We start from the raw sequence: 72,089 nt of genomic DNA, 5'->3' as shown, positions 1-72,089 counted from the left end.
TGAGGAACTGTCGTAGTTCAGCCCCGATTGGACCAGACTACGCAGTCTCTCTCTCACTCCCCCCACCCTCCGAGAGAACAGGGAGAGAAAAACGGCTCGAGGTTTGAGATAAGGACAGGGAGAAATCCTTAAAGTTACCGTCACGGGCAAAACAGACTCGACTTGGGAAAAACTATTCATTTATTACTACAAACAGCAGGATAATGAGACAGAGAACAAGATAACCTCCCCCCACCCCTCCCTCTTCCCAAGCTTAACATTATCTCTACCACCTTCCCCTCCCGAGCGGCACAGTGGGGAAGAGGGAATGGGGGTCGCGGTCAGTTCATCATACGTTGTTTCACGCCGCTGCTTCATGGTCAGGGGAAGAACTCCTCACATTCCTCCCCTGCTCTGTTGTGGGGTCCCTCCCACGGGCCACAGTCCTTTGTGGAACTGCTCCGGCGTGTGTCATCTCTTCCACGGAGTTCAGTCCCTTCAGAACAGCTGTCCCAGCGGGCCCTCCACGGGCCACAGCCGCTTTCAGGCATCCACCTCCCCCACTGTGGGGTCCTTCACGGGCTCCAAGTGGATCTCTGCTCCTCCGTGGACCTCCATGGGCTGCAGGGGGACAACCTGCTCCACCATGGTCGTCACCACAGGCTGCAGGGGAATCTTGGCCAGGAGCCGCATTACTCCTCCCCCTCCTTCTGAACTGACCTTGGCATCTGCAGCCGTTCCTCACAACAGGCTGGTAGATGTCTCTCAGGATCTTTTTTTACATCTTATTCACTTCTCATCTCCTCTCCACTTCTTGCAGCTGGGCTGGACCGAGTCGGGCCCAGTCGGCTGCCTGGCGAGAGGCCAGAGGGTGAGGCCTGCAAGGCCCATGAGGCCTGCGCCTCCCCCTCTGCGCCTCTGCCCCCGCTCAGCTTCTTCACATCTTCTCTTCTCTCTTTTTTTGTTTTCCCATTCTTAAATACGTTATCCCAGAGGCGTTATCACGGAACATTCTGCTACCAATCGGCTCGGCCTTGGCCAGCAGCAGGTCCGCCCTAGGCCCGGCCGAGTCCACTGAACAAAGGGGAGCAACTTCTAGCAGTTTCCTACAGAAGCTACCACCTTAGGCCCCCCCTCACTAACAAAACCACGACAGGAACTAACATGCAGAAAAGTTAGGCAAGTGATTAGACTGCTTGTTGTCAGATAACTGAAATAATTTTTCTATAAAGTGATGGTAAAATGACTTGGATGGAAGCTGAAGCTGGGGAGAAGGATAATAAAGAAAGAACATCTGTGTAAGGCAATGCTTGGATTAAGGTCTTTAAAACAAGTTTAGGAAGAAGTGAAAGACTTCTTGTTTTGTTTGAACTCAGTATTCTGTAGTGGCAGGTAACTTTAACAACTATGGTTTAAAGACAAATGGTTTTGGCAGGTCAAGAGACCTACCCAATCTGAAAAGAAAACTGATGTGTAATAGATATGGGCAGAGCCAGGCAAACTAGATACTGTCAGTGGCAAGGACTTCTTAACCTGATACCCTCAATGGAAGTGCTTGGATATATTGTGAACTGTGGGATGAACACTTGCAGAAGGCTAAGTACCCTTACAGATTTAGAATGTAACCTATGTATGCAGTATTAATGGACACTTTTGTGCACTCATTAAGGCTTATCTCGCCTCTAAAACAGTTAAAATCCAGATATTTTAAATGTTGTGGACTTTCAGAAGAGCAGAGCTCTAAACAACTTGGAGATAATTAGTTCAAAGCAGTATGTGACTACAGTGAGCTAAATGTAATGTGTGCAAGACTGCCTTTGATATTTGTTTAACTCTTATTAAATAGTAATGTATTTTGCATGCAAAGCACCAAGAATCCTACTGAAAGAAAAATTTCAGTACACAAGGCTCACACCTCCCCCTCTCTGCCTACACTTCAACTTGTTCACATCTTCTTTTTTTTCTTTCTCTTTTTCCCTTCATAAATACGTTATCACAGAGGCGTTATCAGGGAACATTCTGCTACCAATTGGCTTGGCCCTGGCCAGCAGCGGGTCCGCCCTAGGCCCAGCTGAGTCCACTGGACACAGGGGAACAACTTCTATCAGCTTCTTAGAGAAGCTGCCACCATAGCCCCCCCTCACTAAATAAAACCAGAACAACTATTTATCAAGCAATGTTTGTATGCAAAGAGGTTGAATTTTATATTTCTGGGGACTGGGTTTTGAATTATACTTTTCTATAAATACATTTTTAATAAGGTTCAAATATTTTTTATTTTATATTTAAAAGAAGCGAGATCAGTGAATTAATAAATAGGATTTTTCACAGGTTGAGAATCCTATCTAACTTTATACTTAGGAACATTAAAAGGATGTTTCCATGTTTCTGATCTATTAGATTTCAGTTTCTGCATTTTCTTACTAAGAATCTTTAGACATCTTGTTCTTAAAGCTTTTTCCTGCCCCACTGAAGATTAAATTGAAAATCTAAACTGGTACAACCATTGGGTGTCATAACACTGAAGATAAATACTAGTTCTCTTATAGTGTGTTCAGACATTCTTAAAAGGTTAAATTGTGTTCAAATAGGATGAAAATACTGTGTTTATACACACAGAAGATTCTGCAAAGGAATAAAGGCCTATATTCTTTCTAAGGGTATACATGAACAGCAGATGAAGACAATGGTATTATGCAAAAGTGCCTGTGTACACATTTAGGTAGATAAAAGATGATATCAAGATTGGTGGCAAGGAACTGATAGAGAAAGAAGGAAATAAATAATAATGAAGTCCACAAAGGCTGTACTACAGTACATGCTGTCTAGTTTTGACTGCTATAAAAAGGCTATCTATCTGTACTACCTCTAATCTAGATTAAAAAAAAAAGATAAACCAAAATGTATCTGAGGAACATCTGTGCTATCACTGTACAGATGTTCAGATAGCTACTGGGCTCTACCAGACTAACAGCTGACCTGCCAGTTGAGTTATCTCAGGTCAATTTATCTTGGACAGTTCTGGTGGGTTGGCCTTGACTGGCTGCCAGGTGCCCACTAAGCCACTTTATCACTCCCCCTTCTCAACAGGGCAGGGGGAGAAAAATATGACTAAAAGCTTGTGGGTTGAGATAAGGACAGGGAGATCACTCAGCAATTACTGTCTGTATTGGGTTTATGTGGCAAAGTTTTGGTAGCGGGGAGGCTACAGAGGTGGCTTCTGTGAGAAGATGCCAGAAGCTGCCCCCATGTCTGACAGAGCCAGTTCCAGCCAGCTCAAGGACAGACCCATCACTGGCCAAAGCTGAGCTAATCAGTGACATCGGTAGCACCTCTGTGACAACATATTTAAGGGGTAAAAACTGCTGCACAACAGCAGCTGGAAGAGAGGAGTGAGAATATGTGAGAGAAACAACCCTGCAGACACCAAGGTCAGTGAAGAAGGAGAGGGAGGAGGTGCTCCAGGTTCTGGAGCAGAGATTCCCCTGCAGCCTGTGGTGAAGACCATTGTGTGGCAGGCTGTCCCCCTGCAGCCCATGGAAGACCATGGTGGAGCAGATATCCACCTGCAGCCTGTGGAGGACCCCACAATGGATCAGGTGGATGTGCCCAAAGGAGACTGTGACCCTGTGGAGAGCCCGTACTGGATCAGTCTCCTGGCAAGACCTGCGGCCTGTGGAGAGGAGCCCATGCAGGAGCAGGTATTCTGGCTAGATCTGTACTTCATGGGAGACTTGCACTGAATGGTCCAGCAGAAGAGAGATGGTAATTGCTGAGTGATCTCCCTGTCCTTATCTCAACTCGCAAGCTTTCCGTCGTATTTTTCTCTCCCTGTGTTGTTGATGGAGGGGGAGTGATAGAGCAGCTTAGTGGGCACCTGGTGCCTAGTCAAGATTAACCCACCACAACGTCATGGGCAAAACAGACTCGAATCAGGGAAATTAATTTAATTTATTACCAATCAAATCAGAGTAGGATAATGAGAAGAACAAATCTAAAAAACAACTTCCCCTCACCCCTCCGTTCTTCCCAGGCTCAACTTCACTCCCAACTTCTCTTCCTCCTCCTCTCGAGCATTGCAGAGGGACAGGGAATGGGGGTTGTGGTCATTTCATCACACATTGTTTCTGTCACTCCTTCCTCCTCATACTCTTCCCCTGCTCCAACGTGGGTCCTTCCCACGGACTGCAGTTCTTCACAAACTCCTCTAGCATAGATATTTTTCCATGTGGCGAAGCTCTGTAGGAATAGACTGCTCTAGTGTGGGTCTCCCATCCCCCATGGGGCCACAGGTCCTGCCAGAAAACCTGCTCCAGCATGGGCTCCTCTCTACAGGCCACAGTTCCTGCCAGGAGCCTGCTCCTGCATGGGCTCTCCATGGGGTCACAGCTTCCTTCAGGGCACATCATAGAATCCTAGAATGGTTTGGGTTGGAAGGGACCTTCAAAGGTCATCTAGTCCAATCCCCCTGCAAGGAGCAGGGACATCTCCAACTAGATCAGGTTGCTCAGAGCCTCATCCAACCTGACCTTGAATGTTTCCAGGGATGTGGGGTATCTACCACCTCTCTGGGAAACCTGTTCCAGTGTTTCACCACCCTCATTGTAAAAAATTTCTTCCTTCTATCTAGTCTAACTCTACTCTCTTTTAGTTTAAAATCATTACCCCTCGTCCTATCGCAACAGACCCTACTGAAGGCCTACAGGCCCATCTTCTAGCATAGATGTCCCTGCTCCTTGCAGGGGGGTTGGACTAGATCATAGAATCATAGAATCATAGATTCTAGATGACCTTTGAAGGTCCCTTCCAACCCTAACCATTCTATGATTCTAAGAGTTTCTCCCTGTCTTTCCTGTAAGCCCCCTTGAGGTACTGGAAGGCTGCTATAAGGTCTCCCCAGAGCCTCCTCTTCTCCAGGCTGAACAGCCCCAACTCTCTCAGCCTTTCCTCATAGGAGAGGTGTTCCATCCCTCTGATCATCTTCGTGACCCTCCTCTGGACCTGCTCTAACAGGTCCATGTCTCTCCTGTGCTGAGGACTGCAGAGCTGGAGTAGAGGGGCAGAATCACCTCCCTCGACCTTTCGGGGCTGTGAGTGCACATTACCGGCTCATGTCCAGCTTTTCATCCACCAGTACCCCCAAGTCCTTCTCCACAGGGCTGCTCTCAATCCCTTCACCTCCTAGCCTGTATTGATACTGAGGGTTGCCCTGACCCATGTGCAAGACCTTGCACTTGGCCTTGTTGAACCTCATGAGGTTTGCATGGGCCCACTTCTCGAGCTTGTCCAGGTCCCTCTGTATGGCATCCCTTCCCTCAGGTGTGTCAACTGCACCACTCAGCTTGGTGTCATCTGCAAATTTGCTGAGTGTACATTCGATCCCACTGTCTATGTCACTGATGAAGATATTAAACAGTACTGGTCCCAATACAGACCCCTGAGGGACACCACTCATCACTGATCTCCATCCAGATATTGAGCCATTGACCACTACCCTCTGGATGTGACTATCCAACCAATTCCTCTTCCATCAAACAGTCTATCCATCAAATCCATATCTCTCCAATTCAGAGAGAAGGATGTTGTTGGGAATCATGTCAAAGGCCTTACAGAAGTCCAGATAGATGACATCGTCCGTAGCTCTTCCCTTGTCCACTGATGTAGTCACTCATCATAGAAGGCCACTAGGTTGGTCAGGCAAGACCTGCCCTTGGTGAAGCCATGCTGGTTGTCTCGAATCACCTCCCTACCCTCCATGTGCCTTAACATAGCTTCTAGGAGGATCTGTTCCATGATCTTCCTGGGCACAGAGGTGAGATTGACGGATCGGTAGTTCCCAGGGTCCTCCTTTCTACCCTTTTTTAAAATGAATGCAATGTTTTCCTTTTTCCAGTCACTGGGGACTTCACCTGACTGCCATGACTTTTCAAATAACATGGAGAGTGGCTTGGCAGCTACATCAGCCAATTCCCTCAGGACTCTGGGATGCATCTCGTCAGGTCCCATAGACTTATGTATGTTCAGGTTCCTCAGGTGGTCTCAAATCTGATCTTCTCTTACAGTGGGAAGGATTTAGCTCCCCCAGTCCCTGCCTTGAGATCCATTCACTTGAGAGGTGTGGGAGGAGTGGCTGTCAGTGTAGACTGAGGCAAAAAAGTTGTTGAGTACCTCAGCTTTCTCCTCATCCATTGTTACCAGTTTACCAGTGTTGTTCATCAGGAGGGGGCACACTTTCTTTGACCTTCCTTTTCTGGTTGGCATACCTATAGAAGCCCTTATTATTATTCATTGCATCCCCTGCCAAGTTCAGCTCCAGCTGCACCTTGACGTTACTGACTCCATTCCTGCACAACTGGACAATGTCCCTATACTCTTCCCAGGATACTCATCCCTGCTTCTGCTGCCTGTGCATTTCCTTCTTGCCCTTTAGTTTGACCAACAGGTCTCGACTCACCCATGCTGGTCTCTTGCCTTCCTTTCCTGGTTTCTTACATCTGGGGATCGAGAGCTCTTGTGCTCTCTAAAATTCAGGGTCCTGACTTTACTCTTCGCTTGACCCATATCCCTCAGGACTGCAAACTCCACCAGTGCATTATCACTGCAGCCCAGGCTGCCTCCAGTCTTGACGTCACCAATTAGCTCACTTGTGTTGGTCACCATCAGGTCCAGTATCGCATCCACTCTGGTAGAGGTGTCTATTACCTGGCTTAAGAAGTTATCCTCGATGCACTCCAGGAGTCTCCTGGCTTGCCTACAGCTCACCATACTACTTTTCCAGCAGATGTCAGGGTGGTTGAAGTCCCCCAGTAGGATGAGAGCCTGCGAGTGTGATGTCTCCTGTAGCTGGAGTAGGAAGACTTTGTCAATAGGCTCCTCTTGATCAGGCAGCTTGTAGTAGACACCAACCACAAGGTTCCTTTCGTTGCCTTGTTCTCTAATTCTTACCTATAAGCTTTCAACCTGGTCATGGCTATTCTTCAGAGACAACTCTTCACGCTCTAGCCATTTCTTGATGTAGAGGACAACACCTCCACCCCTCCTTCCTCGCCTGTCCCTTCTGAACAGCCTGTAGCCATCAATAGCCACACTCCAGTCACAGGATTCGTCCCACCAAGTTTCAGTAACGGCAACTAGGTCATAGCTTTCTAGCAGCACGGTGGCTTCCAACTCCTCCTGTTTGTTGCCCATGCTGCTTGCATTGGTGTAGAGGCACTTCAGCTGGGCTGTTGGCCGTGTCACCTTCCTAGAGGAACACACCTTAATTCCTTTGAGGTATTTCACTGGTGTTTACCTGTTGGCCCCTATTACCTCAGGATCCCCTGGCTCATCTCCGTAAGACTTCAAGTGTGCTCCAGTGTACCCAGCACGGTCTCAGAGCAACAGGCTGAGGGATCTCGCTAGCATCCTGTCCCTCTAACCTTGGCATGCCATCCCACAGCTTGTCATGGACAGGCCTGATATTATCCCCCTCCCCCTTCAAGTCTAGTTTAAAGCTCTGTCAATGAGCCCCGCTAGCTCATGTGCAAAGAATCTCTTCCCCCTTTGAGAAAGGTGAATCCCATCTGACACGAGCAGGCCTGGTGCTGTGTAGGCCATCTCGTTATCAAAAACCCCCAAATTCTGACAGTGACACCAGCCACGGAGCCATATATCAGCATCAAGTGCTTTGCACAAGTCCAGATAGATGGCGTGAGTTGCTCTTCCCTTATTCACCAACGCTGTAACCTCATCGTAGAAGGCCACCAAATTTAAAGGCACCTTTTTAAAAATGGGGGTTATATTACCTCTTTTCCAGTCATCAGGAACCTCACCAGACTGCCATGACTTCTCAAATATGCTGGACAGCGGCTTGGCAACTTTATCTGCCAGTTCCCTCAGGACTCGTGGATGCATCTCATTGGGTCCCATGGACTTGTGCACTTTCAGGCTCCTCAGATGTTCCTGAACCTGCTCTTCCAGTACAGTGGGTGGTTCTTCATTCTCACAGTCCCTGCTTTTGCCTTCTGTGACTTGTGTGGTGTGGCTAGAGCCCTTATCAGTGAAGACTGAGGCAAAAAAGGTGTTGAGTACCACAGTCTTTTCCATGTCTCAGGTAACCAGGTCTCCCATTTCCTTCCAGAGAGGGCCTACATTCTCCCTGGTCTTCCTTTTATTCCCAACGTACCTATAGAAGCTTTTCTTGTTGTTTTTGACATCCCTGGCCAGATTTAATTCTGTCAGGACTTTAGCTTTCCTTACTTGATCCCTGGCTGCTCGGACAGCCTCTCTGTATTCCTCCCAGGTTACCTGTCCTTGCTTCCACCCTCTGTAGGCTTCCTTCTTGATTTTCAGTTGGTCCAGGAGCTCCTTGTTCATCCATGCAGTCCTCCTGGCCTTTTTGCCCGACTTGTTCTTCATCGGGATGCACTGCTGCTGAGCTTGGAGGAGGTGCTCCTTGAATGTGGACCAACTTTCCTGGGCCCCTCTTCCCTCCAGGGCCACATCCCATGGCACTTTACCCATCAGATCCCTGAAGAGGCCAAAGTCTGCCCTCCTGAAGTCCAGGGCAGAGAGGTTGCTGTGCACTCTCTTCGCTGCCCTGAGGATCTCCAACTCCACCATCTCATTGTCACTGCATCCAAGACTGCCCTTGAGTTTCTGGCATCTTCTCACAGAAGCCACCCCTGCAACTCCCCCTGCTACCAAAACCTTGCCCCTTAAATCCGATGGAACAGTTCAGTGTCTATTCTCTGTTTCCACTGGTGGCCCACTGAGTTAAATCTTTGATACTTGTCAATGCAGTGCTGTTGTTAGGAATCCCTTGGAATTGCGTATAATGTATGCCATTTATGGAGGCTGCCACTTTTTAAGGACAAAATCCCACATTCATGTTGAGTATGGAATTTCCTCTGTATTTTTAAGGGTAAGAAAATATCAAGCCAATCAGATGTAGATTAGATGACATTACCTTAATTTGTAGATTACTGGAATGTCTGAAACAACCCTTTCATTACAGTAGAATTTAAAAGTGCATGAAAAAGTTCTTTCTTGGTATACTTCTAAGAAGTAGAGATTCAATTCTAGGTACTTAAGCTTTCAAAAAAGTAGTTCTTGATATACGGGAAAAATTTATCTCCTTCAGTGCTTAATTTCTAGACAGCTAAACTTTGGTAGTCAATTTCAGCAATGTGACACTAATGTTCTTGAGCTGGAAATCTCACATTTTCTGATTTTTTTTCATATGTGGATTTTATTTATTTTAAGAATGCAATGTATACTTCTGTGAATGTTTGAGACAAACACTCTACCCTTCATTGTAGGGTGATTAGAATTAACTTCAAAATTGATACCTCCCAGTAATACAAAGCTTTTGAATGTGCAGATGCTAGTGAAATATCTCCAAACTTTTGGTCCTTGAATTGGATATAGTGTGGTGTTTCTGTAATTTAGAGCAGTTGTCCAGGATTGCATTGTCAAATGTAATAATTCTGTGATTGGATTTTTTGTTTGTAGATTTTTTTTCCATAGAAGGTAGAAAAAAAAAATCCTGCTTGGTTTTTTTGTTCAAATCTATTGACAGATGGGTGCTGTAACGCAGACAAGAACACACTTAACTTCCGTGCCTTGTATCTCCCACAGTGACCATCTATGTAAGCATAAGGGTGCTACAGACTAGGCTAAAAAATATTTTATAATCTTTCTGAGGAAATAATATGAGTTTTGTACTTTAACTACAATAATATTTTTTAAACAGAAATAGGTGCTTTGTGATTTGGAGAGGATGAGAATCCTATTCTTTCATGCTCTCTCCACTGGTGTTTTCATTACAATTTCAAATGTAGTATGTGAGTTCTGAAAATTAGTCTTGTGAGATTATACTCTTCAGAAGTTAGGAGTGTGGTTACTGAGCCCCTGAAACTTAAAATACTAAGCACATTCATTAAAATACTATTTTATAAAACTAAGTCTAATGAAGTTCTTACTGCTGCCTTTACTGCTACCTGAGTTAAGTATAGACTTGTCGTAGTTCGGCCCTGATCGGGATGAGACTACGCAGTCTCTCTCTCACTCCCCCCACTATCCAAGGGAATAGGGAGACATAATATAAGAAAAAAGGCTCGAGGTTTAAGATAAGGACAGGGAGAAATCCTTAAAGTTACCGTCACGGGCAAAACAGACTCGACTTGGGGAAAACTATTAATTTATTACTAAAAACAGCAGGATAATGAGACAGAGAACAAGATAACCTCCCCCCACCCCTCCCTCTTCCCGGGCTTAACATTATCTCTAGCACCTTTCCCCCCGAGCGGCACAGTGGGGAAGAGGGAATGGGGGTCGCGGTCAGTTCATCATACGTTGTTTTACGCCGCTCCTTCCTCCTCCGGGGAAGAACTCCTCACATTCCTCCCCTGCTCCAGCGTGGGGTCCCTCCCACGGACCACAGTCCTTCGTTAAACTTCTCTGGCATGGGTCATCTCTTCCACAGGGTGTAGTCCCTCCAGAACGGCTGCCCCAGCAGGCCCTCCATGGGCCACAGCCTCCTTCAGGCATCCACCCGCCCCGACGTTGGGTCCTCCATGGGCTGCAGGGGGACAACCTGCTTCACCATGGTCTTCACCACAGGCTGCAGAGGAATCTTAGCCAGAAGCAGCATTACTCCTCCCCCTCCTCCTTCACTGACCTTGGTGTATGCAGCCATTCTTCTCACAAGAAATTCTTCACAACAGGCAGGCAGATGCCTCTCAGGTTCTCTTCACATCTCATCTCCTCTCCACTTCTTGCAGCCGGGCCAGACCGAGTTGGGCCCAGATGGCCACCTGGCAGGAGGCCAGAGGGTGAGGCCTGCAAGGCCCACAAGGCTTGCACCTCCCCCTCTTTGCCCCTACTCAGCTTCTTCACATCTTATCTTCTTTTTTTCCTGTTTTCCCCTTCTTAAATACGTTATCGCAGATGTGTTATCAGGGAACATTCTGCTACCAAATGGCTCAGCCTTGGCCAGCAGCAGGTCTGCCCTAGGCCCGGCCGAGTCCACTGAACAAAGGGGAGCAACTTCTAGCAGTTTCTTACAGAAGCTGCCACCATAGCCCCCCCTCACTAAATAAAACCAGAACAACACTCCATCTGTGATTATTTCAAAATATATCTGTTGCAAAAATAAGACCTCTTAAATGCTGAATTGAATGAAGTTAGAGAGACTGGCTGTGTGGTTTAACAGTGTATGTCATGGGGAAAATCCAGTGGAAATAGAGAACAAACAGTGCTGCTTGTCTCGGTAACAACTATATCTTGCTAATTCAAGGGGAAGAACTATGACAGGAAACATTGGAAATGGTACTTTCAGGATTTCTGTCTCTGTCCTTTTTTTAATGAACTTTAAATGCAGTCTTTGAGAGTTACCGTTTACATGTGTTCTCGTAAAACTACGCTAATGCTTCAAGATAATGAACCTCATGTTTCACCTGAAATACTATGTCTAGCTACAGTGGAGCTAAGCTAAGGACCTGTGCCGAAACATGGTTTAGACAAAAGTTGTTCAAACTATTGACTCAGATGGTAGAAGATTTCTGAAAGGTTAATATCCTTTGTAAAGCTACCTACCTAGTTCTGAAACATTTGGAGTATTACCTAAGGGGGGTAAATGTTGGGATAATTGTTCAGTCGGATATTACTGTTAATAATTGTCCTTTCATTATGTTTTTTTTTTAATTTTTAGAACTCCTAAATTATATCGACTTCCATAGTTTTATGCTATAACAGGCAGTTGTCTCCAGACCTTCTCAGAAGGTCTGGTTTTGCTCTACAGTATGGCAAAATCTGCATCTAATTTATCCATTTGCTTATGCTAAAATTATTATTAAAAATAAATTAAACTCCAGTGTACTTTCTCTTGCATTCAATGTTGTTGCAGCAAAGTTGAAATATAAAAGTTTACAAAAAGATTTTAAACTTTTTCATTCAGTTCCAGGATCATTATAAAATATTATAATCTGATCTCTAGAATTCATTGAGTGTATGCATATGCTGAAATAAAAACCTGTATTTATCTGAATATAATCTGGTCTGGTTTTCTTCTGGCTTCATTTTTTAATATGTTTTAACTGTGATAGTGGTAGAATGTATTTTATTATGCTGGCTTTTGCTGAAAACATCTGTATACAATGTATTGTTTTTCTAGATGTTTTCATATTAAAAAGAAAAAGAAAACCAGATGAACTTTAGGTAGCACTTTTTTTTTCCTTTTAGCAGTAGTTTATAGTCCCATTGTTAACAAGAACCACTTGTATAGACTCCCTGTCAACAAGGGACATTTTGTACAAATTTCATTTTATTTCAACCTTCTGTTTAATAATCTACAGTTGCATCAATATAGCATCTTAGAGTAAATGTAATTTGCAATTTTATTTTTATATATAAATATATATACATACACTCCTGCACAGTTGTATACCAGTACTACTTGTTTCTGTACACTTCTAGGCAAATAACAATAAATGTGTGGATAGAGGAAAAGCTGTAGAGGATATCAGAGGGGAGGGAAAGTAGTGCTTGATTTGAGGTCTAGCAACTGATAAATCCGTCACTGAAATGTATTGTGGTTGTTGGCTGTAAATAACTTTTTTGTGTTCGCAGACCTAGTTTACTATAATCTCTCTTCCTAGATGTCAGATGTTACTACTCCTACTAAATCCTAGTGTTAGGGAGAAAAAGTTCTTTAGTAATTTATATGCCAGATGAGTCTGTAGGATACTTTCATGCAGATTTGGAATTTGAGTGGCTAAATTTTCATACCTCAGGAAAGTGAAAATGTCCAACACAAACTGAAAGTGGGTGTATATTTTTGTATTCCTCCCCTGTTAGGAGATATTTTAACATTGATTGCCTTAGGGGGAGGGGGGTCTGCAGAAGACTTGCATAGGGTCACTGTCCTGGTTCTGGCCAGGATAGAGTTAATATTTACCTGAGATGGGTGGAAAACTGAAGCTGGTAGCCCCTATGGCTGGGTCAGTTAACTAATTAGCTAACAGCTGGGGTTCATTTACCCAAATTAGCCAAAGGGCTATTCCATCCCATCTGACATCATGCTCAGTATATAAGTGAGGAGGGTGCTGAAGGGAGGCCCCCCCTGCTACTTGGAAGAGACTGGGTGTGGAGATCTGTTGTGAGCTATTATACTGTATTTGTGTTCCATCACTGTTTTGTTTTCTTCTGTCATTACTGTTAAATTTACTTTTTGTTCAATCTCAACCCGCGTGTTTGGTTTTTTTCCTGGTTTTCTTTTGTTTGTCAAATCTCCTCCTATTCTCTCGGAGAGTGGGGGGAGTGAGAGAGAGACTGCGTAGTCTGGTCCCCGTTGGGGCTGAACTACGACAGTCACCCATTCTATTCATATTATAAGAATTAGGGAATCTAAATAACAGACCTGCCTCATCCAAGTTGTTAGTGCCAAAACTATTATACTCCTTCAGCTGAAATGTATATCAGCAATTCTGAACTGAGTTATGGAAATAAAAAAATTACGTACCAAGAAATATCTTCAACTGACATATTTCCTTTCAGAATTACTTTGTTCACAGAATAGTCTCATGTGGTTTACAATTAAGAGTTTACAGATGGGATTAAACTGGTTCATGAGGAAAACTGCATAATCTGTGCTCTGAGTGTACATACTGGTATTTTCCCTTCTTTTGCCTTTATGCTGAAAAAAAACCCAATTAAATATAGCTCTATTTTCTTGTCTTGATATTGTGTCTTCCTCCTGTCCCGGTTTTGGCAGGGATGGAGTTAATTTTCCTCTCAGTAGCTGGTGTGTTTTGGATTTCATGTGTGAAGAATGTTGATAAAAACACTCTGATTATACAGAGTTGTTGCTAATGAGACCAAGGACACTGTCCGGCTTTCCAAGTCTCGTTAAAGTCTCACTAATGTGCAGATGCAGGAAGCTGGGAGAAAGACAGACAGAATAATTGACCCAAACTGGCCAAAGAGAGTATTCCATGCCATAAACGTCATGCTCAGTATATAAGTGGGGGTTGCCCATGGAGGGGGGCATCCATTTTCCACCTCCATCCATCTCTCTCTCTCTTGCTTTCTGGCATCGTTCCCTCTCCCTTGCTGGCTCCCTCTTGCTCCTTTGCCTGCTGCTCGGATTCAATTCCATAATTTTTGCTCAGGATGGGCTGTATCGGTCATTCAGACATCAGGTGGTGAGAAATCACACATTGTTCATTTTGTATATATTAATATCCTTATATTCTGTTATTTTTGTAGTTTTCTTTTGCTGTTTTAGTAAACTGTTTTTATCTCAACCCACGAGTTTTCCTTTCTTCCCAATTTCTCTCCCCCATCCCGCTGGGGAGGGGGAGGGTGAGCAAGAAACTGTGTGGTGACTTGGGCTAAACCACCACACCTCCTTACCTTGTTAGCATGATTGTACTGTTATCATTAAAACTAGTATGATGACTGGCAATTTCTAAGCCTTGCTGGTTTTAATCCATCATTTAACCTTTCTTGTGTGAAACAATCCAAAATAATTAAATAGTATCATACACAGTATTCATCTAACTCGCACGTTGTTTTTCATAAGTGTGCTCTGATCTAAGAAAGAAAACACACTTTGGTTTTAGGTATTTTTTGGTAAGCAAAACACTTGGGCTGGTGAGTAGTTGTAGCTGATGGCTAATCTGAAGAATGTTCTTTAAATGAAACTTGCAACTAGCTGTTTGTGACCTGTGCAGTCAGGTACGGGGGCAATCAGTGCCTAACTGGTAGGCTGTGATGCTTTTCTAAAAGATACCAGTAGTCTGTAAAGGCTATTATAGTGTGATCTGGATGTGTCAGTTTGGATCAAAAAAAAGCTACCTGTGTTTTATTTGCTATATGAAAGAACAAAGTATTGGGTTTAGAATTGGTTCACTAAACTGTTATTTAAAAAGCTGACTTTCAGAAGTCATACTGAAATATTTTGAAGTGACTTAACAGTTTCTCATTTTAAATTGCTCAGATACTGAACTCTAGTGCTGTCAACAGAATTACTTTCAAGAGTTGATTGTTTTGTAAGTCATCTTATGTACATCCTTCTAACAAGGAATCTCCGTTCTTCCTTAACAGTATGGCTTATTGTTACTTAGTATGTCAAAAGTCCATTACAAATTTCTTTTGTGTGGAACATGGCATTCTTAGACTTATAACTATTATGAATGACAACAGCACATTTAATGCTATGTAAATATTCCAAATCCTTAATATGGAAAATTATCAAGAAAAAAATTAACCCACAAAATTCAAAACCTTTTGTAACAAAACTTTATTTCAAAAAAACAATATATAAGTTGTATATTTTTCTGATTTATTTTAATAAGGCAAACAACTTCAAAAATTGTTACATATGCTTTAAAGTTAAAGATGTTCTCAAATTATATCAATTGATCTTCAGAAAATCTCATTTTTTCCCTCCTTATTCATGCCTTTAGAACTGTCATCATGAAACTGACGTGTAAAGAATTCAGAATACTAATTTTAGGAAAATTGAAGTTTCATTTCCTTTCTGTGAAAATCTTAAGTGTTGAATTCGTTGAAGTTAGAAAATGTTTGAATTGCTGAATCAGCTTTTCAATTCAGTAGTCTTGTGTCCATTTCAGAGAGCACAGTGAAACACTGCTTTAAGTGTTAGCAAATGCATTGTGACTTTAAAAGGATTAGGAAGCCTTTTCCTTCTAAGATATGTCTTTGGAGTAGTAGTGATTGGGGACAGATCATTCCGATAAAATGTTTACTAACTGGTAGAAAGCCAAAACTTGTGTGTTGTTTCATTTTTCTTTGTAAATATAGCTATTTAACAAAAAAATAAAACTAAAATGTCTGTACAGTATTTTACAATTTCAGTTTGCTATTGTGATTGACCAGTAAACCCCTACAATGGAAGAAGGCTCAGTGGAGACAGGCAAGGGTAATGTGCCCATGAAGCTCAGAGAATAATACAGGGTGTGACTGACCACAGCTGTTGCAAAGAAAGCTGACTTGTACATAACCGTTGAGTGGATCAACTGGAGTATAAATGTTTCTCCCAGATTTCATTAAAAGAGTGTGAATGTCTCCCTGAGTTAGCCAGAGCCGCATGGGGGGAGTGAATAGGTGGTTCAGTCCAACATATAGTGTAAAAACTAGATAAGTAACAAAAGAATTTTGAAGAGAGCAACAGACTTGAGCTGGCTTCGACCCATGTGTTATTTTTTACGGGTGATTGGGGGCACCCATCATCGTGACATTGAACATAGTATAGAGACCAGTAATGGGGATCACATTGGTATTGTGATTGAACTGTGTTGCAATTGTTATATTTTGCTAAGTGTAACTTACACTTGTACTGTGATTTGAGTATATTGCTGGATCACTCTGCTGAATTAGAAATCCTGTGTAACATCAACTGTCTTCAAAAAAGTAAATTTGATATTACACATCACACCCACCATGCATGGAATATATAAAAGAGCTTGGTCAGAGAGCGTTGTCCGAAATCTGGGTCCGTTACCTGGTGTGCCAAGAGCCAATCCACAGAGTGGAAGTATTTCCTTTTATTACATATGTGCACAGGTATGGGTACCTGTCCCAAGACAGCACACACCAAGCCTTCAAATTTACAATTATTTATACACAAAATATTAACATATTCAACTTTCTAATACATATGCATTGTTATTTTATTAAATAATTAGTCAGAGTCTCTTGTCCTAGCATGTAAATTAGTACGCATTCTCAGTCCTTTTACTCTGCCTACTTTTGAGTTGGTGGTACGATTTGGGTTAGAGGGTCCATGAGTCAGTGGTCGCAGTAACCCCTGCCGGAATTACCTTTCCTGTAGTTTCTTCAGTAGTTTGGGAAACCTAAGCAGTTCTTCACAGATTGTTGATGGAGCTAGCATTTTATCATTTTATGCTTCTTGCTTTTAGACAGGTCAGGCAAAGGCACATTGCTTAAATTATGAATCTTTAACTAACATTATTTTGGCTTCAAATCACTAAGGATAGAGCTCTACAAAGGGTATCTACAGCAGCAGTTAACTTGACCATTAATTTAAATTTTACATTTTTAAATTTTATTGCAACAGGAGCATTGGAATCTGGCAGCTATGGATTGGAAATCTGAAAAAAAACCCCACATATAATACATACAGATGTTATGAAATATTTGCAACTTCCTGGATGACAAGTCAACAGCTTACTGAAAAAGGATATTTTAAATAAATGCTGATGTTTTTCATGTGTGAGTGGTTGGGGGCTTTTTGTTTTTTCTTTAGTATAATGCTAGATTACAGTTGATACTCTCTAAACCATAATGTCTCATCTTATTTGGAGGAAAAAAAGTTAATTTATCTTGCATGTGTACACTGTCCTTGTGACACTGAACATGGAAGTGTATTTTAAACTATAGTGAAATATAGTGGCCAGCAGGTCGAGGGAGGTGATTCTGCCCCTCTACTCTGCCCTGGTGAGACCCCACCTGGAGTACTGCGTCCAGTTCTGGAGTCCCCAACACAAGAAAGAAATGGACCTGTTGGAGAGGGTCCAGAGGAGGACCACAAAGATGATCAGAGGGCTGGAGCACCTCTCTTATGAGGACAGGCTGAGAGAGTTGGGGCTGTTCAGCCTGGAGAAGAGGAGGCTCCGGGGAGACCTGATAGCGGTCTTCCAGTACCTCAAGGGGGCCTACAGGAAAGATGGGGAGAAGCTGTTCAGTAGGGCCTGTTGTGATAGAACAAGGGGTAATGGGTTTAAATTAGAAGGAGATAGGTTTGGATTAGATATGAGAAAAAAATTTTTTACAATGAGAGTTGTAGAGCACTGGAACAGGTTACCCAGAGAGGTGGTGGATGCCCCATCCCTGGAATCGTTCAAGGCCAGGCTGGATGAGGCTCTGAGCAACCTGATCTAGTCAGTGATGTCCCTGCTTCTTGCAGGGGGGTTGGACTAGATGACCGTTGAAGGTCTCTTCCAACTCTAACTATTCTATGATTCTATGATATTTTTTATGTTTTTGTGTGCTGATTTTGTGTGTATGGCGGGGGGGGCTACAATGGCAGCTTCTGCGAGAAGCTGCTAGAAGTTTCCCCTTTGTCCAGTGGACTCAAATGGGCCTAGGGTGGACCTGCCACTGGCCAGGGCTGAGCCAATTGTATACAGTGATAATGCCTCTGTGATAATGTATTTTAGAAGGGGAAAAATATTTTTTTAAAAAAGAAGATGTGAAGAAGCTGAAGCAGGGGCAGAGATGGGGAGGCACGAGCCCTGTGGGCCTTGCGGCCCTCACTGTCTGGCCTCCCACCGGGCAGCTATCTGGGCCCGACTTGGCCCGGATGGCCCAGCCCAGCCAAGAGAAGTGTCTGCCTGAGCCTGATTGTGAAGAATTTTTTGTGAGAAGAACAGCTGGGGACGCCAAGGTCAGTGAAGAAGGAGAGGGAGGAGTAATGCTGCTCCTGGCTGAGATTCCCCTGCAGCCTGTGGTGAAGACCATGGTGAGGCAGGCTGTCCCCCTGCAGCCCATGGAGGTCCACAGAGGAGCAGAGATCCACTTGCAGCCTGTGGAGGACCCCATGTTGGGGCAGGCGGAGGCCTGAAGGAGGCTGTGGCCCGTGGAGGGCCCACGCTGGGGCAGCCTGTTCATGAAGGACTGTAGCCCTCCATGGGCCACAGCCTCCTTCAGGCCTCCGCCTGCCCCAGCGTGGGGACCACCACGGGCTGCAGGGGAATCTTGTCAGGAGCGTTATCAGGGAACATTCTGTCACTAATTGGCTCAGCCCTGGCCAGCGACAGGTCTGCCCTAGATCCAGCTGAGTCCACTGGACAAAGGGGAAACTTATAGCAGCTTTTTGCAGAAGCTGCCACCATAGCTCCCTTTCACTAAACAAAACCAACACAGCTACGACACTTTGGTATGAAAAATCTTCTTGTATTCTAGTAAAATAATTAGGCAAGCTAATTGCTTCCTATTGTTTCTTCAAATATGTTTTAAACCTTGAATATTGTTCCTCTGGTGTTGTTCTGTATTAATGTGTATATAATGGGTAGTTTTCAGGAAGATATGAAATGTGGAAAAAGTGATAGGTTCCTTTAAATGGATATTTAAGTTGAAGTTTACAAATTCTTATTGCTTCCTGACTGAATGTCTAAAAAGTTAATTCTTCCAAATATAGCACAGATCTTTCAAAAAACTACAAATTACCAAATACTTGCTTAAACTAGAAATACCAGAAACTAGTATTTAATTTTGTTTGTATCATTATTGCTCTTTATTCCTAGGAATATTCCTCTGCATTGATCTAATATTCCTAGGAGTTAGTGGATGTGATTAATGGAAGAATTGTCAAAGTATTACTAGATGTAAATGCAAGTTTCAGCATAGCACTTGTACTATACCTCAAGGCATATCCTTGTATATTCAGTTGTTCAGTAAGGCACAAACATAAGGTACACCTTTTCCCACAGCTGGGTCACTAGTTAGTTTTTTTACCCTTTTGTCAAAATTAAGAGTAGGTTCCAAAGCCACTGTTGGAAAGAAAAAAAGTGAAAGGGAGAAGGCCACCAATGATTGACAGATTACAGCAATCGCATATCTTAAGGAAACCAGGCTAAAAGGATGAGCTGACCTAACCTGTTGTTTTAGCCGTGTACAGCGCTGAAAGGAATGGATTAATGTTTGCTGTCCAGAAACATTAGTCTGAAATAGTTGATCTGTAATTCTTCAAAATTTTAGGTGATAACAAGTGTATGTAACTTAAATCTTGGAAAAGACTTTAAAACATTTTTCTCCCATATCTCCCTAATCTAGAGGAATGTGATTACTAAATATTTCAGGAATCTGAATTTAGGTGTAGCAAATCACCAATGACTTTTGCAGATCTTCTATAAACTAATGACTTAATGAATTGCTAGTTTGAGTGTTGCAATAGAATCTGTGGGATTTTTGCCTTTTAATTGTTAAGATTTTTTCAGTAGTTTTTTTTACGTATCTGTAGAGAAGGAATTCTGATATGTGGGTGTGAAGCATTTTGGTTTGTTTTCTAACAAATGGAAGTAGTTGATTTGTGCTTTACCTCTGGTGAAGGTAGTGCAATTTTTTCTGCTTTTAGGCAGGCTTTTTAAAGTAGTAGACATTCTTACCTATACTAAGCAAAGGGTTTTTTGAGGTTTTTGTATGTGTATCTGTCTGTGGATTACTTTGATCTGATACAGAACTTGTATTTAAAATATGAAGAAGAGTACAAGCCTTAATATTTGGCTGCCTTCTTACCTATCTGCCCTCTGTTTACTGAATGCATCCAGAATATGAAGAGACTTCTTATTGAGCATGAAAAGAAAACATTTTGTTTCACTTCAATGTTTATTTTAACCAGGTCTCAAAGTCTCAAATCAGACTACACTTTCTGTTTTGTTTTTCAGAGTGATATAATTGACAGTGCTTCTCCTATATTTGAGGAAGAACAAATTGATGATTGGATGGTGGATTAATAAGTAGCTGTTGTATTACAAGAGTAAGAAGATATTTTGTGAGTTAGGAAGAACCGGATTTTCACCCTAGTCTAGCAGCTTTGCTGCTCACTTAAACACAGATGAATGAAGACCTCATTTGGAAAATCGCCAGGTCAGCGGTCCAGAGCTGATGCAGGTGAGGTATTACTGAATTTGCGAGTTTTGTTTGCTGTTTTTTAGTAGGTAAAAAAGTGTCCTTAATTTATAGATTTTCTTATGTACTCATGACTTTATGAAACTGTTTGTTTGTGGTTGTGGGGGGTCTTTAGTGTTTTTTTTAATATAAGAATTATTGCTTTCATTATAGAAACTGTGGAATTTAAAGGATATACGTAAATTTGATTAAACTGTACAGACTTACATATAAGAAGTTATAATGCTTTTGGCTGGCATGGAGTTAAATTTATTCATAGTATCTGGTATGGGGGTATGTTTTGGATTTGTGCTGAAAACAGTGTTGATAACACACTAGTGTTTTAGTTATTGCTGAGCAGTGCTTACACAGCATCAAGGCCTTCTCTCTTTCTCATGCTGCCCCTCTGCAGCAAGTAGGCTGGGGGTGCACAAGAAGTTGCGAGGGGACACAACCGGGATACCTTACCCCAAATGACCAAATGGATATTCCATAACATAGGCTAACAGTTTAAGGGGAAATTTTCTCTTTTGCTCACCTCAGAAATGCTGGAAAATAAACAGTAATGTATTCACCATATATTTGTAACTTGCTCTAAAAATTTTAATTATTTTATAGAAATTGATTAGATAGTAATTGTGAAAAAGCATCTCTCAAAAATACTTCAGAAAGGTTTTTCTAAATGTACATAGACATTATCGATACATTGTCTGTTTCATAAGCTGAAATAATTAGTCAAATTATTTTAAAGAATTCTTTTTTTGAAGAAACTCAAAATCTGAGTAACCACTTATCCTTTTATGACTGGTTAGGCTAATTTGAAGTTTTGCAGCTCGATAGACTAATGAATCTCAGTAAATCTTGTGGACTCTGTAGTAAGGATTATCAGCAGTGACAGAACAAAAAAATCAAGTTACCAGTCAAGAATTGTTCTGTATGCTGGTATTTGAAGTGAATGCTGTTTATTCATTCCTCTGTTTAATTATTTGCTTTTTATTTGAACTTAGCTGAGTAATGTAGCTTTCTTTGTAGTTGTTTTCTCTCTTCTGGAATGTTCTTTGGCAGGGGGAAATGATGCCCTTCCTATTTTGTACTGCAAAACTCGCTAGTGACCTGCACAGTGAAAAACTTTGTGGACAAATGGTGCAGCACATCATCTAACCCTGACATTGTTTATTGGTATTTTCCAAAAAATCTCATAAAATTGGGAAAGCTCAATTAATTTTTCAAATACCCAAGTGATAGTCCATTACAGTGCTTTTAAATACCCAATTCATTCACAAGTGAAGCAACTGATATTGGAAGATTTCTTTGAAACCTTTTTGTTTCAAAACCAGACTTTCAAAAACATTTTTATTTGTGAATAGCTTACATTAATGTTAGTTTGCTGTCACTCATCTAGCAATTTCAAAGATAGTTCCTGAAAGTATTTTTAGTAGACAGTTTTAAAGAAGAAACTCAGTGCAGAGTTTTAGATATTTGCTTCAATGACTTTTCATTCAGCCAACTGATATGAGTCATCCTTCTTGACACCAGAGTATTTGCGGAAGGAGAATTTTATTTGTAAGAGAAAAGAAAAGAAAGTAGGCTTTGACCTAGTATTTAATATCAGTATGGTTGACTTCTAAGCATTATCTGGGTACTGTGAGAGTTACAAAAAATTTAGACATTAGGCTTTAAAGGTAACTTTTAGAAGAATTTTGTCTAACAATCTAATTGTGACATACAATGAACATTACAGCAGATTTGAGGTATCATAATGTGAACTTTATGTAGAGGGTGATTTTTGTGAATGAAAATAGGTAATTTTACTTTACATGTTGAGTAGAAAATTTCAGTATTTGTCCTCTTAATTCAAGAAAAAAAGACTCATTTTAAATGGTCTTGTTATTTTACTATATTTTATACTATAATTGACATCTTTGTTTTGCATAAGATTTATTTAGATGCCACTTTTGCATTTTCATAACCCTACACAACAGTTAATATTTAGGTCTTTACTTTTTTCTGTATTCAATTTTTAAATCTTAACTGAGGAGTCCTTAATTTATCCTCATGTCTGATTAATGTAGTATCACTGTCTTTTTGATACATGTCTCCAAGTAGTATATGTTTGGTCAGTCTCAACTCTTAACAGTTAGTTGTTGTCTAGGTGTTGCCATCTTCCAACATCTGGATATATATTATTGAAAAAATATATATATATTCTGACCTTGCTACTGTTGCTTCTCCTGCTGATCATATTTCAAGGGTAGTTGGCCTTTATTGCTTTTTGAAAAAAAACTTATGTGGTGATGGAATATCTACTGTATGTTTCCTAATTTTATATATATATTAGGAAAGAGTGTACCAGGTAGCCGTTATTAGGAGACTGCATAACCAACTCTATAATGTGTTTTTGTGTGTGTGCATGTTAGGGGTTTTTTTTAAACATACAACTACTGAGCAGGAAAGACAGAACACTTGTTTATCATTGTAGTTTCACAGATAGTGGTCAAATTCTTTGAAAAGAACAACAAAAGCAGTAATTGATTTCATCAGAGATTATAAAATGAAGATTTTGATGACTGAAAGAAAGATCTTGCAATGCAATATAAATTAAAATTATAGTGAGTTCACTGTATTTTATTAAAACTTAAAAAAAACAACAACTGAGAGAGAAAAGGCTATCAAAAGCACAACTAGGTAAAGTGACAAGGAGCTGGAATTAGAAATCCAAATCAGTAGTAAAGGCTTAGATGTGATGGCTTCTTTGAAAAAGCTAATTTTCCTCTGTCCTGTCTGCCTGCCTACAAGGAAGGGCTTTTATTTGATGTAAAGTAGGTTTAAAAGAGGGAAAAAAATACATTTGACTAAAATATCCAAGTTTTTGAAGTGTACCTCTGTGCTGGTTTTGTGTAGCAGGGAGGACTAAAGTGGCAGCTTCTGCGAGAAGCTGCTAAAAGTTTCCCCTTTGTCCAGTGGACTTGGCTGGGTCTAGGGTGGACCCACCACTGGCCAGGGCCCAGCTAATTTGCAGCAGTTATAATCCCTCTGTGATAACGTATTTGAGAAGGGGAAAATAAAAGAATAAGAAGCAGAAGCTCAGGCAGAGAGGGGGAGATGTGAGCCTTGTGGGCCTTGAGGCCCTCATTCTCTGCTCTCTGCCAGGTGGCTTTCTGAGCCTAACTCGGCCTGGCCTGGCTGAGAGAAGTGAAGAGAGGAGATGTGAAGAGAACCTGAGAGGCGTCTGCCTGAGCCTGATTGTGAAGAATTCCTTGTGAGAGGAACGGCTGCAGATGCCAATGTCAGGGAAGGAAGGGGAGGAGTAATGTTTCTCCTGGCAGAGAATCCCCTGCAGCCTGTGGTGAAGACCATGGTGAAGCAGGCTGTCCCCCTGCAGCCCATGGAGGTCCACAGAGGAGCAGAGATCCACCTGCAGCCTGTGGAGGACCCCATGTTGGGGCAGGCAGATGCCTGAAGGAGGCTGTGGCCCATGGAGGGTCTGCACTGGGGCAGCCAGTTCCTGAGCGACTGCACCCCGTGGAAAATCACTCCATGCTGGAGCAGTTCTTGAAGGACTGTAGCCCATGGGTGGGACCCCACACTGGAGCAGGGGAGGAATGTGAGGAGTTCTTTCCCCCAAGGATGAAGGAGCAGTGAAAAGCGACATGTGATGAACTGACCATGACCCCCATTCCCTATTCCCCTGTGCCGCTAGAGGGGGAAGAAGATGGAGATAATTTAGAATGAATTTAAGCCTGGGAAGAGGAGAGGGGTGGGGGGAATTTTTTTTCTCTCTCATTATCCTGCTTTGGTTTTATTAATAATAAATTGAAATAGTTTTCCCCAAGTCAAGTCTGTTTTGCCCATAATGATAACTTGAATGATTTCTCCCTGTTCTTATCTGGAACCTCGAGCTTTTTGTTATATTATCTCTCCCTCATTCCTTCGGAGGGTGGGGAGAGTGAGTGAGAGACTGCGTAGCTTGGTCCCGAGGGGGGCTGAACTACAACAACTTCTACTGGGAAACAGACTTAATAGTTCCATCTTAAGAAATAAAGGATAACACCGAAGAAGGAGAAATGAAGGAAAGCCAAACCTGTTCCTTATTTTTTCACAACAGTAGAGTGCATGTCTACAGCCTCAATTATTTCATTAAAATATAGAGCAGCTTTCCAGGATATAGTTTTAGTAGATCAACTAGCTGTTTTGTGCTTGGCATTGTGCCTATGCTTATAATGAGTGCCTGCTTCTCCCCAATATAGGTGAATCCCAGTTTTTTCATTAACATAATCTAATTGTCTGTAAGATAAGTTGTGAGTACCCTTGTTGTGTTTACATTTATATTTTGTCTTTTTTAGTCTAGTGATCACTTGTTTTATACTGTAGAAGCGTAAGACATGGTCCTTTACAGTCCTTCCTAGCTGTTACCAGTACTGTCCTTGTAAATTAAGAAGAGATCCCACTCCCAGATGTGACTTGCTTAAAAATGCAATGAAATTTTTTGGCAGAGTTGGGAATTCATTTTACCACTCTTCTGGTCTGGTTTCCCAGATTCTTAAAGTTGACATTGGGCAATATCAGATGTGAATAAACATGTCTGTGGAGTTTTTAGGTGTTTCAAAGTAATTCTGAAAGAGCTATCAGATCAAGAATAATTCTCATGTGATTATATGGTGTTTCCACAGCAGATTCTGAAATATAATTTTTAAATGTCCAACTTCTGCTGCCTGTCATAAAGACGGGATATTCTGAGAAATAAGCAGCTGTGGTGTGTATTGAAGAGTCCATCTAATTTTGATGGACTAAATGGAGAGTACCATCTGATACGACAACAATTAAAAACATTGCTAGTAGCTTTCTCCCGTCCTTCATATTCTCTCTTCCTACCTCCCCCAGTTGAAATGTGTGTACCCCTCCTTAGAGTTCACACTCTCAAAGAATGTTTATTTTATTTCTGTGTTGCCTTACCCTTTTTCTTTCCCTGTGAGAGTAAGGTAGAAGCATTCAGAAACATGACTCATAGTTTTGCTATTGAATTTAACAATCTATTTTAAGTATACATTAAGCAGAATTAATTCACGCTCAAAAAACACAGACCAACTGACAATTAAATGCTTAATTCTTTTGTTCTTGACTGGGAGTTGGGAGTTTGTGTTGACTTTTTATTATGGAAAATATTTAATTTTGTAGTCATAAGAGATTCAGCCATAAATATTTTCTCTTTCCTCAGATCTATCAAAGTTTGACTCTTTGCTGTTTATTACAAAGAAGCATAAAACAAAACCAATCACTTTGTGTGTGTGTTTGGGTTTTTTGTTGCTATTGTACAGTATTAATTTCTGCTTTTATATTAATGGCAACTTAGTTGTACAGAGTTTATACTGAATGATGTCTAAAACATGGAATTTCATGGAATGCACTAGTTAGAATAGTAGCACTTGTCAGTCTATAGTCAGAAGGAGGTAAAGGGTATGAACTTAAATCCATTCAATGACATTCATGTTATATAGAATCTGATAACTCTCCATTATTGTTCTCTAATTACTGTTAACATCTTTGAAATCACATTACTGCTTGAGACGAAACCGTGCTCGACCCCGAAACACTTGATACACTAATTTTCCACTTGAAATTGTTGGGAATTTTTTAAATGTCTTTCTTTGAATTGGACACGTGACAGGGAATGACTAATGCTAATTATGCTTCTATTATAAGCCATTTAGGTGGTATTAGAGGTGTCAGGATAATTTATGTAAGCAAAGTTGCTGCTTTGATTCTTATGTTTGGCATTCTCTGCTAAAGGAGATACTCCAGGTGGGGTCTCACCAGAGCAGAGTAGAGGGGGAAAATCATCTCCCTTGACCTGCTGGCCATGCTCCTCTTGATGCAGCCCAGGATGCGGTTGGCTTTCTGGGCTGCAAGCATGCATTGCCTGCTCATGTTCAGCTTCTCATCTTCCAGCACACTCAAGTCCCTCTCCGTAGGGCTGCTCTCAATCCTTTCTCCGTCCAGCCTGTATTTGTGCCTGGGATTGCCCTGACCCATGTGCAGGACCTTGCATTTGGCTTGGCTGGACTTCATGAGGTTCTCACAGGCCCACCTCTCCAGCCTGTCAAGGTCCCTCTGGATGGCATCCCTCCCCTCCAGCATGTTGACGGCACCACACAGCTTGGTGTCATTGGCGAACTTACTGAGGGTGCACTCTATCCCACTGTCTATGTCACTAACAAAGATGTTAAACAGGGCCGGGCCCAATATTGACCCCTGAGGAATGCCACTCATAACTGATCTCCACTTGGACATTGAGCCATTGACCACCACTCTCTGAGTGCGGCCATCCAGCCAATTCCTTATCCACTGAGTGGTCTGTCCGTCAAACCCATGTGTCTCCAATTTAGAGAGAAGGATGTTATGCAGGACACCGTCAAATGCCTTGCACAAGTCCAGGTAGATTATGTCAGTTGCTCGTCCCGTGTCCACCAATGCTGTAACCCTGTCATAGAAGGCCACCAAATTGGTCAGGCACAATCTGCCCTTGGTGAAGCCATGTTGGCCTAGAGAGTTTCTTTCGGCCGACGTTACAGTATCAGCAGCCTCCTTCAGGCATCCGCCTGTCCCGGTGTGGGGTCCTCCCCAGGCTGCAGGTGCATCTCTTCTCCTCCATGGGCTGAAAGAGGACAGCCTGCTTCACTGTGGTCTGCATCACGGGATGCAGGGGATTCTCAGCCAGGAGCAGCATTAATCCTCCCCCTCCTTCTTCACCAACCTTGGCCTCTGCAGCCATTCCTCTCACAAGAAATTCTTCACAACAGGCTGGCAGACGCCTCTCAGGGTCTCTTCACATCTCATCTCCACTTCTTGCAGCCGGACTGGGCCAAGTCGGGCCCAGACAGCTGCCCGGCGAGAGTCCAGAGGGTGAGGGGCACAAGGCCCACAAGGCTCACGCCTCCTCCTCTCTGCCCCTGCTTCAGCTCCTTCACATCTTTTTTTCTGTTTTTCCCCTTCTTAAATACATTATCGCAGAGGTGTTATCAGGGAACATTCTGCTACCAATTGGCTCGGCCTTGGCCAGCAGCGGGTCCGCCCTAGGTCCAGCCGAGTCCACTGAACAAAGGGGAAACAACTTCTAGCAGTTTCCTACAGAAGCTGCCACCATAGCCCCCCCTCACTAAATAAAACCAGAACAGACATTCACAACTTCTCTGGGCAATCTGTTCCAGTGTCTCACCACCCTCATCATAAATAATTTCTTCCTTATATCCAATGTAAATCTATCCTTTTTCAGTTTAAAACCATTGCCCCTTGTCCTGTCACTACAGATGCTGATAAGAAGTCTCTCTTCATTTTTCATATTGCCCTGGTTTTATTTAGTGAGGGGAGGGCTATGGTGGCAGCTTCTGCAAGAGGTGGCGTAAAGCGACATGTGATGAACTGACCGTAACCCCTATTCCCTCTTTCCCACTGTGCCGCTCGAGGGAGGGGGAATGAGGTAGAAATAATGTTAAGCCTGGGAAGAGAGAGGGGTGGGGGGAGGTTATCTTGTTCTCTGTCTCGTTTTTCTTTTTTTTTTTAATAACAAGCAAATAGTTTTCCCCAAGTCGAGTCTGTTTTGCCTGTAACAGTAACTTTAAGGATTTCTCCCTGTCCTTATCTCGAACCTTGAGCCTTTTTTTTCTTATATTATCTCTCCCCTATTCCCTTGGAGGGTGGGGGGAGTGAGAGAGAGAGTGCGTAGTCTGGTTCTGAGCAGGGACCCTTTTATGTATTGAAAGTCCACAAAAGGTCTCCCCAGAGCCTTCTCTTCTCCAGGCTAAACAATCCCAGCTCTCTCAGCCTTTCTTCATAGGAGAAGTGTTTCATCCCTCTGATAATTTTTGTGACCTTCCTCTGGTCCCACTCCAACTGGTCCATATCTTTCTTGTGCTGGGATCTTCATGTACCCTGTTATCATCTCTTCTTGTAAGTAGGGTATATTCACATTATTCATCTAAATGCCATAACTTTGTATTAAACTGGGCACTACCTTAAGCTACCAACACAAGAAACTGTGCAGTACTCGGTTTGCTTAGTTGTTTTTTGTTTAGAGCTAGGTACATGAATAAGCAAGTTCTTGAAATGAGTCAAGAACTGTCAAGCTCATTTTCACCTGACAGCAAAAAAAGGGTAGTCTCCTCTCAAACTCAGTTCAATGTTGTTGTAAATATTTGTTAGTTTGGTACATGTCATTTCATGTGTGGAGATTGTGTATGGATAGCCGAGAAATTTTGGACGTAAGTGAATTTGAGAGATAAGACATCTGGCTGTAGAGCTTGAGTCCTATCAAAAATAAGAGGTGCCTAAGGTGACTAGTTACTGAACAGGGCAAACACTCATTCTCAGTAGCGTGCATAGCTTCTCCTTTGTGGTTTTTGCAGCTTCTGTAGTAGATCTTTCTTTTGTTGTACCTGTAGAGTTCCTTTTGTTTTGGAAGGCTAAATGCATTGCACTGTATAATAAGACTCAGTCTCTGAGCAGAGGACAGAAAACAAGTTTTGTGCTTAACTACCCTGCTGAATATGTGGGTGTTTTTTCTATAGTGTTTTAACTACTTGAACTGATTTAGTTGAATCTTACTTTATCTCATCAAACAGTAATGGAAAACATAAGATCTGTGTGTTCATGTTCTTTTACTTTGTGAGAACGGATTTCTTTTTCTTTTTAAGAAGTAGGATTTTAAACTTTTCCTTGTATAACTAAGGAGTGGCTAATGATATGAGAATGCTCATTTAGTGGTTGCAGTCAAGTCCCAAAGTCTTTTGGGTTTCTATTCAGACTTTTTGTGATATCTTTTATTTTAGTTTCTAGCTAATAGTTCTTATAAACATGTTCAAAGCGAAGTTCTATTTACTTGATCTTTTAATAGTTAAAAATTGCAAATAGGATCTTTACTGTAGCTGTTTGCATGGAGGGCCTCATTTTTGAAAATTTAAAATTCCAGCTGTTGTTAAAACTGAAGATGTATCATTCCATAGATTCAGTACAAGCTTGAGTGTTGGAAACAAGATGTATGCAGTCTTATTTTAATTCTGTCACTTGATATATGTCCTCTTTATTTCTCCATCAGAAAATCCAAAGATTAAAATATTTATGAAAACTTTTTAGGTTAATTGCACTTTCAGTGCATAACTCTTGTGTGACACTACTGCTATTATGAAAATGAATTTTCAAAATGCATATGCCAAAGCTATGCTTGGAGCATGCACATAATGTTAAAGTTAAAGAATTTGTTTGGATCTGTAGAGAAACCTCAATTAAGTATTTCTCTGTAGGTGTGAATTTAAACATCCATAGATGAAATTATGAACATATTTCTACAGATACATGAAGGGTTCTTTTTATTGATAACATACATGTGTCCAACACTCTCTGAGTTCTTTTAGATATTCCATATTTAGAGGGTTTAATGTTTAATACCAGCTTTATTTTTTGAAGTTATTTGACATTACATGGGACTTTGATTTAGCAGAACGATACAGCAATTTACTTAAATCACAGTACAAGTACAAGTTACATTTAGCAGAGTATAGCAGTTGCAATATACAGCCGAATCACAATACAGATGTGATTCTCATTACTGGTCTCCATCACAATGCTGGGCATCCCCAGTCGTTGGGAAGGAATATGTGGATTGAAACTGGCTCAAGCCTGTTGCTCTCTTCAAAGTTCTTTCTGTTAGTTTTTCAATTTTTATACTGTTGTCATGGTTTAACCTCAGTCAACAATCTAGTACCATGCAGCCACTCGCTCACCCTCCCCCTCCCCAGGGGATGGGGAGAGAATCAGGAAGAAAGGAAAACTCGTGAGTTCAGATAAAGTTTAATAGGATAGCAAAGGAAGATGTAATAATGTATATATTGATAATGATCATAATAATGATAATATATAGGGATAATAAAAAATACAAAATGAATTATGCACAATTTCTCACGACTCGATGACTGATACAGCTCATCCTGAGCAGCGATCATGGAACGAAACTGAAAAGTGACCCCAGAGCGATCCTGAGCAGTGAGAGAAAAAAAACGAAAGAGAGCCCATTGACCAACTCCCACTTATATACTGAGCATGATGCCTATGGCATGGAATACTCTCTTTGGCCAGTTTGGGTAAACTGTACTGGCTATATCCCTCCCAGCTTCTTGCATCTGCACATTAGCGAAACCTGGGAAGCTGAAAAAAGTCCTTGGTCTCTTTAGCAACAGCTAATAACATCATTGTATTATCAACATTCTTCACATACCAAATCCCATACTAAATCCAAAACACAGCAGCTACTGGGAAGAAAATTAGCTCCATCCCAGCCAAAACCAGGACAACTGTATATGCTATACTGAGTCTTTATACTGAATATATGGGGTTTATTATTATTATTATTTTTATTAACTCAAGGGCAGTTACACAGCCATTTGATTCCCTCAACTGTTGTAGCCATTTATCTAGAACAAAGACTACCTCCCATCTCCTTTGTGTTAAGTTCAACTTTTTGTAACAGTTGTCATCAGTCACTCCCTACTTCTTCACTTAGCTACCTGAGTACATAGTCCTTGCCTGTCTCCTCAAAGCCTCCTTCCATTGTAGGAGCTCATTGATCAGTCACAACATGAAGTGTTTAAATTTTTTTTATTTGAAAAAGAGAACTTTTCTGTAAGATACCTTTTTGACATTGTGTATAAACACACTTTATTGCTCAATAATTCCATCATTTATATTGTAGGTCATGCAGGAGTCTCTGCGAGCATGATGAAGAAAAGAACTTCCCACAAGTAAGTTGCTATTATCTTTCCTAAAGTATAGTTCTCAATAACTGGAAGTACCGTTCTAGAAATGTATCTGTATTGTTCCAGTCATTTTACTCTTGAAAATCATGTGGAGTAGTATTCAGACAGTGTATATGTGTAGAGTCAGACTTTAATTCTTTTGTGAGGACAGTGGGAAATAATGCACCATTGGTAGAGTTCTAAACATCATTTTGGACATTACTCTGAGATAAATTATTCTGTCAATACAATTCTGTAATCTACTCTATAATTCAGAGACAAGAGATTGCAAACCAGAAATTGGGCACATGTACTCCAGGATTCATTACAGCTTTAGTTTTTTAAAAGGATTTTTCACCTTTTTTTTTTTTAAATAAAGAGCATACTGAAGTACTTCTATAAGGCAGTTGCTATTTGTGTAAAGGATACTTGCTTATCATATACATTCATGGCATGTATTAGTCTCTCTACTATATTTTGAAATAGTAGTAGCTAAATCCTGCTATGAGTAAATGTGAGAAGATAGAGATAATAGCTTAGATATGATTGACCTTAGTGTCTAACAGCTAGATGTTGCATCTGGCTGCATCTCTGGTGGGTGAACTCTAAAATAAGCTGGGGAAAAGTGAAATTTATTAAAATGCTACTAGTTATATTTTGAGTATGAAGTCCTATAGTAGTGATATACAACATGCATCAATCCAAAGCAACTTGTCTGGCAGAAATATCTTCTGTGATAAACATTTGAATTAGTATTAACTGTTTCCCAGACGCAACACCTGATGTAAAACTACTCTAATTCCTTCCACCAGCTCTTCACTATTCAGTCTTGTCTGTCTCCTTACAAGGCAAAGATAAACATTTATATGTCTAGAGACAGGTAGAGTTAAAATTTAATTTCTCTTGTTCTTTTTCAACCGCTCAGAGAAAGGAGTGTATGATGGGAAGACTATCAGAGGTGGGTTGCCTTTTGTACTTGAGGGTGGCTAGATTTGTCTTTATTGTTGTGTTGATATACACTTATTTAAATACCTAAATAGGTTGTATATTTTTTAGCATAAAGGCTTTTATGGGGCATATTAAGTCATGATCCTAAGTCACATGATTTTGAGGCATTTACCTTAAGTGCCCAACTGAGTTTTATGTTTTAATTGTTTAAGAATTTTTTGGTAAAGGTATCAAACCAAGATGACTTTGTGTGCTGCTCACTGACTTCTCTGAGAAGGACAGAGGCTAGTATAGAGTTGTTTTTATTTGATATTTATTGCTTACGTTTTTGAAATGAACAGTAAGTAGTGCTGTAGAGATGTTTATAGTAAACAAGTGGGATATGAATCAGTATTTTAAAATGTGTGCTGATACTACTATGAGCTGTTACAGCAGACCATGAATTAGTAATGCATACTTTGTCATTGATTTAGTTATGATGACTTTTACATTCCTCATTTAAAGAAAAAGAGGAACAAGTCTACTGGTACTTGAAGGCCATAGGGGAGATTCTAAACTAGGTTCAGAAGTTCATGAGGGAGGGAAGAGCCAACAGGATGGAACAGGGAATGGTCCAGTAACTGAGGAAGTGATAAAATGAGCTGTGTGGATTAGTCTTCTGAACTCTTCTTAACTAAAATGGTAGTTAACCATTGACCCTTTTGGAAGGGGGTCCCATGGTTACAGGTCAGCTGCAAAAGTTCTTCTGAGTGCTCTGTCAGTGTCAATAGGTAGTGATGATCTCTGTGAATATGAAGCTGATCCTATTTGTGTCAGATCAGCCAGTAGTGTCTTGGCTCTCATTCTTTCCACCCTTGGTGTGTAAGGAACGAGTGCACAAAACAGTGTAAGTATAAAATCTTCCTTATGCTCTCCAGATTTCTCATAGTTGGCAGTTCAGGACTTTGAGGTGGAGGTTGTATCTGCAGTTTAACTACCACTGTACTTATCCCTTGTGAATTTCTGATCACACTTTAACTTGTGGTGGTGGGTTATACTTGGCTATGGGTCAAACTCCCACCCACCCACTCACTCCCCCTCCTCAGTGGGGCAGGGGGAGAAAACAGAATGAGAAAGCTCATGGGTCAAGATAAAGACAGGAAGATTGCTTACCAGTTGCTGTCACAGGCAAAACAGGCTTGACTTGGAGAAAATTAATTTATTGATAATTAAAATAGATTTAGGTGATAAGAAACAGGAAGATAAACATTAAAACAACACCTTTTCTCCCCTGTTTCCCATGCTCAACTTCAGTCCTTCTCTCCAGACTCCTCTACCACCCAACACCCCCAGAGTGATGTAGGGGAAATCAGGGAAGGGAGTTTACAGTCCGTACATAATGGTTGCTCCTTGCCACTCCTTCCCTCTTGTACTTACTTTCCCCCTGCTCTGACATGGGTTCCTACAGTCCACAGTTCCTGTCAGGAAAATCTGCTCTGGCATGGGTTCTCTGTGGGTTCTCCATGGGCCACAGTTACTTCAGAAATATCTAACTGCTCCAGCATGGATCCTACACAGGCTGCAGTGTGGATATCTGCTCTAGCACCATGGAATACCTCCTTTTCTGAACTTGATGTTCCCTCTGCTGTTTCTCACACTTTTTTTTCCACTTTTTTTTCCCCTCCTTCTCTACCTGTCCAGTGTTTTTTTGCCCTTTCTTAAATGTTTTCACAAAGGCACCACCAACTTCGCTGATTGGCTCAACTGCTAATAAAATTTTTTCATGTAACAAGATTTTACTTATCAGCTTAATGCCTTCAAGAGAAATACTCAGTTGCCGAGGCGAGCAGCTCCAGTGCCTGCAGGATCTGCAGCGGAGCTCTCAATCGTGGTGTACAGGGGGATTTCCTGAACCGGGGGAACCTCAGAGGGAGCCAAGAGAGCTGCCAGGAGCCTGTAGCTTACAGGACAGCGGCTGATGAGACCTAGGCGGGATCAGGAGCAACGGCAGCCAAACCCTCCTCGCATGTGTAAAAGAAGCCCCTAGGGAGCACTAGCGACCAGGAGTGCCACGACCAGGGTGGGCAAACAGGGCGTGGCACGTCAGCAAGGGTCAACTCTGTTGAGTTCATTTAGTCCCTGAATTTGGGCTCCATCTGTCATAACAGTCTCTCAGGGCAGGAGAGATGACGCAGAGTTCGCTCAGTTGATGAAATGGGACTGGATTTCAATGCAGTGCAGTGGGTGACATTGGACACAGGAGGAGAATGGTATGTAGTGTTGGATTGTTGCATGTTTCATCTGGAGGTCGCAGTTGGTGTATCTGGCGCAACTGGTGTATCATGTCCACAGTCTGCGGGTTGAAGATGTTGATCTTGAGAAAGTTGCTGGACACCAGTTGTTAAAGCCAGTTCTAGTTCCATCACCGCTGCACTTTGCTCGGGTTTATCAAAGTTCATTCTTCATTAATTTGGGTAATTCTTACTATAATACTATTAATATAGCATATAGCAACTGTGGTAATGATGACATACAGTGGCAGGGTTATTTAGCAGTTAACAGCATACAATTCAAATCATTGGCTATTTTCACCCAAAATCAAATCCCTTTGAGGTACACATCGGACTGCCCATACTTCTGCATCAGCTACCAAGTGCACCCAGGTCCTTGAGCAAAAGCAATACCGTGGATGGGTTTGCCATTGCATAAGGCAGGACTAACCCAGACTGTCTTCCCTAACATATTCTTCATGTGCACTATGGGGACTTTATTCCCTTCTACAGTACATGGAAATTTTGTTTGGGCAGGGCCAGATAAATTGATGGATCCCCGAGTGCTGACTAACCAGGTGACTTTTGCTAAATGTGTATCCCTGTGTTTAAAGGTCCCAGCACCCCTGGGTGTAGTTTTTAGCACTCCATTGTATCGTTCAATTTTCCCGGAGGCTGTTGCATGATAGGGGATGTGATATACCCACTCAATGCCATGCTCTTTGGTCCAGGTGTCTATGAGGTTGTTACGGAAATGGGTCCCATTGTCTGACTCAATTCTTTCTGGGGTACCATGTCACCATAAGACTTGCTTCTCAAAGCCCAGGATAGCGTTCTGGGTGGTGGCATGGGGCACAGGATATGTTTCCAGCCATTCAGAGAGGATAGGTTTCCAGCCATCCAGTAGTTGGTTCCGCCATTGTAAGCATGTGGCGCTTGCCTTGGCGAGTTTGTGGGAGTGTGATGTAATCAATCTGCCAGGCCTCTCCATATTTATATTTCAGCCATCGTCCTCCATACCACAGAGGCTTTAACCACTTGGCTTGCTGTCGTAGTTCAGCCCTGATCAGGACCAGACTACGCAGTCTGTCTCTCGCTCCCCCCACCCTCCGAGAGAATAGGAGGAGATGATATAAGAAAAAACAGCTCAAGGTTTGAGATCAGGACAGGGAGAAATCCTTAAAGTTACCGTCACGGGCAAAACAGACTCGACTTGGGAAAAACTATTCATTTATTTCTAAAATTAGCAGGAGAATGAGACAGGGAACAAGATAACCTCCCCCCACCCCTCCCTCTTCCCGGGCTTAACATTATCTCTACTACCTTCCCCTCCCGAGCGGCACGGGGGGGGAAAAGGGAATGGGGGTCGCGGTCAGTTCATCACGCGTTGTTTTACGCCGCTGTATCATCGTCGGGGGAAGAACTCCTCGCATTCCTCCTCTGCTCCAGCGTGGGGTCCCTCCCACGGGCCACAGTCCTTCCTGAAACTGCTCCGGCGTGGGTCATCTCTTCCACGGGGTGCAGTCCCTCTAGAACAGCTGCCCCAGAGGGCCCTCCACGGGCCACAGCCTCCTTCAGGCCTCCACCTGCTCTGGCGTGGGGTCCTCCACAGGCTGCAGGTGCATCTCTGCCCCTCCGTGGACCTCCATGGGCTGCAGGGGGACAACCCGCTCCACCATGGTCGTCACCACGAGTTGCAGAGGAATCTTGGCCAGGAGCCATATTACTCCTCCCCCTCCTTCTTCACTGACCTTGGCGTCTGCAGCCGTTCCTCACAACAGGCTGGCAGACGTCTCTCAGGATCCTTTTTACATCTTATTCACTTCTCATCTCCTCTCCACTTCTTGCAGCCGGGCCGGGCCAAGTTGGGCCCAGTCGGCTGCCCGGCGGGAGGCCAGAGGGTGAGGCCTGCAAGGCCCATGAGGCTCGCGCCTCCCCCTCTCTGCCCCCCGCTCAGCTGCTTCACATCTTCTCTTCTCTTTTTTTCCTGTTTTCCCCTACTTAAATACGTTATCGCAGAGGCGTTATCACGGGACATTCTGCTACCAATTGGCTCGGCCTTGGCCAGCAGCGGGTCCGCCCTAGGCCCGGCCGAGTCCACTGAACAAAGGGGAGCGACTTCTAGCAGTTTCCTACAGAAGCTACCACCTTAGGCCCCCCCTCACTAACAAAACCAGAACACTTGCTTAATTGCAGCACGTTTCACATTCACAGATAACCTGAGCAATAGTGTCCCTGGTCAAGTCCACCCCTCGATCACGAGCCCATTTGTAAGTTGCATCTCTTCCTTGATGGCCTGAGGTGTCATGGGCCCACCGAGCTAAAAATAATTCACCCTTATGCTGCCAGTCCAGATATACCTGAGCCACTTCAATTTTAGCAGCCTGATCCACCCACTAGTTGTTTAGATGTTCATCAGTGGCTCGAATCTTGGGTACGTGGGCATCTACGTGATGTACTTTTACAACCAGCTTCTCTAACCAGGCAGCAATACCTTGCCACAGTGCAGCAGCCCAGATGGGCTTGCCTCTGCGTTGCCAGTTGCTCTGCTTCCATTGCTTTAACCACCCTCATAGGGCATTGGCCACCATCCATGTGTCAGTGTAGAGATAGAGCACAGGCCATTTTTCCTTTTCAGCAATGTCTAAAGCCAGCTGGATGGCTTTCACATCTGCAAACTGACTTGATTCACCTTGGCCTTCAGCAGCTTCTGCAACTCCTCTTGTAGGACTCCACACAGCAGCTTTCCACTTCTGGTGTTTTCCTACAATACGACAGGACCCATCAGTGAACAGGTGTCGTGGTTTTATTTAGTAGGGGGGGGCCTAAGGTGGTAGCTTCTGTAGGAAACTGCTAGAAGTCGCTCCCCTTTGTTCAGGGGACTTGGCCAGGCCTAGGGCGGACCCACTGCTGGCCAAGGCCGAGCCGATTGGTAGCAGAATGTCTCGTGATAACGCCTCTGCGATAACGTATTTAAGAATGGGAAAACAGAAAAAAAAAGAGAGAGAAGAGAAGATGTGAAGAAGCTGAGCGGGGGCAGAGGTGCAGAGGGGGAGGCGCAGGCCTCATGGGCCTTGCAGGCCTCATCCTCTGGCCTCTCGCCAGGCAGCCGACTGGGCCCGACTCGGTCCAGCCCAGCTGCAAGAAGTGGAGAGGAGATGAGAAGTGAATAAGATGTAAAAAAAGATCCTGAGAGACATCTACCAGCCTGTTGTGAGGAACGGCTGCAGACGCCAAGGTCAGTTCAGAAGGAGGGGGAGGAGTAATACAGCTCCTGGCCGAGATTCCCCTGCAGCCTGTGGTGGCAACCATGGTGGAGCAGGTTGTCCCCCTGCAGCCCATGGAGGTCCACGGAGGAGCAGAGATCCACTTGGAGCCTGTGAAGGACCCCGTACCGGGGGAGGTGGATGCCTGAAGGCAGCTGTGGCCCGTGGAGGGCCCGCTGGGACAGCTGTTCTGCAGAGACTGCACCCGTGGAAGAGATGACCCACGCCGGAGCAGTTCCATGAAGGACTGTGGCCCGTGGGAGGGACCCCACGATGGAGCAGGGGAGGAATGTGAGGCGTTCTTCCCCCGACCATGAAGCAGCGGCGTAGAACAACATATGATGAACTGACCGCGACCCCCATTCCCTCCCCCCCCCCCCCCCCCCCCCCCGTGCCGCTCGGGAGGGGAAGGTAGTAGAGATAATGTTAAGCTTGGGAAGAGGGAGGGGTGGATGGAGGTTATCTTGTTCTCTGTCTCATTCTCCTGCTGTTTGTAGTAATAAATGAATAGTTTTCCCCAAGTCGAGTCTGTTTTGCCCGTGACGGTAACTTTAAGGATTTCTCCCTGTCCTTATCTCAAACCTTGAGCCGTTTTTCCTTATATTTTCTCTCCCTGTTCTCTCGGAGTGTGGGGGGAGTGAGAGAGAGACTGCGTAGTCTGGTCCGATCGGGGCTGAACTACGACAACAGGGCATATCACCTCTCATTTTCTGGTAGATTGTTATATTGTGGGGCCTCTCCAGCACTTCTCACCTCTTCCTCTGGTGGCATTTAAAAATCTTTGCCTTCTGGCCAGTCCGTGATCACTTCCAATATCCCTGGGCAATTGGTGTTTTCTACTCAAGCCCGCTGTGTGAGCAGTGTGACCTTCTTACTCCACGTAGCATCAGTTGCGTGATGTGTAGAGGGAACATTCCCTTTGAACATCCAGCCCAGCACTGGCAGTCGGGGTGCCAGGGAGGAGCTGTGCTTCAGTACCAACCACATCCAAAGCAGCTCAAACTCCTTCATATGCTGCCAGTAGTTCTTTTTCAGTTGGAGTATGATGGTCCTCGGATCCTCTATATCCCCAGCTCCAAAACCCTGGGGGTCGAACTCAAGTCTCCCCTGGTGGTTTCTGCCAGAGACTCCAGGTAGGGCCATTCTCCCCAGCTGCGGTGTAGAGCACATTTTTTACCTCTTGTCCTGTCCAGACCTGCCCAAGGCCTACTGCATGAACAATCCCCTGTTTAATTTGTTCAAAGTCTTGCTCTTGTTCAGGGACTCATTTAAAATCATTCCTCTTTCGGGTCACTTCATAGAGAGGGCTTACAACCATACTGTAATTTGGAATATGCATTCTCCAGAAACCCACAATGCCCAAGAAGGCTTGTGTTTCCTTTTTGTTAGTTGGTGGAGACATAGCTGTTATTGATCACATCCATTGCGATGTGACAACGTCCATCTTGCCATTTTATTCTTAAATACTGGATCTCTTGAGCAGACCCATTGACTTTGCTTTATGGCAAAACCAGCTTTCAGAAGGATTTGGATTATTTTCTCCCCTTTTTCAAAAATTTCTGTTGCTGTGTTGCCCCATACAATGATGTCATCAATGTATTGCAGGTGTTATGGAGCTCCACCCTTTTCCAGTGCAGTCTGGATCAGCCCATGGCAAATGGTGGGGCTGTGTTTCCACCCCTGGGGCAGTCGATTCCAGGTGTACTGGATGCCCCTCCAAGTGAAAGCAAACTGTGACCTGCATTCTGCTGCCAAAGGGACTGAGAAGAATGCATGGGTGATATCAGTGGTGGCATACCACTTGGCTGCTTTTGACTCCAGTTCATACTGAAGCTCTAGCATGTCCAGCACGGCAGCACTCAGTGATGACGTAATGTTTTACCACAGAGCAGGATCAGCACAAAAGATTCAAATGCCAAAATGCACCACAAAATTAAGTTTCACCTGATTTATTCAAATAGAGAAGGCAATAAAGGATTAGTAGTGATTATCAACAGATTAACAGCAATAGCATTTAAAGGTAATGCATCTTATCATTGCTACATGAAAATAAGTACAGTGATTAAGAAAGATACATCACCAATTGCCCTGTTAATACGTTACCATCATCCAGATCCCCAGTCCCTGGGGAGCCCTGGTTGCAGCGAGGATTTGGAAAGTCTGTCCCGGCAATTGGGAGGTCCTATGCAGTGCGTCCACTCATACGTGAGGTCTTCAAAGTCACTGCAAGAGGGTCCAGCCTTTTATAGTGCTAAATAAACAACTTTCCTTCATTATTCTAAAATGTGGAACCACCTGGTTTCAGCTACCTCATAGGCCCCCCTCTAGAGCTTGGCCAGAGCTCAAAAGAGGAAACAAGGGAGTTGCTGTGATGTAACGCTTCTCTCTTGCATATCTTCTGGTTTTTCATACACAAAGCCAAAGAGCTGTTACCCATTCTTATGATGTACTTTCTCTCACTCTGTGTATACTGAAGAAGTTACAATTAAAACAACACAATCCTGCTGAACATAGTGTCGTGGTTTTGTTTAGTGAGGGGGGGCCTAAGGTGGTAGCTTCTGTAGGAAACTGCTAGAAGTCGCTCCCCTTTGTTCAGGGGACTTGGCCAGGCCTAGGGCGGACCTGCTGCTGGCCAAGGCCGAGCCGATTGGTAGCAGAATGTCTCGTGATAACGCCTCTGCGATAACTTATTTAAGAATGGGAAAACAGAAAAAAAGAGAGAGAAGAGAAGATGTGAAGAAGCTGAGCGGGGGCAGAGGCACAGAGGGGGAGGCGCAGGCCTCATGGGCCTTGCAGGTGTCACCCTCTGGCCTCTCACCAGGCAGCCGACTGGGCTTGACTCGGTCCAGCCCGGCTGCAAGAAGTGGAGAGGAGATGAGAAGTGAATAAGATGTAAAAAAGATCCTGAGAGACATCTACCAGCCTGTTGTGAGGAACGGCTGCAGACGCCAAGGTCAGTGAAGAAGGAGGGGGAGGAGTAATATGGCTCCTGGCCAAGATTCCTCTGCAACTCGTGGTGACGACCATGGTGGAGCGGGTTGTCCCCCTGCAGCCCATGGAGGTCCACGGAGGGGCAGAGATGCACCTGCAGCCTGTGGAGGACCCCACGCCAGAGCAGGTGGAGGCCTGAAGGAGGCATGGAAGAGATGACCCATGCCGGAGCAGTTCCACAAAGGACTGTGGCCCGTGGGAGGGACCCCACGATGGAGCAGGGGAGGAATGTGAGGAGTTCTTCCCTCGACCATGAAGCAGCGGCATAAAACAACGTATGATGAACTGACTGCAACCCCCATTCCCTCTTCCCCCCTATGCTGCTCGGGAGGGGAAGGTGGTAGAGATAATGTTAAGCCCGGGAAGAGGGAGGGGTGGGGGGAGGTTATCTTGTTCTCTGTCTTATTATCCTGCTGTTTGTAGTAATAAATGAATAGTTTTCCCCAAATTGAGTCTGTTTTGCCTGTGACGGTAACTTTGGGGATTTCTCCCTGTCCTGATCTCAAACCTCGAGTCGTTTTTCCTTATATTTTCTCTCCCTGTTCTCTCGGAGGGTGGGTGGAGTGAGAGAGAGACTGCGTAGTTTGGTCCTGATCGGGGCTGAACTACGACACATAGCAATGTGATACGGATCATCCATGGGTCAACTCTGTCTCAGGCCTGTTAGTCAGGCCCGGTCACTTCACGTAACTTCATTCAGTCCATGATAGTCCACTGTTAATCTCGGTTCTGCATTGTATTTTTGCACTGGCCATATGGGACTATTAAAGTGTGAGTGATTCTTGCTGATCACTCCCTGGCTCTCCAGTCAACGAATTAGCTTATGGATGGGGATCAGAGAGTCTCAGTTTGTGTGATTTTTAATGAATTCCGCGGTATGGTGCCCAAGGTGCATGAAAACAGTGCTGCATACAGATACCACCTTAACCTCATGGTCATTGATGTTATCATATCTGATTTGGATTTGCATGGCAAGGTTTTGATAGTGAGAGGGCTATAGGGGTGACTTCTGTGAGAAGCTGCTAGAAGCTTCCCCTTTGTCCAATAGAGCCAATGCCAACTTGGTGGACTTGCCGCTGCCCGGGGCCGAGCCAATCAACAACAGTGGTAACGTCTCTGTGATAACATATTTATGAAGGGGAAAAAAAGCAGAGGCAGAGGTGGGGGAGGAGGCACAGGCCTTGCTCCCAGCCTCCTGTGTGGGCGACTGTCTGTGTTGGGCCCAGCCTGGCCCGGTGGTGGGGAGAGAGGAGTTGAGAATATGTGAGAGAAACAACCCTGCAGACACCAAGGTCAGTGAAGAAGGAGCAGGAGGAGGTGCTCCAGGCACCGGAGCAGAGATTCCCCTGCAGCCTGTGGTGAAGACCATGGTGGAGCAGATTGTCCCCCTGCAGCCCATGGAGGTCCACAGTGGAGCAGATATCCACCTGCAGCCTGTGGAGGAGCTCATGTCAAAGCAGGCAGATGCCCGAAGGAGGATGTGGCCCTGTGGAAAGCTCGCACTGGAGCAGGCTCCTCACAGGACCTGTGGACTCATGGAGGACCCATGCTGGAACAGTCTGTTCTTGAAGGAATATACCTTGTGGAAGGGACCCATGCGGGAGCAGTTTGTGAAGAACTGTAGCCTGTGGGAAGGACTCATTCTTGAGAAGTTTGTGGAGGACTGACTCCTGTGGGAGGGACCCCACACTGGAGCAGGTGAAGAGTGTGAGGAGTCTTCCCTCTGAGGAGAAAGGAGCAGCAGAAACAATGTGTGACAAACTGACTGCACTCCCCATTCCCTGTTCCCCTGCGCTGCTGCAAGGGAGGAGGTAGAGAATATCGGGGGTAAAGTTAAGCCCAGGAAGAGAGGAGGAGTGGAGGGAAGGTGTTTTTAGGTTTTGCTTCTCATTATCCTACTTTGGTTTGATTGTTAATAAAGTAAGTTAATTTTCCCCAAGTCGAGTCTGTTTTGCCCATGATGACAGTAATTGCTGAATGATCTCTCCCTGATCTTGACCCACAATCTTTTTGTTATATTTTCTCTCCCCCATCCTACCAGGGTGGGGGAAAGGGGTGAGCAAGTGTCCGTGGGGTGCTTAGCTGCCAGCTGGGGCTAAACCACGACAATATCATAAGTCCATATTCCACAGTACAGCAAAATAGAAATCCTTATCATTCTCCCCCAGGTGATAAACAGCACCGCAGGAGATAGATAGTACATATAAGGATTTACATAACACAACCCTGTGACCAGCGACTATATAACTAATATAATAAGTGCATATAACAAATTTTGTTTCAACACACTCTGGTCAGATGTGTCGTTATTTCAACCCTTCATGCCCCGTGTTGGGTGCCAAAAAGGATTGTCATGGATTAGCTTCAGCCAGCAACTATGTACCATGTGGCCACTTGCTCACTTCTCCCCCAGCAGTGGGATGGGGAGGAGAATCTGTAAAAAAGAAAGGCATAACTCATGGACTGGATTAAAAAACAATTTAACAGGACAGCAAAGGAAGAGAAAACAAGGGAAAAAACCAATAACAATAATAGAATATACTAAGTGTGTGATTCACAATACAATTTGCTCACCACCCAGAACCCAATGCCCAGCCCACTCCCAAGCACAGATCCCAACACCCCCCACCATCTTGTCCTCCCATGCCCCATCGTGGTTCCCAGCGCCATCCCCACTTTATATACTGAGCATGATTTCATATGGTATTGAATATCCCTTTGGCTAATTTGGGTCAGCTATCCTGGCTGTGTCTACTCCTAGCTTCTTGTGAAAATTAACTCTATCCCAGCTGGAACCAGGACAGCTCTTCAGAAGGGACAGGCAAGGAAGGAGAGGCGGTGGGGTAGCCCTGTATGGTAGGGAGTGTTTTGACTGTCTAGAGCTTGATAATAGTGATTAAAGGATCGAGTGTTTATGGGTAAGAATCAGGTGAAAGGCCAACAAGGCAGATATCATGGTGGGAGTCTGTTATAGACCACCCAACCAGGATGAAGAGACAGATGAAATATTCTATGTGTGTTGTCCCAAATCTGGGTTCTTTTACCCAGTGTGCAGTACGCCAGTCTTACACACAGAGCAGAGTTATTTATTTATTTCATTTCTGCACAGAGATGGGTGCTAGGTGGTAAATTCACAAAGCTAGCACACCTGGTTGCAATCACATTACATATTTATACAATTCAGAATAACAGTTCTGCCTTTTGATCACACCTACTTAACTACAAGTACTTAACTACAACTTAGTTATTTTCTTATGTTAGCTTAAAGATACAATACTTAAATTTACTATGCATGCTTGGTAAGTAGGGGTCTTTATCTGAGGAGGGGGTGATTTTAGCACTAGAGGTGTGGTTTTCATATTATAATGAGAGAGTTCACTTTGAGGACACTAATTAGTGGGATTTCACTGACCATTCACAACCTTTATCAATGTTATGCTCCCCTTAGCTTAATAAATGTTTTCATGCTCCAGATCCCTCCTTATCTGCTTGGGCTTCTTCAGCAGGTCAGCCCTCCTTGAGCCTATCTCAGTGCTTCTTTGTTCTGGCAGATTTACAGCATCATCCTGCTTTTTCAGAACCATGTCTGCCACATTATATCAGTGCATAGTTGCTTAGTGCATAGCTGTTTAGAGCATAGCCTCAGACACTACTGCAAGCTAGGCAGAAAACCCACTACTGTTACCTTCTTTTTTTTTTTTTTTTTTCCGTTCTTTTATACCCATAGTTCCTCTAACCACCACCAGGTGTCCCTTATCTTTTTCCCAGCACCAGGTGTCCTCGATTTTGCTTCTCTTAGAAAGTCCCTTATATCTCAATCCCAGGGCTTCTGATATTCGTTGCCCCCAACAGTGTTGCTCTTTGCTTATCTTGGTTCTCCATTTGCCATGCAGATCCTTACTTACTTCATGCTCCTTTGACAATCATCCAGCTTTTGGCACCTTCTGGGGCAGGGTGTTTCTTTTTTATCGGTCTCTCAGTTTCTCTTCAAGGGTATAGTTGTTAGCAGGGTATGCATTGTTTATACAAAGAAACTTGACTTGCTCAAGTCATATTCTGTTCCACAAGATAGTCATTGTCCTTGCCTAATGAAAAATTTCATAAAAACTCATTCATGTATATTCATAAAAATTTAATTCATGGATATAATTTCCCCCCTTTGAGACTATGAGACCTTTCAGTAGTCTCATATGTCTCACTGTTCCTTTTCATCACCAGTATGTAGCTTCCCAAAATGTCTTGTTATCATATTCTTATTATATCTTAATAAAATCTTAATAAAATACAATTACAATCATTATTATAATATCCCAAGTACAGAGATAATGGGCCTGGTGGACACTCGACCTCTACGTAGGCAAGTCCTGTTTTCCAGGTACAGTTCATCGAGGGTCCCTTGTTAATTGAAGTTTAAGTTCTCCTGTTGGTGTGGAGGTCCACTTATCTTGATCTAAACAGCGTCTCCTGGTCCAAATGGGTGAACGGGTATGTCCAAAGGAAGAGAAACCTTTCAATTCAGGTACCTGTATAGTGAAGGTAAGGTCTGCGAAAGAGAAATCAAATATTCTTTAATTGTAGCCTGTCTTTTTATATGCATTTGGTCTCTGACGTTTAAAAAATTTGCAGGATGTGCTTTCCTGTACAAGATCTCAAAGGGACTTACTCCTTCCCTAGCCTTCAGGGGAGGTGTAGTTCCCACTTAATCTGTAAAAACTTGAAGATTCCTTGTACTACTTCTGCAATAAAATGAGACCCATTATCAGAGGAGATACTCTTTGGAATACCAAAACTGGGTATAATTTCTTTTAACAAAATCTTAATAACCTCTCTAGCTTTGTTGGTACAGCAAGGGAAAGCCTCTGGCCAACCAGAGAAGGTATCTACTAATACCAACATCTAGGTAATTCCGAAAAGTCTATTTGCTAGTGTTCTCCAGGGGTTATTCCTTGCTTTACAATTCCTCCCATAATCTTTTTCCCGATTTATGAATTAGACAATGCCTTAGATTCTAACGTTTGGATATTTGTTACCACTGCATATCTGGGTTTGATGGATGGACTGTTAGATGGATAAGGAATTAGCTAATGGCTGCTTTCAAAGTCAACAGCTCAATGTCCAAGTGGAAACCAGTAAGAAGTGATGTCCCTCAACAGTCCGTACTGGGATTGATATTGTTCAATATCTTCATCAACAACATAGTGAGATTGAGCTAACCCTCAGCAAGTTTGCAGATGACACCAAGCTAAGTGGTGCAGTTGATTCGCTTGAGGGAAGGGATGCCATCCAGAGGGACCTTGACAGGCTTGAGAAGTGGGTGCATGTGAACCTCATGAGGTTCAACAAGGCCAAGTGCAAGGTCCTGCACCTGGACAGAGGTAATCTCTAGTATCAGTACAGACTGGGGAATAATGGACTGAGAGCAGCCCTGAGGAGAAGGACTTGGGCATACTGGCGGATGAAAAGCTGGACATAAGCCAACAATGTGTGCTTGCAGCCCAGAAAGCCAATTGTATCCTGGGCTGCATCAAGAGAAGCGTGGCCAGCAGGTCGAGGGAGGTGATTTTCCCCCTCTACTCTGCTCTCGTGAGACCCCACCTGGAGTATTGCGTCCGGCTCTGGGGTCCCCAGTGCAAGAAAGATATGGACCTGTTGGAGTGGATCCAGAGGAGGGCCACAAAAATGATCAGAAGGCTGGAACACCTCTCATCTCAATAAAGACTGAGAGATTTGGGGTTTTCCAGCCTGGAAAAGAGAATACTCCAGGGAGACCTTATTGTGGCCCCTCCCTGTAGGGGCTTATAATAAAGACAGAGAGAGACTTTTTACCAGAGCCTGTAGTGACAGGACAAGGAACAGTAGTTTAAAACTGAAAGACGGTAGATTTAGATTGGACATAAGGAAGAAATTCTTTATGATGAGAGTGGTGAGACACTGGAACAAGTTGCCCAGAGAAGTTGTGGATGCCCCATCATTGGAAGTGTTCAAGGTCAAGTTGGATGGGATTTTGAGCAACCTGATCTAATGAAAGATGTCTCTGCCCATGGTAGAAGGGTTGGAACTAGATGATCTTTAAAGGCTGACCATTCTATGATTCTATTATTTGTAGTCAGTTAGAAACCTATGTTTTCTTTCTTATTATATGTTCAGATGCAAGCAAAAATAATTTTTCTTTGGCAATTTATTCATTTGAAAATCATATTTCTTGCTATATGGACCACTACAAATAAGAATGAGTGGCTGTCCAGTGGTACACCCTTCAGACAAACAATTAAAAACTTAAACTACTTAAACAAACTAACTGCTGCTTAATTTATAATTGCATTTATAATACTTTTTGCTCTCTCCAAGATGTTTTAATAGGTAGTTCCCAATTTGAATTTAATTATGTAGTGGTTTTTCATCATATTTTTTAAAATGACTGAAGCTTTTCACATAATTGTTGAAATTTAGTTGTTATTATTATGTTTTATAGGCAGAATTGACTGTATGGTTAAACATGAACAGTATTATTTTACCTTTTTCAACTTTAACTTTTTAGCTTCAGTAGCAGTTGGTTTTATTCTGTGAGGATTCTTTAAAATTGAATTCATTAAAACTATAGAAATTAGTTGCATGCAAAACACTCATTTTCATTGTGCCCAAGAACCAGATCTCTCATCTCATTTCTTCATAATAAATTATTACCAAGACTATTTTAATTTAAAAAAAAGAAAGACTTGAGCAAGAACTATTATTGGAACATGTGGTCAAGTTTCTGTGGAAAATTAGAACCAACTTTGCAGGGAAGTGCCTCTTAACTGGAAGATATTAACATTTCTATAATACTCCTAACTTTGACAACACAGATTATGAATGCAGACTGACCTCCTTGATAAGGTTAAATCATCACAAAAATCATGACAAAAAATACTGTGGAACTCTGATAAGATTTTAATGGAGAATGAAAGTCTAGAGGTGGGACAAGCTGCTGAAGGAATTGTACATCATATTTTTAATAGAGTTGTCGTAGTTCAGCCCCAATCGGGACCAGACTATGCAGTCTCTCTCTCACTCCCCCCACCCTCTGAGAGAATAGGGAGAGATAATATAAGAAAAAAAGGCTCGAGGTTTGAGATAAGGCCATGGAGAGATCCTTAAAGTTACTATTACAGGCAAAACAGACTCGACTTGGGGAAAACTATTCATTTATTTCTAAAACCAAAGCAGGATAATGAGACAGAGAACAAGATAACCTCCCCCCACCCCTCCCTCTTCCTGGGCTTAACATTATCTCTACCTCCTTCTCCCCTCCTCCGAGTGGCACAGGGGGGAAGAGGAAATGGGGGCTACGGTCAGTTCATCACACGTTGTTTCACGCTGCTGCTTCCTCGTCGGGGGAAGAACTCCTCACATTCCTCCCCTGCTCTGTTGTGGGGTCCCTCCCACAGGCTATAGTCCTTCATGAAACTGCTCTGGCATGGGTCATCTCTTCCACGGAATGCAGTCTCTCCAGAACAGCTGCCCCAGTGGGGCCTCCATGGGCCACAGCCTCCTTCAGGCCTCCACCTCCCCCGGTGTGGGGTCCTTCACGGGCTCCAGCTGGATCTCTGCCCCTCCGTGGACCTCCATGAGCTGCAGGGGGACAACCTGCTTCACCATGGTCGTCACCACAGGCTGCAGGGGAATTCTAGCCAGGAGCTGCATTACTCCTCCCCCTCCTTCTTCCCTGACCTTGGTGTCTGCAGCTTTTCCTCTCACAAAAAAATTATTCACAATGAGCAGGCAGATGCCTCTCAGGATCTCTTCACTTCTCATCTTCTCTCCACTTCTTGCAGCCAGGATGGGCCCAGTCAGGCCCAGATGGACACCCGGTGGGAGGCCAGAGGGTGAGGGCTGCAAGGCCCACAAGGCTCACGCCTCCCCCTCTCTGCCCCCGCTCAGTTTCTTCACATCTTCTCCCTTTTTTTCTGTTTTTCCCCTTCTTAAATATGTTATCGCAGAGGCATTATCTCGGAACATTCTGCTACCAATTGGCTCTGCCCTGGCCAGCAGTGGGTCCGCCCTAGGCCCGGCCAAGTCCACTGTACAAAGGGGAGCAACTTCTAGCAGTTTCCTACAGAAGCTACCACCTTAGGCCCCCCTCACTAAATAAAACCAGAAGAAGAGTTATTATTAAATCTTCAACATTGCTAATTTTATATAATGTTTTTATTATTCTTTAAGACTAATTATGAGACTTTACTGATATGATTGCTATTTGTGTCTTTTGGATCTCTGTCGTACATGGGCTGCTCTGTGAGCTTTCATTGTTCCTGGAGACATTTCTCTTTGATCACTGTCACCAATCTAAGGATGGATGTTGTTTTCTGCAACTTATTTTTCTTTTTTTAGATGTTTTTAAGCATGCTAGTGATGTGTATATTTTATTGCCATTTAAATGCAGTGTATTATAACTAGTAACTGATCCAGAAATTTATTTTGGAATTAGCTAACATTTGTGAGAATTTTAATCAGCAACTCTCTAAATATCATTTTAGGAATTAATATGCATATGTAACATGCTAAAATAAATATAATATTTATCACCAGTGTACTGTCATAATGTTCATATGTTTCTTCACTCATATTCACAACTGTCAGTTACTGGGGTTCTTTTTAGTAGAATAAAACTTGTGTAGCACTGTTTTTGTGGGTTGAAACTGTCAAATAGCTTACATGACTGTTTATCAGAGCAACTGATATTCACCAGAAGGAATCTTTCCATGCAAGTTGGATTTAAAAAATGAAGAAGGGTAAAAAGTATTAATGTATTATCTACTTTAAAGAGTATCCCTTCTATTGCTGTGACCTTTGCATATCATTTTTCTTGTGTTGTACTAAAAAGGAATGTTAGAAGAATATTATCACTACCATGTGTCTTTAAAAACACTTGAAGTCAAAGATACCTGTAAGTGCAGAGGGAACCGAAATTTCCTTCAGGTGACAACACAGGTTAGGGAAAGCAAATTTTGAAGAATTTTAGTCAACAATCACTAATGTGTCCACTGACTTCTTTCTCCTGGGGTAAGACAATTATGTTTACTGTTCTGCAGAGAGCAACAAAGTAGCAAAAGTGTAATACTGTTAGGTAACATTGTTCTTTGAGACCTGATTTAGGGTTTTAACAAGCAAGTTTTACTTTTGATGTTCAGTGTAGCAGTGGCTACAATAGTTCTTTTGGCTTAAGCAAACTAGTTTTAGAAACTACTATTATGAAAGCAACCACATACAAAATGTTGAAAGTGTTCCACTACTTTTCAGTGGGGGTTTTTTGTTTGTTTTTTTTTTCCAGTACAATGTAATATGCTTTATAACCTAATTTGAATAAGGTGCGCCAAGCTATTCGTGTTAGAATTTAATGTATCTTTATTAATATATAATAATATATTGCCTTCTTAAAGCATACAACTCTTGTCCAGAGTAGAATTTTTAGTATGTATTTGTTTAATGTTATGTTTGTATCTGTGTACAGAAAGCATAGAAACAATGTTGGACCAAGCAAACCTATTTCTCAGCCACGAAGAAACATTGTAGGCTGCAGAATACAGCATGGCTGGAAAGAAGGGAGTGGACCTGTAACACAATGGAAGGGCACAGTTCTTGATCAAGTTCCTGTAAATCCCTCTCTCTATCTTATCAAGTATGATGGATTTGATTGTGTATATGGGCTAGAACTGCACAAAGATGAAAGAGTTTCAGCACTTGAAGTCCTTCCAGACAGAGTCGGTAAGAGGTTTTTTCCTATATGCACGTATTGTCAGAACTTTGAAATTTTATTAAATTACTTTTCATCACATGGCAGATAATCTAAATGCTCTGTTTAATTTTTCTTGATTTCACAAAGATTTGATGATACCAGAGAGCATAGTGCTGTCTTTTGTCTTTAAATGGTATGCAGTAAATTCTGTATTTTTTCTTGTTTAGAGTCTTATCCCTAACAAGCTTATGTACATGTATCATTGATATTTCTATTAAAATTTAAATTCTGAGCCAGCTGAGAAATGTCCTGGCTATGTTGTCTTGTGTGTGTCTGACAGTAATTATGTGTTTCATTCGGGTTTTTTTTCATGTGCTTTTTCTAGGTATTAATACAAATGGAGGGAGAAAAGCATTTTCTAAGTGAAATAACTTTACTAGTAACAAGGCTTTATTAGTTTTCATAATTAGCACTGAATTGTTAAACTGCAGGATTTTTCCAAACTGTAAAGTTCAAAGCTTACCCTAGTGATTACTTATTTCTGAATGGAATAAGTTCTTGGTTTTCCTGACTGCAAAGAGATCAGTAGCAGTCTCTAGAATGGGGTTAAGGGAAACCCAATTGAACACCTTCATTAATAACTTCATACAGCTGCTTTGTGATTTAATCTCTCTTCCTCCCCTTCTCCCACAATACAAATATTTAAAATACAGACACTATTCTTTGCTGTGGCCTATATTGATCTCCCTTTACCTTGCATTATGATAGTTTGATTAATGGTCAGGGGTGTACAATGATGGAAAATGTCGATAAGAGTGTTAACATGTTCAAATAATTCTTCAAGTTCTGCAGTTCTCCAATCTTCAGCTCTCTGGAATGGACAGTATTTGTTTTGTATGTGAATTGACTAACTTTCAAACAAATTTGTTCATGAATCTGGATAAAGATTATTTTTTACAAAGACTGATTTCTGTACTTCTGAATGGACATACTTATGAACTGCTACTGTTTCAGCTTCATCTCGAATTAGCGATGCCCACCTGGCAGACACAATGATTGGCAAAGCTGTGGAACATATGTTTGAGACAGAGGATGGTTCAAAAGATGAATGGAGGGGGATGGTCTTGGCTCGAGCTCCTATTATGAACACATGGTTTTATATTACCTATGAGAAAGATCCTGTCTTGTACATGTACCAACTCTTAGATGACTATAAAGAAGGTGATCTTCGCATTATGCCTGATTCCAGTAAGTAGACCAGTTACTTTTTTCTTCTGGAAAGCGGCATGTCTCTTTGTATTATTGTTTAGCTTATGGTTTATATATAGAAAAGAGAGTTGACAAACAAGGATTTTTTAAGTATCAAAACTAACAAAGGTTACAGTACAACAGAAAAGACATCTATATTAAACAACTTCTGGAATATTTTACTTGAGTCAGTGGTGAAATATGAAATAAATACTGGAAAAAAAAAATTCCATAATAATTCCTAATTCTGCTAAAGACATACATACTATTGTGGAAGAGATTACACTTAGATTTTCTTAACAGAAACCTACAAACTAGAAGACTTCCACTGTTATTTTCTTATAGAAGTGTCACAAATCAAGAGCCATCTCAAGGAGCTGTAGTTCTGAAGCAGTTCTAATGAAACAGAATAATGTTTTGGGGCTAACTAAAATAGTCAGATTAATTTAGTTTGGGTAGGCATCTTCAGTCTGGAAAGCTTTTGAATACTTTCTTGGAGGAAAGAAGAATCTTTTTAAAACTCGTTTTCGCTCACATGTTTAAACACATAAACAGGAAAAAGTTTTCAATAGGTTAGGAGGGATATTTTTTCTTCCTTGCTTTAAGTGAAAGTTAGTGGGTTTTTTTCCTATAAATATATGTCGTGGTTTTGTTAGTGAGGGGGGGGCCTAAGGTGGTAGCTTCTGTAGGAAACTGCTAGAAGTTGCTCCCCTTTGTACAGCGGACTCGGCCGGGCCTAGGGCGGACCCACTGCTGGCCAGGGCAGAGCCGATTGGTAGCAGAACGTCCCGTGATAACGCCTCTGCGATAACGTATTTAAGAAGGGGAAAACAGAAAAAAAAAGAGAGAGAAGAGAAGATGTGAAGAAGCTGAGCGAGGGCAGAGGCGCAGAGGGGGAGGCGCAGGCCTCATGGGCCTTGCAGGCCTCACCCTCTGGCCTCTCGCCGGGCAGCCGACTGGGCCCGACTCGGTCCAGCCCGGCTGCAAGAAGTGGAAAGGAGATGAGAAGTAAATAAGATGTAAAAAAAGATCCTGAGAGACATCTACCAGCCTGTTGTGAGGAACGGCTGCAGACGCCAAGGTCAGTTCAGAAGGAGGGGGAGGAGTGATGCGGCTCCTGGCCAAGATTCCCCTGCAGCCTGTGGTGATGACCATGGTGGAGCAGGTTGTCCCCCTGCAGCCCATGGAGGTCCACGGAGGAGCAGAGATCCACTTGGAGCCCGTGAAGGACCCCATACCGGGGGAGGTGGATGCCCGAAGGAGGCTGTGGCCCGTGGAGGGCCCGCTGGGACAGCCATTCTGGAGAGACTGCACTCCGTGGAAGAGATGACCCACGCCGGAGCAGTTCCACAAAGGACTGTGGTGTATGGGTGGGACCCCACGCTGGAGCAGGGGAGGAATGTGAGGAGTTCTTCCCCTGACCATGAAGCAGCGGCGTGAAACAACGTATGATGAACTGACTGCAACCCCCATTCCCTCTTCCCCCTCTGTGCCGCTCGGGAGGGGAAGGTAGTAGAGATAATGTTAAGCTTGGGAAGAGGGAGGGGTGGAGGGAGGTTATCTTGTTCTCTGTCTCATTCTCCTGCTGTTTGTAGTAATAAATGAATAGTTTCCCCCAAGTCGAGTCTGTTTTGCCTGTGACGGTAACTTTGAGGATTTCTCCCTGTCCTTATCTCAAACCTCGAGCCGTTTTTCTTATATTTTCTCTCCCTGTTCTCTCGGAGGGTGGGTGGAGTGAGAGAGAGACTGCGTAGTCTGGTCCTGATCGGGGCTGAACTACGACAGATTTTCACAGAATCAGTTTTCTTCAAGAGATTTGGATAGCTAGTAAAAAAAAAAAGAAAAAAGTTTGTCAAGAATATTGTACCCTCATTTCTCCCCTGCATCTCAAAAGCACTTCTCTGACAGAGAGGCAATTTTAGCTTTAAAGTAAATTATTAATTAGATAATTAGTGTTTGGCTATGCAATGCACTACATAAATATTATTTAAAATTCATTCATTCGAGTTCCTCAGACTGTCTTCCTTCATATCTAGCACTGACGACAAATAGTTGGATGGCTGAGTAAACAAGTGACACTTACTGCATAACCTCTGTAGTAATGTTATGATTTTAGATTTTTTTCCCCCTGTCGTGGTTTAGCCTCGCTCAGGACCAATCTACGCAGTCTCTCTCTCACTCCACCCACCCTCTGAGGGAATGGGGGAGAGAATATAAGAAAAAAAGGCTTGAGGTTTGAGATAAGGCCAGGGAGAGATCCTTAAAGTTACTGTTACAGGCAAAACAGACTTGACTTGGGGAAAACTATTTGTTTATTTCTAAAACCAAAGCAGGAAAATGAGACAGAGAACAAGATAACTTCCCCCCACCCCTCCCTCTTCCCAGGCTTAACATTATCTCTACCTCCTTCCCCCCTCCCTGAGCGGCACAGGGGGAAAGAGGGAATGGGGGTTATGGTCAGTTCATCACATGTCGCTTTACGCCACTCCTTCCTCCTTGGGGGAAGAACTCCTCACATTCCTCCCCTGCTCCAGCGTGGGGTCCCTCCCACAGGCTGCAGTCCTTCATGAACTGCTCTGGCCTGGATCGTTTTTCCACGGGGTGCAGTCCCTCCAGAACGGCTGCCCCAGAGGGCCCTCCACGGGCCACAGCCTCCTTCAGGCATCCACCTGCCCTGGCGTGGGGTCCTCCACAGGCTGCAGGTGGATCTCTGCTCCTCCATGGACCTCCATGGGCTGCAGGGGGACAGCCTGCCTCACAATGGTCTTCACCACAGGCTGCAGGGGAATCTTGGCCAGGAGCCACATTACTCCTCCCCTTCCTTTTCCACTGACCTTGGCATCTGCACCCGTTCCTCTCACAAGGAATTCTTCACAATCAGGCTTAGGCAGATGCTTCTCAGTTTCTCTTCACATCTCCTCTCCACAATCAGGCCCAGATAGCTGCCTGGTGGGAGGCCAGAGGGTGAGGACCACAAGGCCCACAAGGCTCACGCCTCCCCCTCTCTGCCCTGGCCAGCAGCGGATCTGCCCTAGGCCTGGCTAGACGAGTCCGCTAGACAAAGGGGAAACTACTTCTAGCAGCATCTTGCAGAAGCTGCCACCGTAGCCCCCCCTCACTAAATAAAACTAACACACTGGCCTAACAAAAAGCAACATATCTATGGCTTGAAGAGAGTGACCCACAAATGTTAATGGAAAAAATGACCTTCCTATTTCTAAAGAAACAAATAAAGCAAGCTCTTTCAGAGTTGGCACCTCCAAATACCTTGTAATTCCTTTTTAAATTCTGCTTTGCTTTCTTCCATCTTAGAAAAATAAGCTAAATGTCTTATGCTTTCCATATTTAGGAATTACATTTTTAATGCACTTTTTTTTTTTCCTGAGACTATCTATTTATCTCTGTTTCTAAGACACTGAACTATGAACTACCTTCCCTGAATCTGGATCTTTTGCAGACAATGTGAATTGTGTCCTTAAGGATACTTCTGTGTACATTTTGCTAGAAAAGCAAATAATATAGTTAGACTTCTCAACAGTATCCACTCTAGTGTGAAATCAAAAGCCCCTTTTAACAGGACTATTGATTAAGGAGGTTACACTTAGCTTGGAAGATGTGGTCTTGTTGCAATGGCATGTTTGCATTGACATTTTGGATAAAGCGTGTGGGAAGAGGGAGTTCTAGCACACCTGCCTTTCTGTTAAAGAAACTCAGTGTCTTGTTTTTCTGGGGGCTTAAATTCAGTTATCTACAAACATGTTCTATAATTGATGTGTAAACCTTCATGTCAAAAGATTTACTTTTCTAACTAATTGAAGTGCTATTTTTTACTTAATAAAATTGACGATGGTATTACCTAAAAAAAAAATAAATGTATCTTCTTCTTTCAAGAAGCATGGCAATATTTAGGTGCTTGTCTGAACAATCAACTTGTTTTAGACAGACTGCATTTTAAACTTGTGATTGTTTCTTAACTTTTAAAGAAGGGTTTGCAGTTTTGTATATTGGAAAAAATCCATAAATGTCTACCAGAGTACATTATATTTTCATATTACAGATGATTCACCTCCTGCAGAACGGGAACCAGGTGAAGTTGTGGACAGCCTGGTAGGCAAACAAGTGGAATATGCCAAAGAAGATGGCTCAAAACGGACTGGCATGGTCATTCATCAAGTTGAAGCCAAACCATCTGTCTATTTCATCAAGTTTGATGATGATTTCCATATTTATGTCTACGATTTGGTGAAGACATCCTAGACATCATCATGAACTTCTTCCAAATTTGTGGAACTGTTAAATGTAAAATTTGTAGACACAAAGACTTGACTGTTTTTCAGTTGAATGAAAGCTTAAATGTTCCTGCGAACCCACAATCTCTGCCAGCAAAACTGTTTGGTTCTGAATAATACAAATTTATGTGAACATGACATATGTTGCATAAGAGAACTCATTTTCTTGAAGGAAGTCGATATATTTGGGTGGGATAGTATTGTAATCTAGATTTTTTTCATAGGTTTAAACTTTTTCTTCAGCCTTGCATTCACCTGTTCAACTGCTACATGCAAATGTAGTTTGCTATTTTTGATATGCCTTCTTTTGTAACATTACATTTAATTTCTAGGCAGTCCTTGTTTTCTGGGTTGGGACAGAGATGACTCTTCTGAAAGGTTTAAGCAGTTTTTGCAGCAGTAAGGAGTGCCTAACCCAAGTAACATCAATCTACTGTGTTTCTACACTTTATTTCAAATTAAGCTTTTTAAGAACTTGCAGTACATGGAACTATTTGTGCATTTTTACTAAACACAAGACAGTAGGATATTAAGTGTTTGACTTACGCACCTTTCAGTGAAAAGGCTTTAAACTATAAAAATATATTTAATCTGTATAACCAGTTAATTAGAAAATACAGGTTAATGACCTATGTTTACAAGTTGTAGGAACCAGTAAAATACACACAACAAAGCTGCCTTTCATCCTAAATGTTGTACTCTGTTTTGTTGAACACATTTCTTAGCAGAACCCAAGTGCTTGATGCCACAAGTTTAACAGTATATATACTACTTAAGAAGATTTTAGACTACACGTTGGCAATCAGTAGTCTCTCATTTAATATCAGAACCTAGCAACCTGGATGTTTGTGTGTGGACTTAGAAACCTAACAGTAGTTAATCTTTTACACAGTAAATACATTCTTATGGGGGTTCCTTTTACACTGAAGACCTCCTTTAGAGAAGGAGAAGCATTCATTGCCTTCTGCTCAGTCTGCTGTATTCCTTTGCTTTGTTTTGGTTTGGGTTTTGCTATTGTTTTTACCAATTTTGGTTCAAGAAGGCATCTTCTCAATGTATTCTTTTTCTGGCTTTTCCACGTAAGGAGTGTCCAGTTTAAACCTGGTTTTGCCTTTTGTGGTGTCTTTGCCTTGAAGTATGCTGTTAACATGAATTTCATTCTATGAACACTAGAGTTCTGCATGCCAGTGGTGTACTATCTAATGGGAGCTATAGAGAGTCTCAGTGGTTCAGTCATCTGCATTAGATTGTGGATGTAAATAGCAGCCCACAACAGCAGAATCCTTTTACAGTTTTAATCTTGCAAGATAGTTGTAAATCAAGGTTAGGATATTTGTTGTTTTTTAAGTGTAGTAACTTTTAAAAGCATCAGAATTGTAACAAGGATCAGCACAGCAACAAAATTGTCATGTTAAAGCAGAGCTCTACAAGCTTCAAAGCACTGTTTCACAGAAATGCAGTATGTGAAGAATGTGAATACGGTCAACACTATTGATGAGAAGAAGGAATACATAGATATTCAACTTTATGCTGTTAGTGGAAGGATGCAGGAGAGGTACTGTTAATCAGATCAGAGGTCTGACCTCTATTGTGGGTATTCTTGATAACAAAGACTCAGTGGTTTAAACCCCTTTGTGTTCATTTTTTTTTTTTGCCTGATTTAATATTTTAGCCTTAAGGCTTGTGCCTCATTATGCTGTTAAATGGTAATACTGTATAATTATGGTATCTTAATTCTTTGTCCCTTGCTGCTATATTGCATTACGTCCTGTATTTCATCATGGGCAACCAAAGGCAGGCTATTGTCTTTCAGTTCACAGCTTCTCAATCCAGTCTTTAAGCACTAAGTACCTTAGTAAATTTTCATTGTGTTTTAAACAAAGTGAGCAGATTTGCAACACAGTGCTTTCATCCTGCAGATCTGTTATGTGCTTTTTATTGACTCTTAAGAGTCCTGCATGTAAATCTCAAAGCTGAGCCTGGCTCCATGAGCCCAAGTTGATATTTGTGGCACAAGAATGAGTGTATTGCTTACACACAAAATACATAAATAACTTAGTACAATGAATTTTGGGCTTTGCATCTAAGGAATACAAGGTTTGTTTTGAAATATTTGAGGTTTAGGTCTACTGAAACATTTTTAGCATTAGGCTTGTATTTGTGGGTTTTATGCAAGCCAATCTAATACACCACATATTTTGCTAGTTAGAATATAATCTATACACTGTCAAATTTTATGGTTGGTTTTAGATGACCCTGTTGTCTGTTGCATGGGTTTTTTCTTTTATTTTTTTTTCTTCAGATTGGAGGGGGGGTGGTTTTGGTTTTGTGGTTGTTTTTTTAATAGCTTAAACCACCTTTTTGAGACTTGAGACTAATTCTACTCCTTGCCATCTGCTTTGGGCTTTGTTTTAGGCTCATGTTTCAGATCTGCATGCAGTGCTTGCATTACCCTAATAACTACATGTTGGTCCCTTGTTCTATGGGTTCAACGGTACTTTCCAAATTTATCATAGGGCTTGTGATGGCACAAGCCATGGATCTTTGTATAAAAGTTATTGGCCTCTCTCATTTACCTACTGTAGTATTGTTGTATATTGTGTGTGTACATGATGTCAGGCTGCCATGTAAAACTTTAAAAAGGAAAAAAAAAACCAAAACCTTAAATGCAGACCATCCTTTTTTGCATGCTTAGAAGGTTAGAACGTTCAATGTAACAAACTAAAGTTGCATGTTATAATGTTTAGGTTTGGATTTTGTTCTGTTTTATTTTGTGTTCAATTTTTAGTGAATTTGCTTATTGTGCTCTTTGAATGGTTGTTAGTAGGATTAAATGCACTGGTGAGGCGAACACAGTGCCAACAGAAGGTAATTTTCGAGTTGTATGTGTCATACGGTATTTGAAGGGACCATGTATTCTGTTCAAGAATAAATAAAATCACAATTGATAAGTAAACCACTACATTTTTTTCTTTGGAGTGCCAAACCCTAAACTAAGTTGGACTACATCAAGATTGAAATGCTTAGGGGGAAATCCTATTTATTGCAATAGGTATAAGCCTTCTTTAAATGAATTATTTAAAAATTAGGGCTTTATCTTCAGCTAGAATAGATTATAGTTGCTTCAGGGAAAAAGAATTATGGTAAAAGCAGTTTCTGGTTCCTTGAAAATGCTGTGCTTTTTGTATTTTACATCATTAGTGCAATTTGGATGGTTCTTGGCATGTGTATAGTTCAAAGGTCTTCGTGTTCACATTTTAAAATTAGGTAAGGACTTCATCTTTAGAGCTCGATTTCATTATTTTTATTTTATTTCACTGCATTTAGAAGTATGAACACTTTAAATCTGTTACTTAATTCTGTAAGTAATTTTTATAATTATGATGTAATTCTATCCTTAAAACATTTAAAATAAATCCTTTATGTGCAATTCATGACTGTAAATTTTATTCTCATGAGCAAAATGTAGTGATGCGACTTCAGACTGTGAAGAAGCAGTTTCTTCAGTATCTTAATTAAAAAGGACTTAGTATTTTAAAGTTGAGCAATGTATGCTGGTATAATACTTTCCCCTATGAAATAAGTTTGCTTCCTAAGTCAAATCTTTTTTTCTTTTTTTTTTTTTTTGCCAAGTAAGTATGAATGTCAATAAGATGGAATTTGACTGAGGTAAAGCATAATGCTTAAATTGTATTTCACCAAAAGCAGAAAAATTCCTCCTCAGGGGTTTAGGCAAGTCTATGAGGGAACCTCTTATTTCCATAATACACTTTAGCTCACACTATTAGCAGTAGTAGTTCAGCAGCAGGGAACAGCAGAAGTGTTTGTCAGTGCTTAGTTATTACATTTGTCTGTTTTGAATTAATGTGCTTAAATAAAATTTGAATTTTATTTTACTCACTAAATTATAGAATCATAGAATGGTTTGAGTTGGAAGGGACCTTAAAGATCATCTAGATGCAACCCTTTTACCGTGGGCAGAGACATCTTTCATTAGATCCAGTAACTCAAAGCCCTGTCCAACTTGACCTTGAACATTTCCAATGATGGGGCATCCACAACTTCTCTGGGCAACTTGTTTTAGTGCCTCACCACCCTCATAATGAATAATTTCTTCCTTATGTCCAATCTAAATCTACCATCTTTCACTTTAAAGACATTACCTGTTGTCCTATCTCTATATGCCCTTGTCAAAAGTCCCACTCCACTGTTCCTGTAGGCCCCCTTCAGGTATTAGAAGGCTGTTATAAGGTCTCCCCGGAGCCTCCTCTTCTCCAGGATGAACAGCCCCAACTCTCTCAGCCTGGCCTCATAGGAGAGCTGCTCCAGCCCTTTTATCATCTTCGTGGCCCTCCTCTGGACCCTCTCCAACTGGTCCATGTCCTTCTTATGTTGGGGGTTCCAGAGCTGGACACAGTACTCCAGGTGGGGTCTCACCAGGGCAGAGTAGAGAGGCAGAATCACCTCCCTCGACCTGCTGGCCACGCTCCTCTTGATGCAGCCCAGGATGCAGTTGGCCTTCTGGGCTGCAAGGGCACATTCTCAGCTCATGTTAAGCTTCTCGTCCACCAGCACTCCCAAGTCCTTCTCCTCAGGGCTGCTCTCAATCCATTCTCCACCCAGCCTGTATTTGTGCCTGGGATTGCCATGACCCAGGTGCAGGACCTTGCACTTGGCCTGGTTGAACTTCATGAGGTTGGCACGGGCCCACCTCTCCAGCCTGTCAAGGTCCCTCTGGATGGCATCCCTCCCTTCCAGCGTGTCGACAGCACCACACAGCTTGGTGTCATTGGCGAACTTGCTGAGGGTGCACTCTATCCCACTGTCCATGTCGCCTACAAAGATGTTGAACAGGGCCGGGCCCAGCACGGACCCCTGAGGGACGCCACTCGTGACCGGTCTCTACATGGACACTGAGCCATTGACCACCACTCTCTGGGTGCGGCCATCCAGCCAACTCCTTATCCAATGAGTGGTCCGTCCATCAAACCCATGTCTCTCCAGTTTAGAGAGAAGGATGTTGTGCGGGACATTGTCAAAAGCTTTGCACAAGTCCAGGTAGATGATGTCAGTTGCTCGTCCCTTGTCCACCGATGCCATCACCCCATCATAGAAGGCCACCAAATTGGTCAGGCACGATCTGCCCTCTGTGAAGCCATGTTGGCTGTCACCAACCACCTCCTTGCTCTCCATGTGCCTTAGCATGGTTTCCAGGAGAATCTGCTTCATGACCTTGCCAGGCACAGAGGTGAGGCTGACCGGCCTGTAGTTACCTGGGTCTTCCTTATTCCCCTTTTTAAAAATTGGGGTTATGTTCCCTCTCTTCCAGTTATCAGGGACCTCACCAGACCGCCACGACTTCTCAAATACGATAGCCAGTGGCTTGGCAACTTCATCCGCCAGTTCCCTCAGGACCAGTGGATGGATCTCATCAGGTCCCATGGACTTGTGCACCTTTAGGTTCCTCAGATGATCCCGAACCTGCTCTTCGAGTACAATTGGCTGTTGTTAAGAGAGCAAGGAATTTTTTTCCAGCTTTCCAGGTCTCACTAATCTGCAGATGTAGGAAGCTGGGAGATAGACAGAATTGTGGGGTAACGTTAGCAGGGCTGCATGTATGCAGGAGGGGCAGTCTGCAGTGATTCGCGCGCTAGGCGCGGATAGGTCCAGGAGTGCAGGGGGCAGGTGCGTCCACGTACGTGGTGGGCACGGATAAGTCCATGGGCGCAGGGGCAGGTGCGTGGCGAGCACGGATAGATTCATGGGCGCAGGGGGCGGGCGCGTTCGCGTGCGTAGCGGGTGTACGGGTATTTAACCCTGTGTTGCGCAGCATTAAATTGAAGGCTTGGCTTGACGATATCCGTGTGATGCCCTGCTTTCCCCGGAGCGGGGCTTCGGTGCGTGCGGGGTAGGTTAGCTGGCAAGACAAGCCTGCAAGTGGTGACCCCGACGTGTGACAGGTCCGGACGGTTTTGAGCTGGGGCCGCGCGGCGGTCGTGCCTGCCTGCTGTTAGGATGGCATCCATCTCTGATACAGTGAAGGTATTAAAGGCGTTGGGTAAAGATGTGAATTGTCCGGTGCATAGGGCACTGTTGACGGAGTTCATCCTATGGATGCAGAAAAGGGGCTTGATTAACAAGCCGGGGGAGGTGATGGAAGTGGCGCGGTTACAGGCGGCCGGGAAAGAGTTACTGGAAGAAGGGGGGGTCGGAACGAAGGGTGTGGCGACTCGGCTGGAGACGTTAGGTTCGGTGAAAGGACTGCTGGCTAAGGCTCGAGATGCGCGCCAAGTGTGGGTTGCGGCTTTAACTGCAATCAAAGGAGAAGGGCGTCCCTCGGAAGGGGAGGGGGACGAACGGGGTCGAGACGGCGCGGAGGGGACGGGGGGTGGCGCTCCCGTGGTCTGCCCGGTTCGGCCGAGAGCCTCTGATGGTGGTAAAGGGACGATGTAATTTAGGTGTGCTCCCCCGTGTGTTGCGCCTTGCTTGCCGGGGGGGCCTGGGCCGAGGGGGCGACCTCCCGGATGCGAGGACGCGGGGGTGCCCTCTGTCTCTCCTTCTGCCCCATCGGCTCCACCGCTTGTAAATTCGCGGAGAGGCGATAGTGAGGCGGGAGCCAGTTTCGAGATGGCGCCCGAGGAGTCGCGGGACGCGGAGCGGGGTCCTAGCGCTTTCCCGGTGGGGAAAAGAGCCGCGGTCCCCGAGACCAAGGATAAAGCGGCGGGTGATAGATTCGCGGTCCTCGAGACCAGAACGACAAGAAGCACTGCTTCAAAGGAACATAAATCAGTTTTAACGAGTCTAACAAAAATGTTAGAAGAACAGAACTGTGCTATTAATAACACTGACCTGAAGAGCTTGTTGACTTGGGTGTCTGCTCACGTATCAAACGCAAACCTCTGTAATATCTATACGGTGGGCTCCTGGAACACCATAGGTATTAGACTGTGGGACTGTGCAACGCGGGGTGACCCTGCTGTTCAAAAGTTATTACCGGCGTGGAGTGTAATGTTTGAAGCCTTAAAGAATCACGTGCAGAAAGGAGATCCAACAGCACCCATTACCCTGTCCGCTCCTTCGTCCGTGGAAACAAAGACTAACAGCGAGCTGGAAAAATCCCTTTGATCCAGGTCCCATAGATCCGGAAAAGGAGCCTTCAGTCTTTGGAGCTTCCTTGTTATAGAGGTGGCGTGTTTGTGTGTGTGTGCATATAAGCATGAAGTAAATGGTATGAAATAAGGGGTGAATACTGTCTTGGTTTCAGCAGGGATGGAGTTAATTTTCCTCTCAGTAACTTTGGGTTCTGTATGTGAAGAATGTTGATAAAAACGCTCTGATGATAAGAGTTGTTGTTAATGAGACCAAGGACACTGTCTGGCTTTCCAAGTCTCGTTAAGGAGCAGGTGCAGGAAGCTGGGCCAAAAAACAAAACAAAACAAAACACCAAAAAAACCCACCCAAAAACAGACAAAATATCAGTTACTTGGATATCGAGTGGTGAGAAATTGTACACTGTTTATTTTGTATATATTAATGTTCTTCTATGTAATAAACTGTGAACTGTTTGTTCATCAAACCTTGTCAGAACAATGGAGAGTTATATGAAATACACAAAGTCGGCCACAAGAAAGTTACATGAAATACACAAGGTCAGCCACAGGCACCTGGCTATGTAAACACGGCATGCAGGACTGCAAAAGGAGGTGGGGGGGCTCATGAAGTTGAAGGGTATAAAACCAGTAACTTTCTAACCATATAGTTTGAAGAAGCAATTAGTGGGAGGGGGAAGTCTGTTCTTATGAGGAGCAAGAAACAGTCTCACATTATCTCGAGGGAGTGAGGGAGTGATTAAAAGGAGCAAGGATTCAAAAGCAGGATGGCACCCATCACATAAATCTCCTTGTTCAAGAAGGACATGAATCGGCCCAGACTGATAAGGACACTGCCAACTTGTGGGAACAGCACATTCCAGGCAAAGGTGAAAAGTACACCGTGAAGAAGACCTACGGCCTTCCTCCCAAAAGACCCCCGAAGACCCTCGCCCACAATTCCTGGGAGAATTTGCGCAAGCGCGAAGGACTGATAAGCTAATTAACATACGAAGCGAGAGTAGGTGGGTTTAGGTAATTAATATGTATAAGCGTCGACGAAATATTTCTTGTTTTTACTGTATAAGAATGGGATGGTTTGCTGTCTCGGGGCGCGCCGTTGGCGGAGCAGGAGACTCCCCGGCCGCCCAGCGCTGTTTTGCTTACTGGTCGCTTGCTTTAATAAACCAAATTTTTAATTGGCCAATCTCTGTCAGTTAATTGGACAAAGAGGACAGATAAAACTATAACAATTTTGGTGCCGTGACTCGGATAAAGGCAATCTGGCCTGACGTCCTTGGCAGGGGAGGCGCCCCGCTGAATAAGCGGCCCTTGTCAGGGTGCTTCTATGCTAAATCCTTTACCGACGAACCTTAAATTAGACAGTAAGCAAATAAAACCGGTTAACCCCATAATCTTTGTGCACGAAGCCCCGGACGAAGACGCAGGACGCGTGAGTATAGGCCGGTTATCCGTTCGGTTGGGGTTGGGTATCCTGAAGCGTGCTTGTGTGAGACGTCCATTGGGCTCAGTAGTCCACCGGGCGAAGTGAGTGCGGACCCTCAGTAGTGCGGTTCCCAAACCCCGCGAGGGGCTGGGCCACGAACCAGGGGAAGTGAGTGTGTGAGTGAAAGAAGGCGCTTCGGAAGATGGGACAGAGGAAAAGCAAGCCCTCTGATCCCATGGGTGGGTCTGGGGTCCAGGTGAGGCTCCCGCAGATACCACTGGATAGTCCATTAGGCTTAATGATTAAACATTGGGATGATTACCCCTCTAGGCGGGGTAAGGATAAAGTAAAAATGATTCACTATTGCATGGAAGTTTGGGGTGGTAAACAAATTAGAGGGGACCATCTATATTGGCCTGTATTTGGGTCCTTTGAAGATTGGATTTGCCAAGGAGGTGGAGATGGTGTTAAGGGAGGGGGAGGGGGAGGAGGTTGTCTTGTTCCTTTTCTCATTATCCTGCTTTGGTTTTAGTAATAAATGAATAGTTTTCCCCAGGTTGAGTCTGTTTTGCCTGTGACGGTGGCTTTAAGGATTTTTTGCCGCGGCCGCCGCCAGGCGCGCCCCCCCCCCCCCCCCAAATCCGGCGGGGCGGGGGCAGCTTACCCAAAAAGCTTACCCAAAAACTGCCATGGTTACAGATACTCCCGTCTGAGTTGACCAGTGGCCTTTAGCAAGAGAAAAGCTGCACCATTTGAATGAGTGAGTTGACGAGCGATTACAACTTGGACATATAAAGCCAACAGACAGTTCCTAGAATACACCTGTGTTTGTAATACAGACAAATCGGGTAAATGACGACTCTTACAGGATTTAAGGGCAGTAAATTCAGTAACTGAGGATATGGGACCTTTGCAACAGGGGTTACCATCTCCTTCGAGGTACGAACTTTGTGTAAGTGAAAAGATGAATCCCTCAATATTGTCTCCGATTCTGCCTATGAGGTCAATGTAATACAATGCGCTGAATGGACAATGTTAAAGGAAATTAATAATCTTTTGTTGTATGACCAGTTTCAAAAAAAAAAGTGTTGGAGTGAAAATAAGAATCTGGAAACCGGTAATTGGGAAGGACCATTCCCTCTTATGATGTGGGGGAAAGGATATGCTTGTGTCTCTACAGGGGCAGTGAACAAGTGGATCCCTGCATGATGGGTACGACCAGCGCTCCAAGCTGCCTTGCGTTCGTTGGATTGTTAACAACCTGTGTGGCAGCTCCATGGACATCAGTCATGGAAAGAACAAACGTGTGGGTAATTATGGTTAATGTCACAGGACAGGACATCATTTGTCTGTCTGTATCATCTTCAAATAAGCCTTTCAGAACATGCTTGGTCAATCTGCCAGATCAGATAGCGGTAGGACGGCAACTCTGTGTAAAACAACAGCAGCCGCGAGTGCTGAGTGCTAAATAACAAAAGATGGAAGTTTTGGGATCCCTAAATATGGACTTCTGCCCCTTTTCTTTAACTATTCAGGAGCTAATGTTACTAGAGGGGTAATGATTGTAAATGCTTTAAGACCTATACATTGCAACAGCACAGCATGGTGTAATCACGCAAGCACATATCAAAATCCAGACAGCATAGAAAAACCTAAACAAAGTACACATAGCTTTAAATCTGATTGCCAAGATAATATAGAGTTTTGGAAACCAAGTGAAATTATTGCTGCTTCAATCTTTGCACCTGATGTGGCAAGTGCCCAGGCATTAGCTACGCTAAATAAATTGGGCTTTTGGCTTGCTAAGTAAACACATGCAATTATATTAGTACTATTAACACTGTTAATTGATATAGGTTCTATACGCTATACTACTTTACAAAACAGAACCGCTGTTAGCCTGCAGAGCACATATTTGACAGACCTTGTTGCATGTGCTGGCCACGCATGCAGCAACGTCTGGTCAGGCCTTGTTGTATGCGTTGGCCACGCATGCAGCAACGTCTAGTGGCTACTCTTTCACTGAGTCTGCTGAGGATAAAACGGGGGTGACTCGGGGCGGGGACGGGGAGAGGATCCGGAGCACACTTTATTAATAGCAGGGGACGCCCTGAAGGTGCTGTATCTGTCTCCTTTCTCTGCTCTGACCCAGCTGATAATTATCCTCTTGCTTGGCGGTGATGTTATTGGCATAGTAGGGTTGGTAACAGAGTAGATAACAAAATCATGATTGTCAGGATTTTGATGGGCTTTGCTGCATGAATATGTTCAATTGAGAAAAGAAAAAAAAAAAAGGCGAAAGTTAGACTGATAGAAGCTTATTACAAATAGCTGTAAGATGTTTTACTCATTCATGCTTTTATATATGTATTTTAATTTGTATTTTGTGTGTATTGAAATGTGTGCAGATTGTAATAGATAAAGCATTGAAACAAGCCTCTTCTCGTAAACAAACAAGGGGAGATGTAGGTCAGTGAAAACACACTGACCTTGGGAGGGGGATACAATCATAGTCGTTGGGAGAAAGACATGGAATGAGAAGGGAACTTTAAAATACAAGACATTGTTAATGGAATTTATGGCTTGTTTCAACAGAGGCCTGCAAAATTAGTCACTGGCTTTGTAGATAAGAAAGTTATTGAAGTTATTATGTTTGTAGTAATAGAGAATATCATAATAGAAAATTAGTAGAAAATAGTGAAATTTAGGGGTTTTTTTTTATATATATATAAGGTGTCATTAGTAATCTTATTAGCTTGTGTAGGGCATAGCTAGGTGGTTGCTATCCTTAGCTAAAAAATTGTGATACTAGGCATCATACTAGGTATAATCATTAACATTCCGTGCTTGGTCAGCTGCCTACAAAAGTGATACAGAGAATACTACATCAGAATGCACACGCCATACGACGTCAGTTCTGACTGCCCATCTCACACGGTTGGGCTGTAGTGCCAGCCTGTCCAGCATGTCAAGCACCTAACCTGAACCAGGCCTTATACTACCCAGGCGTTAACCCCGGGGTATGCTCTGAACCAGGTATGGCAAGTGGATATCACAGACTACGCGCCATTTGGCTGTCTCAAATACATTCATGTTGCGGTCAACACTTGCTCCCGAGCTCTCTTCGTGTCCATTCACGACGTCCACGACACAGAAATCCATCCTATACTGGAACTGGGCTTTTGCCTGCCTAGGGGTACCTCGGGAGATAAAGACCGACAATGGGCCGAATTATCGATCACGGGTATTTCGCCACTTCCTGCAGACGTGGGGAGTCCGTCATACATTTGGCATTCCTCTGAACAGCACCGGGCAGGCGATTGTAGAACGCGCACACAAAACCCTGAAAGCACAGCTAACGTGCTTAAGAGAGGGGGGAAAGAGGGGTTCGCCGGGGGTCTTGGTCGGTGAAACGCTTGTGGTACTGAATCTTATGTCCTTCGCTAACCCCCAATCCGTTTCTCCTATCCAAAACCATTTTTCCTCGTGTCAGCTGCTGTTTGGGGGCAAGGCACTCCCAACGGTCTGGTACCGCCTGCCAGAAAACCCAGGCTGGGAAGGTCCCGCTGATTTGCTAACATGGGGACGAGGGTATGCTTGTATCTCCACAGGTGCGGGGACCCGATGGATCCCAGCCTGGTTGGTACAGCCGTGGCTGGAGGATCAGCAGGGTAACCGAGCAGCGTGGCACTCTCCAGCTCATCCTAGTGGGATTGATCCTGATTGTGAGTCTTCCAATGCAAGTGATAACGACTAACTTTTGGGAGCAATTCACGCATTACACCAACTCTACTCAGGTTTGCGTAGTGCGTGGCCTGTTGGGCTCTTGGGAATGCCAACCGCACAGCCCTTGCCATATCTGAACTGGCGACTGCTTTAGCAGCACACGACGAAGGACTGACACAAATGCAGTTGGCATTAGATTATGCCCTTGCGAGGCCTGGCATCGGTTGCAGCGACCTAGAGGGAGTCCTAGGTCTCCAGGGTTACTGCTGTTTGGACTTCAGCAAGAACAGCTCCTCGACCTTGGAGAAGATGCATGTGCATGCTGCCCAGTCAGTATTCAACGTCAAAGCCCTAAAGGACTGGGGTAGTTTCCAGACCTGTTCGGTTTACCTAGATGGCTAAGAAATATTGTGTCTATAGGTTTGACAATCCTAGCAGTTGCTTTGATAATGCTTTGTTTGTTTCTGTTACTGTTACGTTTCTTGCATGCTATGATTGAGGGGTCACTAGGCGACTATTCATGATCAACTATGTTATGGCGGCATCCGCCCCAGGGTACCAGCCATTAGACCAGGATGATTTAGCATGCGGGGGGGAATTGTGGGGTAACGTTAGCAGGGCTGCATGTATGCAGGAGGGGCAGTCTGCAGTGATTCGCGCGGATAGGTCCATGGGTGCAGGGGGCAGGTGCGTCCACATACGTGGTGGGCACGGATAAGTCCATGGGCACAGGGGCAGGTGCGTGACGGGCACGGATAGATTCATGGGCACAGGGGGCGGGTGCGTTCGCGTGCGTAGCGGGTGTACGGGTATTTAACCCTGTGTTGCGCAGCATTAAATTGAAGGCTTGGCTTGACGGTATCCATGTGATGCCCTGCTTTCCCCGGAGTGGGGCTTCGGTGTGTGTGGGGTAGGTGAGCCGGCAAGAGAAGCCTGCACAGAATAATTGACCCAAACTGGCCAAAGAGATGCCATAAATGTCATGCTCAGTACTGAAGTGGGGGTTGGCCAGTGGGCAGCTCTCTCTCTGCTTGGGATCATTCTGAGATCACTCGCAGTTCTGTTCCATGATTACTACTTGGGATGGGCTGTGCCAGTCATGAGGCAGTGAGAAATTGTGCATCATTCATTTTTTATATTTTATTATCTCTATTTTTATTATTATCATCTCTTCCTTTGTTGTTCTAGTAAACTGCCTTTATCTCAACCCACAAATTATCCTTTCTTCCCAATTCTCTCTCTCCTTCCCCTGGGGAGGGGGAGGGTGAGTGAGAAACTGTGTGGTATTTGGTTGACAACTGGGGTTAAACTACAACACAGCTCAAGCAGTCAGCCTCTGAGCCCACTCAGAAAACCCTTCAGAAATATACTAAGGAGGAGAAGGTTTAAATTCCCATTTTCCTTGCTTGTCTAACACCATTTATTACAGAATATTGCTAATAGGGAGAAGGTATTCTGTCCAGTTCCTACATCAAGGTTCTAAAGAATTATTCTGTCTCCCAGAAATATTTATCTAGCCTCAGTTTGATATAGAATCATAGAATATCAGGTTGAAAGGGACCTCAATGATCATCTGGTCCAACCTTTCTTGGCAAAAGAAAGATCTAGACATGATGATGTTTTCTTGGTCTAGACACAATGGCCCAGCACCCTGTCTAGCCAAATCTTAAAAGTGTCCAATGCTGGGGAATCCATCACTTCACTGGGGAGATTATTCCAATCCCCAATTGTTCTCATTATGAAAAATTTTCCTCTTGTGTCCAATCAGAATCTCCCCAAGTATAACTTGTATCCATTACCCCTGGTCTTTTCCATGCAACTCCTTGTAAAAAGGGAGTCTCCATCTTTTTTGTAGCCACCCTTTAAATACTGGAACATGGTGATAAGGTCTCCCCTAAGCCTTTTCTCAAGGCTGAACAAACCCATTTCTCTCACCCTTTCTTCATAGGGAAAGCTTTGCAATCCTTTGATCATCTTTGTGGCCCTCCTCTGGACTCTGTGCACATATTTTTGTTAAGTAGGGTCCAAAACTGAACACAGTATTTCAGGTGTAGCCTGACAAGCACTGAGTAGAGTGAGATGAGTTTATCTCTGCTGGTAATGCCCTTGTTGATGCAATCCAGCATCCTGTTGGTTTTCTTTACTGCAGCAGTACACTGTTCACTCATATTGAGCTTGTTGTCCACCAGGACCCTCAGGTCCCTTTCCACAGAGCTGCTCCACAGTCAGGTAGATGCCAGCCTGTGCTGCACTCCTGGATTAGGTTTTCCCAGGTGCAAGACCTCACATTTGTCTTTGTTGAACTCCATAAGGTTCTTGTTAGCCCACTCTTCCAGCCTATCCAGGTCTTCCTGCAGGGTGGCTCTCCTTTCTAAAGTGTCCACTTCCCCACTCAGTTTGCTATCACCAGCAAACTTCATCAGGGTACACTTGATCCCATCATCCAGATCACATATGAAGATATTAAACAGCATTGGGCCCAATATAGATCCCTGGGAGATCCCACTTGTGACAGGTTGCCAATTTGAAAAGAAGCTATTTACCAGCACCCTCTGGATGCGGCCTGTCAGCCAGTTCCCCATGCATCACACAGACACTTGTCTAGACCGTAATGCATCAGTTTCTCTAGGAGGAGGCTGTGGGAAACCATATCGAAAACCTTGGAGAAATCCAGGTAGACAATGTCCACCGCTCACCCCACATCAATTGAGCAGATTATTTAGTTGTAGATGATCAGGTTTGTCAAGCACAATTTGCCCTTTGTGAATTTGTGCTGGCTTTTCCCAATCATGTGCTTCATTCAACTTGTGATAGGCCCCAGGAGGATTCATTCCATAACTTTCCTAGGGGCTGAAGTAAGATAGATGAGTCTATCATTTTCTGGATACTCCTTTAAGCCCTTCTTGTAGATGAGGTGACATTAACCTTCTTCCAGTTTTCTGGGACATCCCCTGATCTCCACAACTTCTTAGATTAAGGAGAGTAGCCTCACAACATCAACCAGCTCTCATAATTGGAAATTGTCAGGGTCCATTTATTTGTAGGGGTCAAGCTCCTGTAGTATTTCACATACCAACTCTTTATTTTCTCCCCTTTCTCAAAAACTGCTGCTGCTGTGTTGCCCCATACAATGATATCAATTTATTGCAGGTTGTTCTGGAGCTCTATCCTTTTCCAGTGCAGTCTGGATCAGCCCATGGCAAATGGTGGGGCTGTGTTTCCACCCCTGGGGCAGTCGATTCCAGGTGTATCGGACACTCCTCCAAGTGAAAGCAAACTGTGACCTGCATTCTGCTGCCAAAGGGACTGAGAAGAATACATGGGTGATACCAATGGTGCCATACCACTTGGCTGCTGTTGTAGTTTAGCCCCAATTGGGACTAGACTACGCAGCCTCTCTCTCACTCCCCCCACCCTCTGAGAGAATAGGGAGAGATAATATAAGAAAAAAGGCTCGAAGTCTGAGGTAAAGACAGGGAGAAATCCTTAAAGTTACTGTTACAGGCAAAACAGACTCGACTTGGGGAGAGCTATTTGTTTATTACTAAAAACAAAGCAGGATAATGAGAAAGAGAACAAGATAACTTCCCCCTACCCCTCCCTCTTTCTGGGCTTAACATTATCTCTACCACCTTTCCACTGGAGACTGGAGTAGTAATTTTCCAGGAAGAATCCCCATTTGTGATTGTTTTTTCTTGCAACTCGTCTCCTTGCCTCTAGGGTCGAGG

At 43.4% G+C, this 72,089-nt stretch overlaps 1 protein-coding gene across 1 annotated transcript; it reads left to right on the top strand.

The window, feature by feature from the left end:
• The first annotated feature begins 20,514 nt into the window (after positions 1-20,514).
• On the top strand, positions 20,515-56,069 carry LOC147596682 (spindlin-Z-like). Its single transcript, XM_086769729.1, has 5 exons — positions 20,515-20,616; positions 31,352-31,400; positions 50,339-50,592; positions 51,578-51,811; positions 55,869-56,069. Exons 1-5 carry the CDS (start codon positions 20,565-20,567, stop codon positions 56,066-56,068), a joined length of 789 nt encoding a protein of 262 aa, XP_086625855.1. The 5' UTR covers positions 20,515-20,564; the 3' UTR covers position 56,069.
• The last annotated feature ends 16,020 nt before the right edge of the window (positions 56,070-72,089 follow it).

This window comes from Chlamydotis macqueenii, chromosome W (genome assembly GCF_036417535.1).
Source record: "Chlamydotis macqueenii isolate bChlMac1 chromosome W, bChlMac1.mat, whole genome shotgun sequence".
Taxonomy (NCBI): domain Eukaryota; kingdom Metazoa; phylum Chordata; class Aves; order Otidiformes; family Otididae; genus Chlamydotis; species Chlamydotis macqueenii.
Note: the sequence above shows the minus strand (reverse complement) of the source record. Positions and strands in the feature narration are given on the sequence as shown.

What these genes read in the sequence shown, in the direction of transcription:
- LOC147596682 (XM_086769729.1), top strand. Translation starts at nt 20,565, where the DNA reads ATGAAGACCTCATTTGGAAAATCGCCAGGTCAGCGGTCCAGAGCTGAT. An exon ending in GCGGTCCAGAGCTGATGCAG is followed by an intron (nt 20,617 to 31,351) that starts GTGAGGTATTAC and finishes TTTATATTGTAG; the next exon opens with GTCATGCAGGAGTCTCTGCG. An exon ending in AAGAAAAGAACTTCCCACAA is followed by an intron (nt 31,401 to 50,338) that starts GTAAGTTGCTAT and finishes ATCTGTGTACAG; the next exon opens with AAAGCATAGAAACAATGTTG.